This window comes from Pseudophryne corroboree, chromosome 10, assembly GCF_028390025.1.
Source record: "Pseudophryne corroboree isolate aPseCor3 chromosome 10, aPseCor3.hap2, whole genome shotgun sequence".
NCBI lineage: Eukaryota > Metazoa > Chordata > Amphibia > Anura > Myobatrachidae > Pseudophryne > Pseudophryne corroboree.
Window position 1 is genome coordinate 90378275 of NC_086453.1, and position 72089 is coordinate 90450363.

The window sequence follows — 72089 nt, forward strand, 5'->3', positions numbered from 1 at the left end:
AGAAGACTGGAGCACCACCAAAAACTACTGAACCTGCCCTGCCATCACCTGAAGCAAGAAGTGGTAACGAGGTGGAATTCAACCCTCTATATGCTTCAGAGGTTGGAGGAGCAGCAAAAGGCCATTCAAGCCTATACAATTGAGCACGATATAGTAGGTGGAATGCACCTGTCTCAAGTGCAGTGGAGAATGATTTCAACGTTGTGCAAGGTTCTGATGCCCTTTGAACTTGCCACACGTGAAGTCAGTTCAGACACTGCCAGCCTGAGTCAGGTCATTCCCCTCATCAGGCTTTTGCAGAAGAAGCTGGAGGCATTGAAGAAGGAGCTAAAAGGGAGCGATTCCGCTAGGCATGTGGGACTTGTGGATGCAGCCCTTAATTCGCTTAACAAGGATTCACGGGTGGTCAATCTGTTGAAATCAGAGCACTACATTTTGGCCACCGTGCTCGATCCTAGATTTAAAGCCTACCTTGGATCTCTCTTTCCGGCAGACACAGGTCTGCTGGGGTTGAAAGACCTGCTGGTGACAAAATTGTCAAGTCAAGCGGAACGCGACCTGTCAACATCTCCTCCTTCACATTCTCCCGCAACTGGGGGTGCGAGGAAAAGGCTCAGAATTCCGAGCCCACCCGCTGGCGGTGATGCAGGGCAGTCTGGAGCGACTGCTGATGCTGACATCTGGTCCGGACTGAAGGACCTGACAACGATTACGGACATGTCGTCTACTGTCACTGCATATGATTCTCTCAACATTGATAGAATGGTGGAGGATTATATGAGTGACCGCATCCAAGTAGGCACGTCACACAGTCCGTACTTATACTGGCAGGAAAAAGAGGCAATTTGGAGGCCCTTGCACAAACTGGCTTTATTCTACCTAAGTTGCCCTCCCACAAGTGTGTACTCCGAAAGAGTGTTTAGTGCCGCCGCTCACCTTGTCAGCAATCGGCGTACGAGGTTACATCCAGAAAATGTGGAGAAGATGATGTTCATTAAAATGAATTATAATCAATTCCTCCGCGGAGACATTGACCAGCAGCAATTGCCTCCACAAAGTACACAGGGAGCTGAGATGGTGGATTCCAGTGGGGACGAATTGATAATCTGTGAGGAGGGGGATGTACACGGTGATATATCGGAGGGTGAAGATGAGGTGGACATCTTGCCTCTGTAGAGCCAGTTTGTGCAAGGAGAGATTAATTGCTTCTTTTTTGGGGGGGGTCCAAACCAACCCGTCATATCAGTCACAGTCGTGTGGCAGACCCTGTCACTGAAATGATGGGTTGGTTAAAGTGTGCATGTCCTGTTTTGTTTATACAACATAAGGGTGGGTGGGAGGGCCCAAGGACAATTCCATCTTGCACCTCTTTTTTCTTTTCTTTTTCTTTGCATCATGTGCTGATTGGGGAGGGTTTTTTGGAAGGGACATCCTGCGTGACACTGCAGTGCCACTCCTAGATGGGCCCGGTGTTTGTGTCGGCCACTAGGGTCGCTAATCTTACTCACACAGTCAGCTACCTCATTGCGCCTCTTTTTTTCTTTGCGTCATGTGCTGTTTGGGGAGGGTTTTTTGGAAGGGACATCCTGCGTGACACTGCAGTGCCACTCCTAGATGGGCCCGGTGTTTGTGTCGGCCACTAGGGTCGCTAATCTTACTCACACAGCTACCTCATTGCGCCTCTTTTTTTCTTTGCGTCATGTGCTGTTTGGGGAGGGTTTTTTGGAAGGGACATCCTGCGTGACACTGCAGTGCCACTCCTAGATGGGCCCGGTGTTTGTGTCGGCCACTAGGGTCGCTTATCTTACTCACACAGCGACCTCGGTGCAAATTTTAGGACTAAAAATAATATTGTGAGGTGTGAGGTATTCAGAATAGACTGAAAATGAGTGTAAATTATGGTTTTTGAGGTTAATAATACTTTGGGATCAAAATGACCCCCAAATTCTATGATTTAAGCTGTTTTTTAGTGTTTTTTGAAAAAAACACCCGAATCCAAAACACACCCGAATCCGACAAAAAAAATTCGGTGAGGTTTTGCCAAAACGCGTTCGAACCCAAAACACGGCCGCGGAACCGAACCCAAAACCAAAACACAAAACCCGAAAAATTTCAGGCGCTCATCTCTAATTGAGGCTGTTAAAAGTAGATAGGGTAACCCTTCAAACTCCTTCCTTGGGCTGGATGTAATGAAGTCAGAGTTTTCCGGAGGTGCAGTTCCTGGCCAAACTTGGAAGTTACAAGGTAAAACCATGCCTTGTACATGATCGCCGCTTTAAAAAAACGTCCGTGTTCATCCGGGAACCTGCACTTACGGCCAACTCAGACGTCATTTCATCTGGTCCCTTGTCTCTGTCCCCTGCTCTGACACCTTGGGGGGAATTCAATTCTTTTGGGTGCTACAATAATTAATGGGTGCCCGATAGAGCAATTCAATTGTTCTGGGTGCCCATTGATTATCACACTTTTCATTCCTAAACAGATGAGGTTTAGCTGCGTATATCGGCTAAACCTGTCTAAAGTTCTGGTTAGTGTGCCCAAACTACTGTCTTTCCGCACATTTCTTCTCAACACCTCATGTGGCTGCAAGAAGGGGTGTGGGTCGTTGGGTCCACCCAACTTAGGTCGACATTGGCACTAGGTCGACATGCACTAGGTAGACATGTACTAGGTCGACATTAGTTTTTGGACTGTTTTTGGTGTCGTTTTCTCTGTAAAGTGACGGGGAACCCCAATTAGTGCACCGCGTCCGCTCGCCATGCTTCAGGCAAGGTGCCTTGCTACACTACCGCTGCGCTCAGTACAAGTTACCGTTCCAATCGTAGTCCACGTGGATCGTTAAGTATGAAAAAATCCAAATATTGATTTTTTTTTAAAAAACTCATGTCGACCTTTTGGCCTGTTGACCTAGTACATGTCGACCTAACGACCATGTCGACCTAATGCATGTCGACCTAATGGCAATGTCGACATTCAGTGGTCAACCTAATTACTGTCGACCTAAGTTGGGTCGACCTAATGACCGTACCCCACAAGAAGCAATGTGTCTCCCCACAAATTGTGTACCCAAACGCAGGGCCGGCAACAGAAATCTCGGGGGCCTGATACAGTGATATCTCTGGGGCTCCCTCAGATTATACATTAAAGCACGGCGGATTTTGCTGTGCTTTATAAGAAACTGTTAATTATAAATATGTATATCTCTCCTTCCTCCCACATACCCTACAGTCTGTCTATCCTCATTGCCGGCTCCCCTATCCCATCTTAAAGCCTGTAAACCTCACCAATCCACTCCTACCCCAGGTATACTGCAATCCCCAGTATCAGACCCAAACACTGCACAGCAGTTACCATGCAGCTCTCACACCGGTGGTGCAGGGCATGGGAATCCTGGTCATCGGAGCTTCTGCCATGTCCCATAACTGCTTGCAACAACGCGGGACCTGAAAGAGCAGGCGCACACTCACGCTGCACAGACTCTGTGTGTGAGAGGCTCCGGTCACTCTGAGGTTGCGCCCACACCACCTACAGCTCTCTGCTCTATTTGTACAACCCTGCTGGGCACTAAGTAGCGTGTCCTTGGGGCTCCTCTGATTCTTGGGGCCCGTTACCTGATGTCCCCTTTGCCCTGCCCAAATGGAGCAACAATTGAATTGCTATGTCAGGTGCCATCTAGTGGTAGCTGCAGGGAAAAACAATAGAATTTCCCTCGTTACCTCCGCAGCCAGCAGTAAAATAATCTAAATCTGAAATTTGAGAAATTATTTTGTTCATCTTTAAGGATTGTATTAAAAAATGCTGTATTCAAAGTGATAGATAACAAATAATAGCAGGAACAGGTGGGATAGAGACACCCACCTGGGGGTGCAGGTTATTCCTACTCCCCTTAAGTTCTGAATAAGTTCTGAACAAGAAAAGTGAATTCCAATGATAATGTAACAAACACAAGCGGGTAAACATTACAGGGTTTGAGTGGCCAGAGGTGCGGGACTTTGGATGAAAATACATGTATTTTTAAACTGGCAATCATTTACAAGGCAAAACTAATTTTGTTTTGCCTTGTACATGATTGGCGCTTTAAAAATTTGGGCATCCTCGCCTGAAGTCTCACACCTCCGGCAACTCGGACCCTATTACATTTACCCGAAGAAGTGAGTACAAGAAAAAATAATAGATCAGTAATGGTAATGTACTGTTGTAATAAATCAGCTGTAATACAGTATATACGTGTTTTGGGTGGTATTCAAGTGATATATTACGCCCAATCTCCTTTCTACAGTGATCCTCATTATAGCGCAAATTGCGCCCATAGCAATCAGGTTTCTCTGTGTAAAGGGTTGGGCGCCCTTGCTACCACGAGGGAAGCGAGCTGAAATTATTATACCACGCCCATCAACAGAAACAGAACAGGTGTGGAAGGAGGTGAAAAGAATTGAATACCATTCTTACAATCCTGAGGCAGATCGACAATTTTCTACGATGAACTTCCTTTCAAAATTGTGCATGTTGTGTATGCATAGAGTGTAGTCATTTATTTGCAAACTAAAAAATGTGATAGCTAAGTACAAACAACCAGCGCCGTAACTACGTGTGTGCCAGGTGTGCCTGACAGACAGCACAGTCGCCCTGGGGGCGCAAGGGCCAGTGGAATGTAATGAGTCAAATTGACTCATTACAAGCCGCCTCTGCTGTGTGCGCCGCGCTGAAGTCAGAGGCAGGGGAGGAGAGCAGCAGCGCCGGAGGCAGGGAAGGAGGAGGAGTAGGAGGAGGGAGGGGGACTGGAGCCGCAGCAGCGCTATGTAATTGGTAGAGGCGCCGCTGCAGCAGTCCCCTCTCCTTTCGCATTGGCTGCCCGGCGCTGCTGTGAATGCTGGGATGCGCTTCCCTCATCCCAGCATTCACTGCGGCGGCAGGCAGCCAATGCGGAAGGAGAGGGGACTGCTACAGCGGCGCTTCTACCAATTACATAATGCTGCTGCGGCTCCAGTCCCCCTCCCTCCTCCTTCTACCCTGCGACTGCCCGGGATCTGCCAGCACAAGGAGCCTGACTTCCAGCGGGGAGAGATGGTAAGTATCTATCTGTCTATCTCTCTCTCTCTCTCTATCTATTCTGTCTGCCGCAATGTGTAAAAAGGGGGACTGGCTGCCGTAAAGTGTAATAAGGGGATGCTGTCTGCCGTACTACACTACACTACAGTATATTACACTACACTTCACTACACCACAGTACACTTCAGTACACTTCACTACACTACACTACACTACACTACACTACACTACACTACACTACACTACACTCTAAGGGTGGGGGGGAGGTGTAAGGGGGAATCTGCCTGCCATACTGTGTTAAAGGGGGACTCTGCCTACCATAATGTGCAAAAGGGGGACCTATCCTGCCGTAACGTGTAAAAGGGGGACTCTGCCTGCCGTAACATGTTAAAGGTGAACTCTGTCTGCTGTAATGTGTAAAAGGGGACGCTGTTTGCCGTAATGTGTAAAAAGGGGATGCTGTCCGCTGTAATGTGTAAAAAGGGGATGCTGTCTGCCGTAATGTGTAAAAAGGGGGACACTGTCTGCTGTAATGTGTAAAAAGGGGACTGTCTGCCGTAATGTGTAAAAAGGGGACGCTGTCTGCCGTAATGTGTAAAAAGGGGGACTGTCTGCCGTAATGTGTAAAAAGGGGGACGCTGTCTGCCGTAATGTGTAAAAAGGCGACTCTGTCTGCCGTAAAGTGTAAAAAGGGGGACGCTGTCTGCCGTAATGTGTAAAAAGGGGACGCTGTCAGCCGTAATGTATAAAAAGGGTGACTGTCCGCCGTAATGTGTAAAAGGGGCTCTACCTGGTGTAGTGGCGCTACTGTACAGCGTAATTTAAATAATGGAGACTACTGTGCACCGTAGTATGAATTGGTATTATTTTGTGGCCACGCCCCTTCCCCATGAAGCCACGCCCCTATATATTTTCCGTGCGCCTAGGGCACGCACTGCCCCTTGCATAGTGGGGGGGCGCCAATGGCGTTTCTTGCACACAGCGCTAAAATGTCTAGTTACGGCACTGCAAACAACATCAAACTTATTAACGTTTCAATACGATACATTATATAGGGCAGGATCCTCCTGGGTCACCACCTTGTGCGTTAGTCAGTAAATATCTCTTCTATACTTGTTTTTGGTATTCATGGTTTTATAAAACTTAACAAGTCAAACAGGGCTAGGATTAAGGCAGGTTGTTTATTTCACAGATTGAATGGTTCCAGTGCACTTGTGCAATGTCCCACGACATCGCAGGGCATCGCACCGGCACCTGAACTGCCAAAGTGATTACTATGTGATCATGCAATAGATCGCATGGTAATCACGTGATGGGCACGTCACCGCCGAGTGGGAGCGGCCTCCGTCCGCTCCCGGCGGGTGCCCATCGCACATCGCAGTGCGATATATCCCATGTGTTTTTAAAACACGTGCAATCGCACTGCGGTTCGATAAATATTAAGTGCAGCACATACTATCTTGAGACGCGAGATTCGACCTGCGTGCCCGCGCATCGCGTCGCAAGGTACCTAAATGTACAAACAATCCTTAGATTTCTCTTACAGATCCGGTCGAAATCGAAGGTCAGCACCGATGATGTATTGGCACCATAAGAGGTGTAACACACTCTATACAGTCCTATCCATAGCCTAGATAATCAGTGTCGGACTGGGGCATATAGGGCCCACCGGGGAAATGCAGTGGTAGGGGCCCATGGTAGGCAGGGCTGGTTCGAGTCCTTTTTGCGCCCCGGGCAGGAAATAGGGGTGTGGCTTCATACAGGGGGTGTGGTCAGTTACGCCCCCTGTACAGTAGAGTAGCGCCGCTGAAATGCTGAGCGGTGCGCGATGACGTCATCGCGCACCGCACAGCAAAGGTACTCTCCACGAAGGGAAACTAGACGCATAGCGTCTAGTTCCCTTCACAGCGGGACACAGCCGGGGGACACAGCGGGCAGCGGAGGGCACAGCAGTAGCGGATCTTGCCATGGTGTGGCGCCCTCCGGAAGGCGGTGCCCCGGGCAAAAGTCCTGCCTGGCAAGATCCGCTGCTAATGGTAGGGGTGTGGCCAGTCTGAAGAAGGGTGTGGCCTACTACCTCATTGGTTTGACTAACCATTAGAGAGTGCAACTTTTGGGCCCCTACATAAATATATACAGTAAATTCAGCTGCTGCATGCATGATAATGTACCAGATTAATAACAGTAATGCACTGTAGAAAATACACCATAGTCCAGTATAAGGTAACATATGTAGAATGTATAATTCAAGTGCACAGTCTGGAACCTGATTCTTAGTGCAGGAGGTGGGCCCCCAGGCAGTGGGGCCCACCGGTGGTTTCCCCTGTACCCCTGTGGGCCAGACCAAGCCTGTAGATAACGTACGCAGATCAGAACAATGAATGCAGATAAATGGTTTTGGCTATTTTATATCTGTTCATAGTCTGGCATTGGCTGTATTTCACGTCTGTATAAATGACGAATAAGATGAAACAAATAAACATCCAAATATCAGATTTCTAAACAACAGAGAACAATGTGCTGCTGCTGTCTGCTGGTTAGGATATGCAGAGAACATTGTCTGAGGATGATATTTGGGATGTTTGGTGTCAGCACAAGACAATGAGAACTCATCCTTCTTTTGCTATCCTTGCTATCTTCAGTAACAGCCTTTCACGCTCAGACCCTGCTTGTAAACAGGATAATGGACAGGCAGCGATGATGTTATACATAAATGCAGTAATATATGGGCTGCACATGAGGATGTATGGCAGGTTTGTGCTACGGCAGCAAAATACAGTAAATTACCAGGAAACATGTATACGCAACTAAAAATGACATGTTCAGATGCTAATCGATACAAGTGCAGTTACCTGATATTGGGGGTCATTCCGAGTTGTTCGCTCGTTGCCGATTTTTGCTATATTGCGATTAGTCGCTTACTGCGCATGCGCTTAGTTATTTTACACAAAAGTTAGGTATTTTACTCACGGCATAACAAGGTTTTTTCATCGTTCTGGTGATCGTAGTGTGATTGACAGGAAGTGGGTGTTTCTGGGCGGAAACTTGCCATTTTCTAGGCGTGTGCGAAACAACGTGGTGTTTCTGGGAAAAACGCGGGAGTGTCTGAAGAAACGGGGGAGTGTCTGGGCGAACGCTGGGTGTGTTTGTGACGTCAAACCAGGAACGAAACTGACTGAACTGATCGCAATGGCTGAGTAAGTCTCGAGCTACTCAGAAACTGCTAAGAAATTTCTATTCGCAATTCTGCTAATCTTTCGTTCGCAATTCTGCTAAGCTAAGATACACTCCCAGAGGGCGGCGGCTTAGCGTGTGCAATGCTGCTAAAAGCAGCTAGCGGGCGAACAACTCGGAATGAGGGCCATTGGGGGTAATTCCAAGTTGGTCGCAGCAGGATTTTTGTTAGCAATTGGGCAAAACCATGTGCACTGCAGGGGAGGCAGATATAACATGTGCAGAAAGAGTTAGATTTGGGTGGGGTGTGTTCAATCTGCAATCTAATTTGCAGTGTAAAAATAAAGCAGCCAGTATTAACCCTGCACAGAAATAAAATAACCCACTCAAATCTAACTCTTTCTGCACATGTTATATCTGCCTGCCCTGCAGTGCACATGGTTTTGCCCAATTGCTATCAAAAATCCTGCTGCGATCAACTTGGAATTACCCCCATTGTCCTGTAGAGATGAAGCAGTGATATAGCCGGTATAGTAACAACGTATTACATCGATGCAGCCATTAGCAAATTATTTATTACCAGTTATTTATATAGGCCCTCATTCCGAGTTGGTCGCTCGCAAGCGGATTTTAGCAGATTTGCTCATGCTAAGCCGCCGCCTACTGGGAGTGAATCTTAGCATCTTAAAAATGCGAACGATGTATTCGCAATATTGCGATTACACACCTCGTAGCAGTTTCTGAGTAGCTCCAGACTTACTCGGCATCTGCGATCATTTCACTGCTTGTCGTTCCTGGTTTGACGTCACAAACACACCCAGCGTTCGCCCAGACACTCCTCCGTTTCTCCAGCCACTCCTGCGTTTTTTCCGGAAACGGTAGCGTTTTTTCCCACACGCCCATAAAACGGCCTGTTTCCGCCCAGTAACACCCATTTCCTGTCAATCACATTACGATCGCCAGAACGATGAAAAAGCCGTGAGTAAAATTACTAAGTGCATAGCAAATTTACTTGGCGCAGTCGCAGTGCGAACATTGCGCATGCGCATTAAGCGGAAAATCGCTGCGGTGCGAAGATTTTTACCGAGCGAACAACTCGGAATGAGGGCCCTAGTGTATACATATTCTGCAGCACTTTACGCAGAGTATTTGGCCACTCACATCAGCCCCTGCTCTAGTGAATCTTACAATCTTTATTTATACCCAGTCACACAGGGGCGTTTCTAGAGAGGAGGAGCCCGTATGCAGGCTCCGGCTGGGCCCCCTCCTCTCTAGCCAGCAGCACTGTGTAGACTCTGGGCACTAGGGTCCCTAGGGGACCCTAGCGCTGTCCCAGAGTCTACAGAGCATACGCAGATCCCCAGGAAAATGGTGCGGTGCCCATTTCTCCAGTGATTTACCTACTGCGCATGCGCGAAACAACGGGAAAATTGCGCAGCGCCATTTTCCCAGTGATTTTGTCAGCGCTGCTGCTGCGCCACGGGACTCCGGAGGGTAAGTATTTCTATTACTGGGTGCAGGGTGTGCGGTGTGGGCCCCCTTGGACCCCCGGGGGGACCGTGTGCACCGCACACACTGCACCCATAATAAATACACCAGTGCAGCCACATGTAAATGCACATACACGCTAGAGTTAATTTTTGTCAGCAGTCAATTAAGGTACCAGTTTAGTTTTGAACTCCACGCAGCTAGTGCTCTTGTGGGAGTAGAACTCAAGACCTCAGTGATGTGAGGCAGTAATGCCTCCATTGCACCAATTGTGCTGTCCAATGGAGGCTACAGATTTAGCCACACTCAGCTTTGCTGCCAAGTGTCTTATCTGCAGTAAAACTAGCACAGCTAGTGTGCCCGCGGCTATGACGTGCGGATGCGTACGCATGCACATGACCATTGGAAAGCGATTAAAGTAAGATTACTATATATAATTTAGACTAATAGTCAACAACACTTTTATTATTCTGCTCTGTTGGATATTATCTGACACTGGAGCATAGGGGGTGGGTATAATGGCATCATGCTATGTAGTCTCCTTGGTTAGATAGTAATTCAGCTTTAAACAAGTAAATGCCAGCACCAGAAATAAATATTTCTGTTGTAGTAGTTGTAGTGTACTTGTAGGGGAACAATCGCATATTGGAATAAATACGATATTAACAGGAAGATTTGGTTTGGTTCCGCACAGGAGTCTTAATTATTGTAATGAAGAACATAGGTTTGTACACAAATTGTAGAAAACTGTTCAGAAGAAGAGAGTATTGACTGCATAGGAGAGGAAAGGGTTAAACATCTGGGGAGGGGTGGACCTAGCTGTAAGGAAAGAACAACCTTCTTTAAGGGGAGGGCTTGATATATATAGGGAAGGTGAAGCCATTTTAAGTCTCTTGGTGATTCGGTTAGGTGAGTGCTGCAGTGCAAGCAAAACTTTGTTTTATTAGGGGATTCTTGCTGTGCAAGTTACAGTTCAGTGAAGTGTCTGGAGTCAGTGTCTCGGCACATGAGTCATGACTCATCTGTAGTGGAATGTGTTGCAGAGACTGCACATGAATCAGTGAGTTGCCAGGGCTGGAGGATCAGTGCTGGACTCATGGAGTTATTCAGCTGCAGTGATTGTACAGTGTATCTGGGGGAGGCAGCTGCTTATGCCCTGATAATAATATATTAACATAGATTTACTGTTATGTTGATATATTATTAATAACCACTTATTGCATACTAGTTATAGAATATGACATTACTTCTGGCTGAGGAGAGAAAGCTTAACAGCCATGAAACACATCATTCATTCTGTAACTAAACCAAATAAAAACGTTTTTTTTTTAATCTTGCATACTTTGCTGATTGGATGATTTTAGGTGGGCTTGGATTTATTATATTATCCACTATCTAGCCTCCAGGGAGTTTTCCACCCACAATCACACTGAGCAGGATCAGTGAGCACTGAGCCGAGAGCCCTGTACCACAGGGGCTCCACCTCCTGCTGCATGAATCAGCTCCATCCACTGAGTCTACACAGTGTACAACTGTCTCACTCACTGGCAGACTCAGGATGAATCATGATTCATGACATGGATCAGGCACAGCAGCAGAGCACTCACTGACTGGTGAGTCGTGACTGCTCCCTCCCCCCCTCCCACTGGGTGTCACCTGGTATAGCCTCTGGCCAATCACAGCTAAAGACAGCAGAACACACTGACTGAAGGACACAGGACACAGAGTTTCCTCCCTCTGTCTGAGAGAAGCTGCTGCTGCTGCTGTCTCCACTCATGAAACAGTGAGTGACTCGAGTCATTCACACTTCCTGATGATTCCAGCTACTGTGTTGAGACAGAGAGTCAGTAGCCATCTCTATTGTCAGCCCCCTGCATTTAGGTCACACATCAGTGCTCTGGCTGCCACTCGCCCACGACGGTCCGCCGGGACCCCAGCCCGTTACCGCTCATCTGGCGGTGGGGGCTGGTTCCGGGGGCGAGCTGGCTAGGGCCTCCTAGAGGGATCTGGCGGAAGCCGGGCCGGCTGTGACTGGCGGGAGCGGCCGACAAGGAGGATCAGAGAGGGAGTCAGGCCGCACGGAGGTGGGCGGGCAGCAGCCCTTGCCTCCGGGCATGGCCGGGGAAGCCCCAGTGCCGGGTGCCCGCGGGAGCGCGCCGCACTGGGCGCTCATCCAGGGACCGGAGACTGAGTTCGATGCCTAGCTCTTCCCCCTTGCCGGGGCCGGCTAGTGGTTCCAGGCGGGGGGAGGGCACTGGGCGGGGGACGGTGGCCAGCTGAGCGAGGCCTGTTGCAGGGCCTCGCACGACGTCATCCCCAAACGCTTCGGCTGAGAGAGCACGGACCGGAAGCGGTGGGACGCGCGCGCGCCCACGCGCGGCTCCGGCGGTGCCGCTCGCGCACGTGTGCGCGCAGCGGCGCCGCTTTCCTCCTTGTCTCCTCAGCCCTCTCCCCCGCAGCCGGAACACGGTGTGGAGCGGGGAGGGAGGGGGAGAGGCAGTGATCAACCAGGTTAAGCTAATGGGGCTCTTAATGCAGGAGCCCAGACAAGAGGCCTTGTGGTGACAGAGAGCAGTGGGGCGCGCGCCCGAGGTGCGCGCGCGCCCACGCTCGCCTTTGGCGCCGCCAGCCGCGCACGTGTGTGCGCAGCAGCGCCGCCGGCCCTGCTGTCTCCCCTGCTATCTCCCAGGCAGCCGGAATCCGGCGGGAGCCGGGGATAGAGGGGAGGCAGGGCAATTATGATCACTGGCAGGGCAGTGCGATACCAAGGAGAAGGGGTGCGGCAGCAAGAGGTCACGGGGTGCGTGCACAGGAGGTGCGCGAGCCCGTGTCCACTGCAAGCGGAGCGGTGCGCACGCGCTCTGCTGCGTCGCGGGGTTCCCGGTCTTTTCAGATCACTCCCCCGGGGCCGGAATCTAGCGGCCTGCGGGGGAGGAGGGGGGACAGGGAATGGGTTAGTGGCCGCGGGGCTGCTGCACGCGCCGCAGGAACTCGCAGCGGTCACCCCCCCCCCCTCTGCGGCATCGGATAGTTCCGATACACGGGAAGAGGGGACAAATTCAGAGGCAAGGGCAGTGCGGGCGCCGACAGCGGTGCCTCCGCTTTCCCGCAAGGGCAGCGTGCGTCGGATGCCCGGCACACGCATGTCGGGCGGCGAGCGCGTGGTCGCACGCGGGCCCCGGCGAAGGACCCAGGACCGCGCTTTGGGGCAGTCACGACCCCTCCGGAGCGCTGGCTCGGCCCTGGCCACAGCGGTGAAGGTGTTAGGGCCGCTAGCCGCGGCTGCCTCCCCTAGAACGGCTGTTCGTTCCGGCGGGCTATGGCGGCGCAGCGGGTGGCACGCGCCTGCCGTGAGCTCGGGACGGTCGCCGCAGAATTACAACAGGGTCCAGGGCAGGACGCGGGGGAGCTCACGGCCGCAACGCCCCCAGCACGGAGGCCGCGGCATGTGCCGCGAGTACTGGAGGGGTCCTCCGCTTCTTCCTCTTTTTCAAGGGAGCTCGGGGATGAGGCGATGGCAGATTTCGAGGAGGAAGGCAACGATTTGGACGCGCCGGAAGATTCCATGTCGGGGGAGTCGGCGGCATCAGGTAAGGTGGTGCAGTCGGTATTCGGGTTCCTCCACGAGCTTTAGTTCGCGTAGTTCTTCCTCTTCCTCCTCTTCATCTTCAATGTCGTCACAGGCGTCCGAAGTCAGTAGCACAACTAGGGCAAAGAAGCGGGCAACTAAATTCGCCAAGAGGGCAGCGGAACAGGCGCAAGCGGCTTAGCGAGGAAGCGCGTAGGGCCAAGAAGCTCGCAATTTGCCCGGTGTCGTGCGATTCGTCTATACTGCTGTACTGCGGGGGCTGCGAGATAGCTGCCGCAAGAAGATTTGGAGGGGGGACTTCGTGGACGTGTTCGTATTGACGAAGGTCGCGAAGAAAGAGTATAAGGTGGCGGCGCAAAGAAGGGCATCGGGGCTGAGGCATTCCGTACCTTCGATAATTGCCTGGCCGGGTTCTGGGTCTTCGCGGCATCTTACCTGGAGGACAGGCCAGCAGAGCACACGAATATAATAAGGTACCTGCATCTCATACATGACATGCAGCGCACGTCTTCGGGATCGGAGTGGCGCAGGTACGATCAGGAATTCAGGGAACAACAGGAAGGTTTGCAGGTCATGGACTTCGGGTTCAAGGACGTTGAGGTTGGGCTCAAGGTCACCCGGGCTTCGCTACAGGCGGAGGAGCCCCGGAAGCCGGGGGCGGACGGGCACCACGCAGGGTCGTCCTCCCAGGGGTTCGGCGCGGACGGCGGATTGGCCAAGTCAGGTAGGTCGGCAGTCCGCGCAGGGGGGCGTGCCACCACAAAAGGAAAATGTTTCGCGTTTAACAACGCGGTGTGTTCCTTCGGGGGATGACTTGGTCATCTCTCCAGTGGGGGTGGTTCCTAAGAAGGCTCCAGGCGCCTTCCGGCTCATTTGAATTCGCTTTTAGGTGGGTACTGCCGGAAGCTGTGAAGGGCGACTGCGGGGTGTGCCAGAACGCACCATTTCGTGCGTTTGTCCTCAGAGATTAAGAGGGATTTGGCAATATGGGCCTCGTTCCTCGAGGACTTCAACGGGGTGTGTATATGGCAGGCCCCAATGGCGGACAGCGCTAGGTTGCAGCTGTTCACCGACGCAGCGGGCGCCTCTGGATTCGGTTGCCATCTGGAGGGATCTTGGTGCGCGTGGCCGGCAGAATGGCATCGCGGGGGTTTCACGAAGGACCTTTTGCTTCTGGAGTTTTTCCCATTATGGTGGCGTTGGAGGTCTGGGGCGATCGGCTGGCTAATCGCAGCATTTTGTTTAGATGCGATTATCTGGGCGTGGTGCATGCGATTAATAACCAAAGGGCAAATTCGTTGGTGGTTATGCGGGTGCTAGGGCAATTGCTTTTGACATGCTTGCGTAGGAACCTGTGGTTCCGCGCGCAACATGTGCCCGGTTTGGAGAATGGTATTGTCGACGCTTTGTCGCGAGGACAGTGGGAGAGGTGTTGGTTGTTGGCACCTGAGGCCAACGAGCAGGGTTTTCACTGTCCCGGTTAGGTTTGGCAGGTGATCGGGCCGGACTGGAGGGTATAGCGTTGCGGTCAGTCGCGCCAGCCACGCTCAAGGCTTACGGACATGCTTGGAATGAGTGGGACGAGTTTGTCCAAGGTCGTCAGCAACAAGGTAAGAGCAGGCATCGGCTGATGCTTTCTTTTATGTGGCAGCTTTACGTCTCCGGTAGGTCACGAGCAGTGGTTTCGCGGTATTTGGCAGGCATCTCATTTTTCTGCAAGCAGCGAGGCGTCCCTGACGTAACAAAAAGCGAGGTTCTGCGGAAGGCAATGAAAGGATGGGCGCGAGTCGCGCCGTCGCCACCGGATAGGAGGTGGCCCATCGATGCGGCGTTGTTGCCGGCCGTCATCGAGGCAGTAGGGCGAGTCGCGTCGTCCAGGTTTGAGACGCTTTTGTTTAGTTTGGCGTTCTCAATGGCTTACCACGGGGCCTTTCGAGTTTCTGAGTTGGTAGCGCCTTCCAAGAGAGCAGATTCGCGCATGCTGGTCGGAGACGTAGTAGTGGGTGAGAGGTCCTTGCTGTGCAGGTTGCGACGCTCCAAGACGGATCAAGGGGGGAGAGGGCGCTGGGTTACAATGGTTCCAGCGCTGGAGGAGAGCGTTTGCCCGGTGGGGCTGGCAAGGCAATACGTGGTGGTGCGACCCGTTAAGGAGGGGTCTTGGCTGTTGCATTATGATGGGCTGCCAGTCACGAAATACCAGTTTCGATGGATGCTGAGTCGCTGTTTGGCGGGCTTGGGCCTCCCACCCACTGTTTTTGGTACCCATTCCTTTCGCATAGGCGCAGCGACGTTGGCTGCTGCGGCGGGTTGCTCCAGAACTGAAATACAGGCGGTGGGGCGATGGAAGTCGTCAAGTTATAGACGATATATTCGCCCCGTCACATGAGAGGTCGGTTTGCGCTTGGGCTTTGTTTAAATTTGCAATGTATTATGTTGTTACAGTTCTGTGATTTTATGGTGTTGTGCGTCTGTTGGTGTTACCCCTTTTGTTTTTTTTTGTTTTTTATCCTACTCAGGGATTAGCTACTCGCCGTTGCTGGCATGAGTCGGCAGCGGGGGTCTGGAGTTATTTGCGATTTTTTGCCTGACTTGACGGACTGAATTCTAATCTACAATTCGGCTAATTTGGTCTAATCAGAGTCCCTCAGCAGGTCTTTACGTTTCACCTCCAGCTGAGTTATTACATGTGTTTCCCATTTTATACCCCCGCCTCCCCCCCTGTTTTTATTTCGTTTATTTTATTTGATCTTTCCCCTTTGTGTCTTTAATTGCGCTTTTAAATTGGCTACGAAACATGGTGCAGTCGGCTAGGCCGTGACTGCTGCAATAGCGAGATCTAAAGTTTTCTTTTTTGGCAGATCCTTCAGTATAAACAATTAATAAGCCTCTTAGTAATCAATTCTACCCCTCTTTTTCCCTTCAGGATGGTTCGGAGACTATTTGCCCATTTGGGTGGTTGGCCACTCTTACATTTACTGGGCGGCCAGGTTTGTGGCCTCGGAAGGGTCTCAGGCATTGCTTGGAGCACAGGGTGTCAGATGGCTTGGCTGGCGAGGAATGATGTGGGGTGAGCTGAGGAGTAGGTTAGTGAGTCAGGCCAGCAAGCATGGAGTCCCTAGGGTTTTTGGTTGTCCATCTAGGTGGCAACGACCTGGGGAAGAGGACATCCTTGGATCTGCGGTGGGCCATGATACAGGATCTGGCAAGTGTGACCGCGGCATGGACCGATTGTGTGTTGGTTTTTTCCATGATGGTGCCAAGATTGTGTTGGAGGGGTGTGGCGGATGGTCGCCAGATTGATGAGGCCCGGAAAAAGGTGAACGGAGCGGTGGCAAAGTGGGTGCTGTCCCACGGTGGGAGGGTGGTTCGCCACCCGAGGAGTCGGTTAAAAGACAGCCACCTTTTCCGGCGCGATGGAGTACATCTATCCAATGAGGGGATGATGTTTTTTCTGGAGGATCTAGGTTTCGCTTTGCAGGAGTTAGGGTAGGTTTATGGTGGCGGTGCGAAAGACTGTTGGGGATGAGTCTTTCGCTGTTGGCGGAAAAGAACGGCAGTTTCGTATGGTAGAGAAAACTGTAGTGTTTTACAGTTTGTTGTGGTTTAGGTGCACTCACCTCCATCGACTTATGGCCGCTTGACCACCCGTCCGGGAAGGCAGCGGCAGGGCACCCAGGAGCGGTGGGTAGTCACTGTGGGGGTTGAGTTGTCACCTATTACCGGTTTATGGTAAGCTTTTAGTAAATTTATAGGATTGAGTTATTTAAGTTTAATTTAGATTAAGGAGCCGTTCTTTTGGGCCGCCACCATATGCCAGCTGGAGCGGCATATTAAATTAATCTCTTTTATTACAGGTTTCCTAATGGTTAGGGACAAATAAATAGCTAGCAATTTTCTGCCAAATTCAAGTCTCTGTGTCGTTATTTCTGGTTATGGTTATGAATGCTTTACTTTCAAAGAAAGGGGTCCACCAAATATCACTAAGATGTTTAGAAGAGAGTATTGACTGCATAGGAGAGGAAAGGGTTAAACATCTGGGGAGGGGTGGACCTAGCTGTAAGGAAAGTACAGCCTTCTTTAAGGGGAGGGCTTGATATATATAGGGAAGGTGAAGCCATTTTAAGTCTCTTGGTGATTCGGTTTCCCACCCACCCGCCCTGGTAGTTGGAAATGGTGGCACGTGGTGCTTTGGCTCTAAGTTGTTGGCTGTTTTTCGTTGGCTATTTATTGGCGGAAAAGAACGGCAGTTTCGTATGGTAGAGAAAACTGTAGTGTTTTACAGTTTGTTGTGGTTTAGGTGCACTCACCTCCATCGACTTATGGCCGCTTGACCACCCGTCCGGGAAGGCAGCGGCAGGGCACCCAGGAGCGGTGGGTAGTCACTGTGGGGGTTGAGTTGTCACCTATTACCGGTTTATGGTAAGCTTTTAGTAAATTTATAGGATTGAGTTATTTAAGTTTAATTTAGATTAAGGAGCCGTTCTTTTGGGCCGCCACCATATGCCAGCTGGAGCGGCATATTAAATTAATCTCTTTTATTACAGGTTTCCTAATGGTTAGGGACAAATAAATAGCTAGCAATTTTCTGCCAAATTCAAGTCTCTGTGTCGTTATTTCTGGTTATGGTTATGATTGCTTTACTTTCAAAGAAAGGGGTCCACCAAATATCACTAAGATGTTTAATAACCAACGATATTGAGCTTAAAGATTCTTAAAGAAGATATCTAACAATTATTTAGGTTGGTGGTGCTCCCAGAGTCAGTAATAATTGAGCAAAAAGGAGAGAAAAAAGAAAGACTCTGTGTTGGGGCACGCTTAGAAATTTGTAATAAATTTATTAAAACTTAACTTTTAATTAATAACAGATAAAAATAAAGAGTTTGATACAGAAAAATGTTCAAATGCACAAAAATATACAACAAAAGATGTATTTGTAAGTAATATACAGATAGATTAAATTAAAGAAATCCACATGAGGAAAAGGTGGATAATATGCTGTTAGGGGTCAAACTTAATTAACAAAATCACTAAATAGGAATCAGGATAAGCCTGATACGAGATTAAGAGCACCTGTGGTGAAAAATATATAGAAAAACAAGTTTGTGCCTAAGTTAGTCAAAAATCAATAATAAAGGTACAGGTAAAAGACATATACATATAATCACTACAGTGATAATGGTAGGTAGATACCTGATCTAAATAATACCTCGTGAATATAAATAAAGGGCACAGAAGTATAATTCATAATTGAGAGGTCAAATGACTAATGGTGATCACCTGGTAGAGGTTTTGTTTGCTGAGAAAATGGATCCTTAATGAGAACGAAGCATTTAAGAAAATTTTGATATCAAAGGCATTGATAGATAAACAAAAAAGCAAAACCAAAGTAGAAGGTTTGCAGAGAAATGAACAAGATATAGAATAGGAAAATTCAGAAATTGCTCTAACACTTCTGCTGTTTGTGATCAGAGGTCACATCATTACTGCACCTGATATTCCCAAGAGGTCACCCTACTGGGTACTAATCAGGCTTGCCAAGGCTTAGCTTCCAAGATCGGATGAGATTGGGCATTGCCGCTGAAATATGGCAGTAATAGAAACACTAGGACACAAATGAGAGAGTGTAATAAATTAGCAACAATGGGTACTTCTGCTGTCCAGTTTCTAGCGCAGATTCTCTGTTACTAGAAGCATTGCAGAGAGTGGTCTCGCATCTGGATGAGAGGGTACTGAAATATGAGTAAGATAGGTGAAGAATAGGGAGGGGACCCCGCCTTCTGCTGTCCACTGTCTTATAAATTTATAGCGGACAGTAGATGAGAGAGGTGGGTTAGGCTCGCCTATTGAAAAGAAAACGGGGTTGATGGTGATATAGTGTAATCACAATAGTTCAGAAATTAGCAGGCTATAATGCTAAGTCAAAAAACCATGGAGTTAGTGATTGAATAAAGAAAGGGAAATAAACTCAGGCTGCATAGTGATAGCTAAGAGTTACCAAGTAGCTACAGAGTCCTGTTATACAGGAAAATGCTGAGAAAACATTTTGCATTTTAGGGGAGAAACAAAAAATAGTTTTAAAACAGATTTACAATTAGGGATCAAGTTTGCAAACAAAGAGAAAGCAGTATTGGTTATATGTCAATATCAGTTAAATAACATGATAATAGGAGTCCCAATGGGCTCATACAATACCAGGCGATACCATAAGGTGATCTGAACTAGGGAAAGTTCAGCATCACTGAGCACAGACGGACCGTTTCACCAGGGTGGCTTGTTCACTGTGTCAGGGCATTGGGGAGGGCTGCCGTATTTAAGGTAAAAGGGGGAGGAGACAGAGGAGGCTTGGCGTCATTCAGGATACAGATTGGTTGAAGACCGGAAGTCCATAGTGACATCATCCTCGTTTTGAAAGTATTATACTGATAAGTAAAACTAATAACTGGCGTCTGTTCTTACACCTAGAATGTGAAGTCATTAGGAGGTGGCTTCCATAAGGTTAGATCACTCAAATGGTCTGCATATTGTGATCCCGCGATCGCGTCCGACCGGAAGTGTCGTCCTTAGCCGGAAGTCACGTGGTCGCGTTTGTTCGAGAATTCGCGTTTGGCCCGGAGTGACGTCAATCCGGAAGTCATGTCATTCGATTACATTGAAGAGCTTGAGTTGCTAGGTAACTGTTGTTAGGTAATCAGGTACGCGGAAAAGGTTCTTGTCAATACTAATAGCGATGCGATGCGTTCGTGCAGATTAATAGCTCATCTGATTACCATAGCATGCATAAGTATAACGGATCTTCAGGGCTTAAATGAAATAGGAAACACTGGAAAAAATAATAAACAGAAATGTTAAAACTCCAAGAAGCAAAATATATAAAGGGGAAATGGGAAAAACACTAATTAGTTTAAGGTTTGGTGACTGATGTCAAACAAAAACAAAGGATGAATCTGAGAAGACGATAAAATCTAAAAAGGAACATGAATATTGTTAATGGAATAATAAAAATAAATACAAATATAACAAAAAATTACAGCAAAAACGGCTTTAAAATGGGGAATCGACAATGTTGTTATGATGAAACAGCCTATCATGATTGGGCTGTGGGATTAATGTGTAGATTCCCCAAATGTGAGAGTAGAATGGTTGTGGTGGGATTATTTACAAGGCCTAATAATTTAAAATAATGGTGACATAATTCGTATGATAAATGCGGAAATAGGGTGTAGAGGTAAAAGTGAAAAAGATGGGTGGGGTCCTAGTGGGGCTGTGTGAAAAAAAGGAGAGATGGGTAAGTGTATATGATAACCGAGGTTTCACCCACACCTTTTTCACTAATCAATACACACATTACCAATTATCACTTTTTCTTTCTCTCATAACAATTAACCGCTCTTTCTCCTTCTCCTAATCTATTCCTTTCCCCCTATCCCCTCTTCCCTTTTTCTTTTTCTTCCCCCCCCCCCCCCCCCGTTTTTCACACCCAGCCATCATCACTGGTATCCTTTATTACTCACCGATACTCTCGGTTATCATATACACTTACCCATCTCTCCTTTTTTTCACACAGCCCCACTAGGAACCCACCCATCTTTTTCACTTTTACCTCTACACCCTATTTCCGCATTTATCATACGAATTATGTCACCATTATTTTAAATTATTAGGCCTTGTAATCCCACCACAACCATTCTACTCTCACATTTGGGGAATCTACACATTAATCCCACAGCCCAATCATGATAGGCTGTTTCATCATAACAACATTGTCGATTCCCCATTTTAAAGCCGTTTTTGCTGCAATTTTTTGTTATATTTGTATATATTTTTATTATTCCATCTCCTATATATTAGCCCTGTGACTCTGTGGCTGCATTTCTAACGCTGGGTGGAGTCACAGACCTGGGCGGACTTGGACAGGCCAGTAGCTGCTCAGTGTCAGCACACCACACAAGGGACCACCAGCCACAGATTCAACAGACCATTTCCAGCAGTGAACTGACGCCCCACACTGCAAGGTACGTATGGACACCCAGACACCCTCACCCCACACCACCCCTCCCCTGCAAACACCAACCACCACCTAACACACCCACCTTCCCCACCACAGCGGGACACACACCCGCTACCGAGGCCGCCGCTAACATCCCCTACCATCTGTAAGAGTGCAGCCGCGGCCACACACTGACGGCTAACACCCAGCCCGCACACATCGCTCCCCCCCTCCCCACTATCGCTGCACACACTGGCCGGCGGTGGGGGGAGCGCAGGCCGCTTCGGCTGTATGACCCGGCGAACAGGGCCGGCGGTGGGGGGAGCAGAGCTGGGGGGAGCACCCGATGGCACAGACGGGACACACTGCCCGGGAGCCCACTGACACCCGCACCCCTCCCTCCGCACCAGCCCGTCGCCTGTTCCCACATGCAGCTACTGACACGCTGCCTGGGACCCGCCGTCCGCAACCCGGAGTAACAGAAACACTGGCCATAGCTGTACATGCGGCATCACCCTAACAGCACGCCGCACCTGACTCTGTACCAGCGTTATATCTCTCTCCCCGCTATTGCTTCCGACCCGACGAATCTGTTTCCAAACATCCAGCGGGGTCGCCGGGTCGGAGGCAGCAGCAGCGACAGAGATAACGCTGGTACAGAGTCAGGTGTGGCGTGCTGTCAGGGTGATGCCGCATGTACAGCTATGGCCTGTGTTTCTGTTACTCCGTGTTGTGCAGACAGCGCCCTCACCCACCCACTTAAGTATGACGTGCCCCCCATATCACCCATCCCCCCAGGTGCACCCCGTCCATCACAAGGGGGGAAACAAGTAGCAGCCTCATGGCCCCACATATACCAACACCTATCACCACATACACGGCAACCACTTCTACCTTACACACACACTCACAATCCACACTTCTAACAATGCGCACGCACCCTCCACTTCCCTTTCCCCTCCCTCCAACACACACACTCACCCTCCACACTCCTACCAACACGCCCGCACCCTCCACTTCCCTTTCCCCTTCCCCCAACACACACACACACTCACCTTCCTACCCACACGTACGCACCCTCCACTTCCCTCCCCCCCGCTACACACACACACACACACCCTCCACACTCCTACCAACATGCCCGCACCCTCCACTTCCCTTTCCCCTCCCTCCAACACACACACACACACTCACCCTCCACACTCCTACCAACACGCCCGCACCCTCCACTTCCCTTTCCCCTTCCCCCAACACACACACACACACACACACACACACACTCACCTTCCTACCCACACGTACGCACCCTCCACTTCCCTTCCCCCCCCCTACACACACACACACACACACACACACACCCTCCACACTCCTACCAACATGCCCGCACCCTCCACTTCACTTTCCCCTTCCCCCAACACACACACACTCTCACCCTCCACACTCCTACCAACACGCCCGCACCCTCCACTTTCCTTTCCCCTGCCCCCAACACACACACACACACACTCACCTTTCTACCCACACGTACGCACCCTCCACTTCCCTTCCCCCCCCTACACACACACACACACACACACACACACACACACACACCCTCCACACTCCTACCAACATGCCCGCACCCTCCACTTCACTTTCCCCTCCCCCCTACACACACACCCTCCACACGCCTGTCCCCTCCCCCCTACACACGCACACACTCACCCTCCACACTCCTAACAACACGCCCGCACCCTCCACTCCCCCCCCCACGCACACATTCACCCTCCACACTCCTAACATGCATGCACCCTCCACTGCCCCCCCTCTTCCCCCCTCTCCCCCCCCCTCTTTCCCCCCTTTTTCCTCTCCCCCCCTTTTTCCTCTTCCCCTCCCCTCCACACACACACACACACACACACTCACCATCCACACCTAACAACACGCACGCACCCTCCACTTCCCTTTCCCCTCCCCCCAACACACACACAAAACACCTTACCCATCTTTGCTACACCACCACCCAACAACAACCACCCCTTCCCCCATTGCCTTCACACCACTAGGGGAAACAACCCTAACACACACAACACTGCATTTAACAAACAAACCCACACCTACGCAACCACCTGGCCAACACCACTGCGCACACCGCAAGCCCATCCCACAACCGCAATACACCCATACCGCCCACCCAGCCACCACAAATACAACACCCATCCAACACAACCACAGCACAACCTTACCCATCTGACTAATCCTGCCACCCCCTCCCCTCCCATGCACACACCACAAACCCCACAAAAACCCTCCACCATCCAACCACCCATCCTATGTGGACCTCCTCCACCCATGCCAACTTCAAACCCCCTCCTCCATCCCCCTGCCACCTAACTCCATCCCACACTACACCTCCTATCACCACCCCCATCCCTCACCCCTACGCAAAAACATATACAGGCAGTGACCCCTCTCCGCACACTTGCCCAAGGACCATAAATCATTACCCACAGCATTTCAGCAAACCACACCCCAAACTACGTATCCTTCACAAAAAACACTCCACCACACACATTCCCTTCAACACCCTCCACAATCCATCCACACACCACCTTAACCCTATCGCACACCCACCTCCCTCCCTCTGCACCCAACTAATTCGGTCAAACCATCAAAACACCATCTACCCCACAACACTACCCCCATAGCCTAAAGCCACTAATACGCCAATTCCAACTCCAACATCTGCTAACACAACACACCTCTGCCCCCAACAAACACCCTAACACCACATCCTCTTCACCTTGCCACACACATAAACAATCCACCCACCGCTCCCACAAAAACACAATAGACGCACCCTCCAAACACACCCCAGATCCCACAATAACAGTTCAGCATACTCCCTAAACCCCCCCCCCACCAACACCACCTTGCACATGGCTTTGCCACACCCTGCACCTCCTCTCAACCTACCTGTCTACCAGCCCTTTCTCCCTCACACACACACACTTTGCCTTCACCCACCCTGATTGCCATCCCCCCCATAGCAAACCCTTCACCACTCACATCATGTACACACCACATTTCCACCCACCACTCTAAAACATCACCCCCATCCACACGACCCTTTCACATAAAACCATCTTCGACATGCACTGCACACAACACCATCCCTCTCTGCATGCTATCGCTACCTACATCATAAAACACAACCACCACCCAAAAACCCCTACCCCTCAAAACAACCCCACCCGCAACTCCACCTCACCCACCTTCACCACATCAGCTGCACCTCACAAGCACATCCCCCAAACAAGCTAACCCCATACCTAACATCCACCGTCCACACATACACCACCCAACCATTACCCCATGCACCATCCCCCTAACTCACTCCGCACCCCCCCTTCCTTACAGCAGCCCACCCCAAATACCCTCCATCATCCCACCACACTCCCCATGTGCAACTCCCCCACCCATGCCACGTTCCAACACCCACCCCTGTCCCCGTGTACCGCACAAACACAAATGCAACAAGTACTACACCACCTACCACCTACACCATCCCTTACCCCTTGCCCCTGTATACGCAGTCACCGGCCACCATCCACGGTTTAGCCCATACACACTCATTCACCCTCCCCAGCATCTTACAGGGCCACAGGCCAAACCTACTAACACTCACACACACCACCACACCAAACACATTACCTTCACCACCATCAACAATCCAAAGCCAAACCTCACACTCCCTAACACATACATCCTCAATCCCTAACCCATCTAACCTCCCCACCACACCCACAAAACCCCCTAAGCACCTATGCACACCCTGCCAAACGCAACACTCCCTCTCAACCCACCTACACACCACATGTTCCTCCCTCACACACAGCACATCCATTCCCCCTTCAAAAATGTCATACCCCCCACTGCCAACCCTCCACCACTCCCAACATCCACATACCCCATTTATACCACCACCTCTGCACCAACATCCCCATCCATAAGGCCATTTTACAATCAAACATCCACCACACGCACCACCTACAACAACCCTCCCCACAAACAGTCAATACCTCAATCCCAGGGCAACGCCAACACACACACCTCCACCTCACTACACCCACCCCCTTTCACATATAAACAACATACCATGTACACTTTTACCCCACATCCACACAACATACACCAGCCCAACACCCACAACACCTCAAAATAACATCCACCAAACACTGTAGCCCCATACTTGACACACAGCTTATGGAAATACACCACCCCTGCAGCTCACACGAAACCTCAACAAACCATCAACCTCCCCCTACCCTGCTCAACACCCCTCCCATGAACACTACAAAGCCCCCCATACCCTTCACCATCCACCCACACACCCCATATGGAACTCCACCACCTATGCCAGCCTCGGATATACCCTCCCCAATCCCCCTGCCACACACACCCACAACTCCAACAAGCCCAACACCTCCTGCCCCATCCATCATCCATCATCCCTCAGCGCACAGGGGCGTAGCCCTTTACGACGGTGTGAAGAGCGCCCGTAGGGCGCAATGAATCACCTAGTTAACAATATTCATGTTCCTTTTTAGATTTTATCGTCTTCTCAGATTCATCCTTTGTTTTTGTTTGACATCAGTCACCAAACCTTAAACTAATTAGTGTTTTTCCCATTTCCCCTTTATATATTTTGCTTCTTGGAGTTTTAACATTTCTGTTTATTATTTTTTCCAGTGTTTCCTATTTCATTTAAGCCCTGAAGATCCGTTATACTTATGCATGCTATGGTAATCAGATGAGCTATTAATCTGCACGAACGCATCGCATCGCTATTAGTATTGACAAGAACCTTTTCCGCGTACCTGGTTACCTAACAACAGTTACCTAGCAACTCAAGCTCTTCAATGTAATCGAATGACATGACTTCCGGATTGACGTCACTCCGGGCCAAACGCGAATTCTCGAACACACGCGACCACGTGACTTCCGGCTAAGGACGACACTTCCGGTCGGACGCGATCGCGGGATCACAATATGCAGACCATTTGAGTGATCTAACCTTATGGAAGCCACCTCCTAATGACTTCACATTCTAGGTGTAAGAACAGACGCCAGTTATTAGTTTTACTTATCAGTATAATACTTTCAAAACGAGGATGATGTCACTATGGACTTCCGGTCTTCAACCAATCTGTATCCTGAATGACGCCAAGCCTCCTCTGTCTCCTCCCCCTTTTACCTTAAATACGGCAGCCCTCCCCAATGCCCTGACACAGTGAACAAGCCACCCTGGTGAAACGGTCCGTCTGTGCTCAGTGATGCTGAACTTTCCCTAGTTCAGATCACCTTATGGTATCGCCTGGTATTGTATGTGCCCATTGGGACTCCTATTATCATGTTATTTAACTGATATTGACATATAACCAATACTGCTTTCTCTTTGTTTGCAAACTTGATCCCTAATTGTAAATCTGTTTTAAAACTATTTTTTGTTTCTCCCCTAAAATGCAAAATGTTTTCTCAGCATTTTCCTGTATAACAGGACTCTGTAGCTACTTGGTAACTCTTAGCTATCACTATGCAGCCTGAGTTTATTTCCCTTTTTTTATTCAATCACTAACTCCATGGTTTTTTGACTTAGCATTATAGCCTGCTAATTTCTGAACTATTGTGATTACACTATATCACCATCAACCCCGTTTTCTTTTCAATAGGCGAGCCTAACCCACCTCTCTCATCTACTGTCCGCTATAAATTTATAAGACAGTGGACAGCAGAAGACGGGGTCCCCTCCCTATTCTTCACCTATCTTACTCATATTTCAGTACCCTCTCATCCAGATGCGAGACCACTCTCTGCAATGCTTCTAGTAACAGAGAATCTGCGCTAGAAACTGGACAGCAGAAGTACCCATTGTTGCTCATTTATTACACTCTCTCATTTGTGTCCTAGTGTTTCTATTACTGCCATATTTCAGCGGCAACGCCCAATCTCATCCGATCTTGGAAGCTAAGCCTTGGCAAGCCTGATTAGTACCCAGTAGGGTGACCTCTTGGGAATATCAGGTGCAGTAATGATGTGACCTCTGATCACAAACAGCAGAAGTGTTAGAGCAATTTCTGAATTTTCCTATTCTATATCTTGTTAATTTCTCTGCAAACCTTCTACTTTGGTTTTGCTTTTTTGTTTATCTATCAATGCCTTTGATATCAAAATTTTCTTAAATGCTTCGTTCTCATTAAGGATCCATTTTCTCAGCAAACAAAACCTCTACCAGGTGATCACCATTAGTCATTTGACCTCTCAATTATGAATTATACTTCTGTGCCCTTTATTTATATTCACGAGGTATTTAGATCAGGTATCTACCTACCATTATCACTGTAGTGATTATATGTATATGTCTTTTACCTGTACCTTTATTATTGATTTTTGACTAACTTAGGCACAAACTTGTTTTTCTATATATTTTTCACCACAGGTGCTCTCAATCTCGTATCAGGCTTATCCTGATTCCTATTTAGTGATTTTGTTAATTAAGTTTGACCCCTAACAGCATATTATCCACCTTTTCCTCATGTGGATTTATTTAATTTAATCTATCTGTATATTACTTACAAATAAATCTTTTGTTGTATATTTTTGTGCATTTGAACATTTTTCTGTATCAAACTCTTCATTTTTATCTGTTACAGGTTGAGTATCCCTTATCCAAAACGCTTGGGACCAGAGGTATTTTGGATATCGGATTTTTCCGTATTTTGGAATAATTGCATCCCATAATGAGATATCATGGTGATGGGACGTAAGTCTAAGCACAGAATGCATTTATGTTTCATATACACCTTATACACACAACCTGAAGGTCATTTTAGCCAATATTTTTAATAACTTTGTGCATTAAACAAAGTGTGTCTACATTCACACAATTCATTTATGTTTCATATACACCTTATACACACAGCCTGAAGGTCATTTAATATAATATTTTTAATAACTTTGTGTTTCAAACAAAGTTTGAGTACATTGAGCCACAGAAAACAAAGGTTTCACTATGTCACTCTCACTCAAAAAAGTCCGTATTTCGGAATAATCCGTATTTCGGAATATTTGGATATGGGATACTCAACCTGTATTAATTAAAAGTAAAGTTTTAATAAATTTATTACAAATTTCTAAGCGTGCCCCAACACAGAGTCTTTCTTTTTTTCTCCTTTTTGCTCAATAAATACGATATCCCGGAGGTCGGGATGTCGGTGGTCACATGACTGAAAGCGACATCTCGACACTGAAGATCCCGACATCAGAGGGGGGTAAGTATTTCTAACCACCTTCCCCTACCCTAAAAACATTTTTTTTGGGGGCAAGTAGGGCTAACCCTCCAGAGTTGTTGTCTATGGCCTAGTGCGTTACCCTAACTCCCCCTTCCTGGGCTCTAACACCAACCCCTAACCCGGTACTCACATTTGGGATGTCGGCTGTCGGTGATCCGGTGAGTGGTGTCGGGATTCCGGTGTTGATCACTTGGCTACCGGCATCCTGAAAGCCGGGAAGCGCAAATGCATCCCCACATATCACCTATTGTATACTAATCCTGAGCGACAACAGAACACTAAACACCTGACTAGATGGACACACAAAAGCACATATTATTAGTATAATAGTATTACAAGTAAACATTGATTATTAAATTCATACAATATAATTCAAAAGAATCTTGTCACTAAAAGCCGGCACTCTAAATCACATACACACAATGAGAAAATCTCCTATATAATTGCCCAGATCTGTGATAATGCTGGGCGTGGCTAAGAGCTCTCATTGGGTTAGTGGTAGGTCTATTACACCCAGTCCACATCTGATTGGGCGAGAAACGCCGTCCCACACAGATTATATCCAATATGAGGCTCTGTCCTTTGGCTGCTGCGTGTACCCAGAGCAGGATTAACAATGAGGCTGATAGAGCTGCAGCTCCAGGTCCACACCCCAAAATAGGCCCACTGCATCTGCAGCAACATACCCTCCAACAATTTACACATAAAAATCACTACAAATTCGAAAAGGGGGCGTGGCCACAGGTAAAGTGGCGTGGTCACGCCCCTTTTCCTATACTTTCAATGGAAGTTTGGAGAGCAAGAAATCAGTACAGACCATAAAAAAAGGTACTTTACCTGCCAAAATGGTACAGTTGGAGGGTATAAAGCAAGTCTCTGCACTGTAGATAGGGAAAAAAATCCTTTTACTGCAGCGTCCTATGTCCTGCTGCCAGTCCGCCTGCCCCCTCCGGCATCAACAATCCCCACTCCCTAGCCGCGGTGCAGGTTGAACAAAAGCTGCGGTGGCCACTGGCATAGACGTGTATGAAAGCGGCGCAGCGGAAAGGCTTTCATAGCCCTCCCTGCGCCGCATACTCTCTGAGCCCCGGAGTCTCCTCTGCGCGTGATGTCACAGAAGTGCCTCCTCGCCACAGCCGCGCCCAGATCCCCAGAGGCCCTGACTCCACAACACAGCACCTGGGCTGCCGGCCAGGAAGCCCCGAGATGGCTAATGTAACGGATAGAGTGGGTGATATCGCGGAGGATAATGTCTGGATGCTGAATCAATGTAAAAGGTGACAGTGCTGTGCAGTGCAGTGGGTGTGCAGTGGTGGTCATTCCGAGTTGATCGCTCGCTAACTGTTTTTAGCAGCCGTTCAAACGCTAAGCCACCGCCCTCTGGGAGTGTATTTTAGCTTAGCAGAAGTGCGAACGAAAGGATCGCACAGCGGCTACAAAATAATTTTGTGCAGTTTCAGAGTAGCTTCAGACCTACTCAGCGCTGCGATGACTGCAGACTGTTCAGTTCCTGTTTTGACGTCACAAACACGCCCTGCGTTCTCCCAGCCACGCCTGTGTTTTTCCTGGCACGCCTGCATTTTTTCGAACACTCCCTGAAAACGACCAGTTGACACCCAGAAACACCCACTTCATGTCAATCACTCTGCGGCCACCAGTGCGACTGAAAAGCTTCGCTAGACCTTGTGTAAAAATACATCAGCCGTTGCGAAAATACGTTGCGTGTGCGCATTGCGCCGCATACGCATGCGCAGAAGTGCCGTTTTTTTGCATCATAGCAGCGCAGCGAACATTTTTAGCTAGTAATCAACTCGGAATGACCACAGTGTCACTGACACTGCACAGCACTCTCACCTTTTACATTGATTCAGCGAGTCAGTCAGTTCTGCCAGCCAGTCACTATTGTTAGCGCCGGTGTTCCAACGCGCCGCATTACAGTGAAGTAGATGAACTAAATAAACTACAGCTCCCAGCAGCCCTTAACGCATGAGCATTCCAGCGCTGCTGGGAGCTGTTGTTTATTGAGTGCATCTTCCTCCCTGTAATGTGGTGCGCTGGAACACTGGTGCTAACAATAGTGACTGGCTGCTTTGCTGCTGTGCGAGTCTCCGGGAGAGCCACTGCCAAAGGGAGGACAGCAGCTTAGCTGCTTCCAGGAGAAGCAGAAGAAGCATTACCTGCCCCTCCCCCACGGGCCACATCCGCAGCAACCCCACAGGGGTGGCTCTGGAACCCCTCCCCCACCTGCAGCACCACCCGCATCCGCCCCTCCCCCACCCACGACACCACCGCACTCGCCCCTCCTCCACCCGCGGCACCCCCTCAACCGCTCCTCCCCACCCGTGGTGGCTCCAGACCCCCTACCCCACCCGAGGCACCACTGCACTAGCCCCTCCCCCACCCACGGCACCCCCTCAACGGCTCCTCCCCCACCCGCGGTGGCTTTGGACCCCCTCCCCCACCCGCAGCACTCCCGCATCCGCCCCTCCCCCACTCACGGCACCACCACACTCGCCCCCTCTCTCCCCCCCCCCCCCGCGGCACCCCCCTCAACCGCTCATGCCCCACCCGCGGTGGCTCTGGACCCCCTCCCCCACTCGTGGCACCACCGCACCAGCCCCTCCCCCACCCGCGGCAACCCCGGACCCCTTCCCCCCATCCGTGTCTCTCCCCCACACCCGCCACTCCTCCAACCACAGCACCTACTAGGTGATTCATCAGGCCCTGCGTGCACTATTGCACGCCCCTTTGTCCGTGCAATATTTAACCACTCACGCAATTATGATTGGAGGTAATACTCCATATAATAAAAATATTGCACACCACAAGGGCGTGCAAGGGTTAAGGGTGCGTAGCCCCTTACGACAGTGTGAAGAGCGTGCTTAGGGCGCAATGAATCACCTAGTAATTAATGATTAGCCTAGCTCTTAAGGAAGAAGTCTTTGATCTGGGATTTGATTACATAACAGGAATATTTTTTATACAGGCAACTTCTCTGCCTGTCCTCTGTAGAATGTTTGATACATCTCACCCAACATGAGAAAGAATAGATGTGCTCCATCGGTCCACAGCAGCATACTGTAAGCAATAGACGCACAGACATGGAGAACGCCAAAAGTTCTGATTCAGTTTCTTTCCTTTCTGAATCAATAACATTACTCATAAGATGAAAAGAAAAAAAAAAAGTTCTACAAATTTACTGTCTTTGTATTTTGGTACAATCCACTCAATTGTAGTCAAATCACTTGCTGCAAAAGGTAATTTGTTCTTCAGAGACCCTGCTGAGCACAGATTTTACCATCTTTCTTTCTCCAAAGCACGCCGGCTGCCAATAGCTGCGAATAATGGATGATCATAGATTAGTGTATAATATCTCTGAGGATACCTGACAACAGGCTAAATGCGGCTTAAACACTGAAACAATTCTAAGAAAACACGAAAATCATCTCAGCGGTGGCACAGAACTCACACTATATAATTAAGAAGTGTATGATAAACAATAAGAGAAACATAGCTCTATAGAGTACAGTATGAAAAATATTGTCCCACTTATACATCACCTGCATGATGCACGCTGACTCCTGTGCTACCCAGTCACCTACTCATACAAGTATACATCAACTGCATGGTGCACGCTGACTCCTCTGCTACCAAGTCATCTACTCATACACTTATAATCACCTGCACGATGCACGCTGACTCCTGTGCTACCAAGTCACCTACTCATACACTTATCCATCACCTGCACGATGCACGCTGACTCCTGTGCTACCAAGTCACCTACTCCTACACTTATACATCACCTGCACGATGCACACTGACTCCTTGTGCTACCAAGTCGCCTACTCATACACTTATACATCAACTGCACGATGCACGCTGACTCCTGTGCTACAAAGTCGCCTACTGATACACATACATCACCTGCACAATGCACGCTGACTGCTGTGCTACCAAGTCACCTACTCATCCACTTATACATCACCTGCACAACGCACGCTGACTCCTGTGCTACCAAGTCACCTACTCATACACTTATACATGACCTGCACGATGCACGCTGACTCCTGTGCTACTAAGTCACCTACTCATCCACTTACACATCAACTGCACAACGCACGCTGACTCCTGTGCTACCAAGTCACCTACTCATACAGTTATACATCAACTGCACGACGCACGCTGACTCCTGTGCTACCAAGTCACCTACTCATACACTTATACATCACCTGCACAATGCACGCTGACTCCTGTGCTACCAAGTCACCTACTCATACACTTATAAATCACCTGCATGATGCACGCTGACTCCTGTGCTACCAAGTCACCTACTCATCCACTTATACATCACCTGCATGATGCACGCTGACTCCTGTGCTACCAAGTCACCTACTCATCCACTTATACATCAACTGCACGATGCACGCTGACTCCTGTGCTACCAAGTCACCTACTCATCCACTTATAAATCACCTGCATGATGCACACTGACTCCTGTGCTACCAAGTCACTTACTCATCCACTTATACATCAACTGCACGATGCACGATGACTCCTGTGCTACCAAGTCACCTACTCATCCACTTATAAATCACCTGCATGATGCACACTGACTCCTGTGCTACCAAGTCACCTACTCATCCACTTATACATCAACTGCACGATGCACGCTGACTCCTGTGCTACCAAGTCACCTACTCATACACTTGTAAATCACCTGCATGATGCACGCTGACTCCTGTGCTAACAAGTCACCTACTCATACACTTATACATCAACTGCACGATGCACGTTGACTCCTGTGCTACCAAGTCACCTACTCATACACTTATACATGACCTGCATGATGTACGCTGACTCCTGTCCTACCAAGTCGCCTACTTATACACTTATACATCAACTGCATGGTGCACGCTGTCTCCTGTGCTACCAAGTCACCTACTCATACACTTATGGCATGGGAACTTTTGGGTCCTGAGCTGGCACAGGTCTCTGTTGTTCATAGTTACCCTCAAAGTATAATGTATTATTTTTTTAAAGGGTTATCTGGTTGGAAACGGAGCAGCTGCACATAGGCTAAGTGTAACTATAGTGTGCCGTTGGTTGATGGGACTGTTGTCTGTGCGAGCTGTGCATTCTGGCTGTTCTCAGATAGATCTCTTGCAAAAAGGATTGAGCTGCGGCAATTGTGCACTAGTAATGTTGACGGCTACAAAATCAAGTATACAGGTAGGGTGTATTTGCCATCTTTTGGAGTCTCCTCTCCCGGAAAAGCTCAGAGAAGAAAAGCTGCTGGACACTACAGGGGCTGGGGCCGGGCTGTCAAGTCATCAGGCCCCATCCCCCCATGGGCAAAATGCTACGAACTCTGATGCTATTGCTACATATAAAGAAGCATAGCAGGGTGTAGGTCCAATTGTCCACATGATTTTTCTTGATTAAATTAATGGACCTACCGCACCTATGTTCCAAATAACGCAGCTATGTGTGCTCCCGATTTTTGCGCCGTTCATTTGGTGGAAAAAAAACAGTATTTTTGGCTAATAGCTGCCTGATTATGGGGAAATGAGTCTGTACCCTAAAAAACTGCAAATAAATATTGGATAACAGTGTGTGTATTACTGGGCAAAAGCAAAATATTTGGGGCTTTTAAAATGAGTCAAATGTCTGATTTTTTTAATTTTTAACAACATTTATAGTAATTTGTAAGCCACTTTTAAAAATTGGACAAAATACACTTGTTACGCCCACATGTGATATTAAAAAAGGATTCAGTATGATATCCTGTCTGTTTGGATCCCGGCGGTCAGGAGACCGATGCCCGTATCCCAACAGCCAGAATACCGGTGGCGAGCGCAGCGTGTCCCCTCATGGCAGGGGCGTCTCTAGAGAGGAGGGGACCCGTGTGTAGACTCTGTGTGTGGGCCCCCTCCTCTCCCGTAGCTGTTGCGCCGCTGCTAGCTTTCTGAGCGCTGTAGACTCTGGCACAGTGCCAGAGTCTACAGCGCATGCGCAAGACTCCGAAAAATGGCCGCCACACACCATTTTTTCGGAGTCCTGTGCATACGCTGTAGACTCTGGCACTGTGCCAGAGTCTCTAATGGTCAGTGCGCTAGCAGCGGCGCGATGGCTATGGGAGAGGAGGGGGCCCACACACGGTCAGCGATGGACTCCGTAAAGGTAAGTATAGGAAAAATGGGTGCAGTGTGTGCCGTGTGGGCCCCCCCCCCCCCGGGACTCAGGGGCCCGTGTGCACACTGCACCCATTATAGAAACGCCAATGCCTCGTGGTCTCACTGCGCTCCTTTGGTCACCACAGAGTTATATTCTCTCTTGGGTGGTGGCGTGTACCACCACCCGAGTGGGGATTCTGACCACTGGTACTTCACCGGGTGTTGGGATTCCGGTGTCGGCCTCCTGACAGCTGGGGATACCGACAGCCGGCAATTGAAGGCCTCCCATTAAAAACACCTGTCCCATCCATACAGCACCCCCATATACCAGTCCTTTAATTTAACCAATTATTCTGCAGAATATCACTCCAAAAAATGATATGTAATTAATAATTATTACACAAATTAAGCTAATTCAAACTTCAAATTGCCTAATTAATCATTAGGGCTGATGTCCTAAGGGTTCTGATTTAAGTCTAGACCTTTTTTTACCTTAAAATATGGATTTTCCATGACCTTTCACATGCTCTGGAGCAGCAAAACTGCATTAAATTCTGTTGAAATTTAACACTGCTAAATTACGTGATTAATTAAATACCAGAAACCTTGCCCTGGGTGCTTTAAATCACAAACCGGGTTAATGGGGCTAATTGGATATGCTCCTGTTCCTCGCCTGCCTTCAGAATGTGCTCCTGTGTCAATGGTGAACCTGTAAGCAATCCAGGTGAATTAGCACAGCACTCCCCAGTGGCTGACCGCTCCCTCAGGACCAGCCACCAATAAGCTGCCCACCAGTCCCCATGTACTTCCCTGAACATTAAGAATTTTCCTTGGCAGATGGGGGTAGAAAAGAAAGTGATTGTCATGTTGTGGTGCCAGATTAAAACACATTGGCTGTAGGAGTGGGGGGCGGGGGAGGGGCGGTTAATGTTGGCTGCGGGAGGGGACAGTTAAGGTTAGGGTCTGGGACTGGTGGGTTTAGGGTAGGAATAGAGACCTGTCTGCATCCTGACCGTTGGGATAGTGACTACTGGGATGTCGTACCCAACCCGTATAAGAGTGCCCTACTTTATCATTATTATTATTATTACATTTTATTTATAAGGCACCACAAGTGATCTGCAGCACATTACATATATGGCAACAGTAGGACAGTACAGGGTGCACAGAACATTGTATAACATTACAGTAACCAAGACATAAACAGGGCACAGGTAACAATTAGCACCACAATTCTCAGTACACAATACAGCTGGGAAGCAAGGTGAGGGAGTAATGAGAGAAGGGTGGAACCTGTCCAATAGTGCCGGCACGAACAGCAGGAGTAATGCCGCTGGAAGAGAGGAGCGGCTGTGAACGAGAGTAGGTGAGGGCTGTCATTGAAGTGCTAGAGAAGAGGGTTGTGAGGACAGGAGGGAGGAGAACCCTGCTCCTAGGAGCTTACAATTTAATTTCATGATTTTATTTGAATGTTGGAAACCATAATAATAATAATACAGGTTGAGTATCCCATATCCAACATGCTTGGGACCAGAAGTATTTTAGATATCGGATTTTTCCGTATTTTGGAATAATTGCATACCATAATGAGATATCATGGCGATGGGACGCAAGTCTGTGCACAGAATGCATTTATGTTTCATATACACCTTATACACACAGCCTGGAGATCATTTAATACAATATTTTTAATAACTTTGTGTATTAAACAAAGTGTGTGTACATTGAGCCGTCAGAAAACAAAGATTTCACTATCTCACTCTCACTCAAAAAATTGTGTATTTCGGAATATATGGATATGGGATACTCAACCTGTAATAATATAATAATAATAATAATAATAATAATAATAATAATATTTTAATATGACTGAAAAGTAGCACTATGGACTAAGTATGCACTTTACAAATAACTGTTATACATAATTATAATAATACAGATGGAGCCACGCTCATCTAGGCTTCTCTGCTGTGCCTAGGTGCACCAGAGTTTATTAGCATAAGACTTCCATCTATTGTTCTCAGCTGCAATACAATACAGAAAGAACAATACAGCAGGGGATTAAGTCATTACAGCGGGGGATTAAATCCAACTGCCCTGGCTCAATTTTCCTATTAACCACTTAACTGACGATTTATTTCACCGAAAACTGCTTCGAAATTGTCGGGGTTTTTTAATAGAGATGAGCGCCTGAAATTTTTCGGGTTTTGTGTTTTGGTTTTGGGTTCGGTTCCGCGGCCGTGTTTTGGGTTCGAACGCGTTTTGGCAAAACCTCACCGAATTATTTTTGTCGGATTCGGGTGTGTTTTGGATTCGGGTGTTTTTTTCCAAAAACACTAAAAAACAGCTTAAATCATAGAATTTGGGGGTCATTTTGATCCCAAAGTATTATTAACCTCAAAAACCATAATTTACACTCATTTTCAGTCTATTCTGAATACCTCACACCTCACAATATTATTTTTAGTCCTAAAATTTGCACCGAGGTCGCTGTGTGAGTAAGATAAGCGACCCTAGTGGCCGACACAAACACCGGGCCCATCTAGGAGTGGCACTGCAGTGTCACGCAGGATGTCCCTTCCAAAAAACCCTCCCCAAACAGCACATGACGCAAAGAAAAAAAGAGGCGCAATGAGGTAGCTGTGTGAGTAAGATTAGCGACCCTAGTGGCCGACACAAACACCGGGCCCATCTAGGAGTGGCACTGCAGTGTCACGCAGGATGGCCCTTCCAAAAAACCCTCCCCAAACAGCACATGACGCAAAGAAAAAAAGAGGCGCAATGAGGTAGCTGACTGTGTGAGTAAGATTAGCGACCCTAGTGGCCGACACAAACACCGGGCACATCTAGGAGTGGCACTGCAGTGTCACGCAGGATGTCCCTTCCAAAAAACCCTCCCCAAACAGCACATGACGCAAAGAAAAAAAGAGGCGCAATGAGGTAGCTGTGTGAGTAAGATTAGCGACCCTAGTGGCCGACACAAACACCGGGCACATCTAGGAGTGGCACTGCAGTGTCACGCAGGATGTCCCTTCCAAAAAAACCTCCCCAAACAGCACATGACGCAAAGAAAAAAAGAGGCGCAATGAGGTAGCTGACTGTGTGAGTAAGATTAGCGACCCTAGTGGCCGACACAAACACCGGGCCCATCTAGGAGTGGCACTGCAGTGTCACGCAGGATGTCCCTTCCAAAAAACCCTCCCCAATCAGCACATGATGCAAAGAAAAAGAAAAGAAAAAAGAGGTGCAAGATGGAATTATCCTTGGGCCCTCCCACCCACCCTTATGTTGTATAAACAAAACAGGACATGCACACTTTAACCAACCCATCATTTCAGTGACAGGGTCTGCCACACGACTGTGACTGATATGACGGGTTGGTTTGGACCCCCCCCAAAAAAGAAGCAATTAATCTCTCCTTGCACAAACTGGCTCTACAGAGGCAAGATGTCCACCTCATCTTCACCCTCCGATATATCACCGTGTACATCCCCCTCCTCACAGATTATCAATTCGTCCCCACTGGAATCCACCATCTCAGCTCCCTGTGTACTTTGTGGAGGCAATTGCTGCTGGTCAATGTCTCCGCGGAGGAATTGATTATAATTCATTTTAATGAACATCATCTTCTCCACATTTTCTGGATGTAACCTCGTACGCCGATTGCTGACAAGGTGAGCGGCGGCACTAAACACTCTTTCGGAGTACACACTTGTGGGAGGGCAACTTAGGTAGAATAAAGCCAGTTTGTGCAAGGGCCTCCAAATTGCCTCTTTTTCCTGCCAGTATAAGTACGGACTGTGTGACGTGCCTACTTGGATGCGGTCACTCATATAATCCTCCACCATTCTATCAATGTTGAGAGAATCATATGCAGTGACAGTAGACGACATGTCCGTAATCGTTGTCAGGTCCTTCAGTCCGGACCAGATGTCAGCATCAGCAGTCGCTCCAGACTGCCCTGCATCACCGCCAGCGGGTGGGCTCGGAATTCTGAGCCTTTTCCTCGCACCCCCAGTTGCGGGAGAATGTGAAGGAGGAGATGTTGACAGGTCGCGTTCCGCTTGACTTGACAATTTTGTCACCAGCAGGTCTTTCAACCCCAGCAGACCTGTGTCTGCCGGAAAGAGAGATCCAAGGTAGGCTTTAAATCTAGGATCGAGCACGGTGGCCAAAATGTAGTGCTCTGATTTCAACAGATTGACCACCCGTGAATCCTTGTTAAGCGAATTAAGGGCTGCATCCACAAGTCCCACATGCCTAGCGGAATCGCTCCGTGTTAGCTCCTTCTTCAATGCCTCCAGCTTCTTCTGCAAAAGCCTGATATGGGGAATGACCTGACTCAGGCTGGCAGTGTCTGAACTGACTTCACGTGTGGCAAGTTCAAAGGGCATCAGAACCTTGCACAACGTTGAAATCATTCTCCACTGCACTTGAGACAGGTGCATTCCATCTCCTATATCGTGCTCAATTGTATAGGCTTGAATGGCCTTTTGCTGCTCCTCCAACCTCTGAAGCATATAGAGGGTTGAATTCCACCTCGTTACCACTTCTTGCTTCAGATGATGGCAGGGCAGGTTCAGTAGTTTTTGGTGGTGCTCCAGTCTTCTGTACGTGGTGCCTGTACGCCGAAAGTGTCCCGCAATTTTTCTGGCCACCGACAGCATCTCTTGCACGCCCCTGTCGTTTTTAAAAAAATTCTGCACCACCAAATTCAAGGTATGTGCAAAACATGGGACGTGCTGGAATTTGCCCATATTTAATGCACACACAATATTGCTGGCGTTGTCCGATGCCACAAATCCACAGGAGAGTCCAATTGGGGTAAGCCATTCCGCGATGATCTTCCTCAGTTGCCGTAAGAGGTTTTCAGCTGTGTGCGTATTCTGGAAAGCGGTGATACAAAGCGTAGCCTGCCTAGGAAAGAGTTGGCGTTTGCGAGATGCTGCTACTGGTGCCGCCGCTGCTGTTCTTGCGGCGGGAGTCCATACATCTACCCAGTGGGCTGTCACAGTCATATAGTCCTGACCCTGCCCTGCTCCACTTGTCCACATGTCCGTGGTTAAGTGGACATTGGGTACAACTGCATTTTTTAGGACACTGGTGAGTCTTTTTCTGACGTCCGTGTACATTCTCGGTATCGCCTGCCTAGAGAAGTGGAACCTAGATGGTATTTGGTAACGGGGGCACACTGCCTCAATAAATTGTCTAGTTCCCTGTGAACTAACGGCGGATACCGGCCGCACGTCTAACACCAACATAGTTGTCAAGGACTCAGTTATCCGCTTTGCAGTAAGATGACTGCTGTGATATTTCATCTTCCTCGCAAAGGACTGTTGAACAGTCAATTGCTTACTGGAAGTAGTACAAGTGGGCTTACGACTTCCCCTCTGGGATGACCATCGACTCCCAGCGGCAACAACAGCAGCGCCAGCAGCAGTAGGCGTTACACGCAAGGATGCATCGGAGGAATCCCAGGCAGGAGAGGACTCGTCAGACTTGCCAGTGACATGGCCTGCAGGACTGTTGGCATTCCTGGGGAAGGAGGAAATTGACACTGAGGGAGTTGGTGGGGTGGTTTGCGTGAGCTTGGTTACAAGAGGAAGGGATTTACTGGTCAGTGGACTGCTTCCGCTGTCACCCAAAGTTTTTGAACTTGTCACTGACTTATTATGAATGCGCTGCAGGTGACGTATAAGGGAGGATGTTCCGAGGTGGTTAACGTCCTTACCCCTACTTATTACAGCTTGACAAAGGGAACACACGGCTTGACACCTGTTGTCCGCATTTCTGGTGAAATACCTCCACACCGAAGAGCTGATTTTTTTGGTATTTTCACCTGGCATGTCAACGGCCATATTCCTCCCACGGACAACAGGTGTCTCCCCGGGTGCCTGACTTAAACAAACCACCTCACCATCAGAATCCTCCTGGTCAATTTCCTCCCCAGCGCCAGCAACACCCATATCCTCCTCATCCTGGTGTACTTCAACACTGACATCTTCAATCTGACTATCAGGAACTGGACTGCGGGTGCTCCTTCCAGCACTTGCAGGGGGCATGCAAATAGTGGAAGGCGCATGCTCTTCACGTCCAGTGTTGGGAAGGTCAGGCATCGCAAACGACACAATTGGACTCTCCTTGTGGATTTGGGATTTCAAAGAACGCACAGTTCTTTGCGGTGCTTTTGCCAGCTTGAGTCTTTTCAGTTTTCTAGCGAGAGGCTGAGTGCTTCCATCCTCATGTGAAGCTGAACCACTAGCCATGAACATAGGCCAGGGCCTCAGCCGTTCCTTGCCACTCCGTGTGGTAAATGGCATATTGGCAAGTTTACGCTTCTCCTCCGACAATTTTATTTTAGGTTTTGGAGTCCTTTTTTTTCTGATATTTGGTGTTTTGGATTTGACATGCTCTGTACTATGACATTGGGCATCGGCCTTGGCAGACGACGTTGCTGGCATTTCATCGTCTCGGCCATGACTAGTGGCAGCAGCTTCAGCACGAGGTGGAAGTGGATCTTGATCTTTCCCTAATTTTGGAACCTCAACTTTTTTGTTCTCCATATTTTATAGGCAGAACTAAAAGGCACCTCAGGCAAACAATGGAGATGGATGGATTGGATACTAGTATACAATTATGGACGGACTGCCACGGTTAGGTGGTATAAAAAAACCACGGTTAGGTGGTATATAATACAATTATGGATGGACGGACTGCCTGCCGAGTGCCGACACAGAGGTAGCCACAGCCGTGAACTACCGCACTGTACACTGGTTGATAAAGAGATAGTAGTATACTCGTAACAACTAGTATGACGACGGTATAAAGAATGAAAAAAAAACCACGGTTAGGTGGTATATATTATAATACAATTATGGTTGGACGGACTGCCTGCCGAGTGCCGACACAGAGGTAGCCACAGCCGTGAACTACCGCACTGTACACTGGTTGATAAAGAGATAGTAGTATACTCGTAACAACTAGTATGACGACGGTATAAAGAATGAAAAAAAAACCACGGTTAGGTGGTATATATTATAATACAATTATGGTTGGACGGACTGCCTGCCGAGTGCCGACACAGAGGTAGCCACAGCCGTGAACTACCGCACTGTACACTGGTTGATAAAGAGATAGTAGTATACTCGTAACAACTAGTATGACGACGGTATAAAGAATGAAAAAAAAAACACGGTTAGGTGGTATATATTATAATACAATTATGGTTGGACGGACTGCCTGCCGAGTGCCGACACAGAGGTAGCCACAGCCGTGAACTACCGCACTGTACACTGGTTGATAAAGAGATAGTAGTATACTCGTAACAACTAGTATGACGACGGTATAAAGAATGAAAAAAAAACCACGGTTAGGTGGTATATAATACAATTATGGTTGGACGGACTGCCTGCCGAGTGCCGACACAGAGGTAGCCACAGCCGTGAACTACCGCACTGTACACTGGTTGATAAAGAGATAGTAGTATACTCGTAACAACTAGTATGACGACGGTATAAAGAATGAAAAAAAAACCACGGTTAGGTGGTATATAATACAATTATGGTTGGACGGACTGCCTGCCAAGTGCCGACACAGAGGTAGCCACAGCCGTGAACTACCGCACTGTACACTGGTTGATAAAGAGATAGTAGTATACTCGTAACAACTAGTATGACGACGGTATAAAGAATAAAAAAAAAACCACGGTTAGGTGGTATATATTATAATACAATTATGGTTGGACGGACTGCCTGCCGAGTGCCGACACAGAGGTAGCCACAGCCGTGAACTACCGCACTGTACACTGGTTGATAAAGAGATAGTAGTATACTCGTAACAACTAGTATGACGACGGTATAAAGAATGAAAAAAAAACCATTGTTAGGTGGTATATATTATAATACAATTATGGATGGACGGACTGCCTGCCGAGTGCCGACACAGAGGTAGCCACAGCCGTGAACTACCGCACTGTACACTGGTTGATAAAGAGATAGTAGTATACTCGTAACAACTAGTATGACGACGGTATAAAGAATGAAAAAAAAACCACGGTTAGGTGGTATATATTATAATACAATTATGGATGGACGGACTGCCTGCCGAGTGCCGACACAGAGGTAGCCACAGCCGTGAACTACCGCACTGTACTGTGTCTGCTGCTAATATAGACTGGTTGATAAAGAGATAGTATACAATACTACTAATATACTGGTGGTCAGGCACTGGTCACCACTAGTCACACTGGCAGTGGCACTCCTGCAGCAAAAGTGTGCACTGTTTAATTTTAATATAATATTATTTATCATGTACTCCTGGCTCCTGCTATAACAACCTGCAGTGCTCCCCAGTCTCCCCCACAATTATAAGCTTTATATACAATACATTGATGTGCAGCACACTGGGCTGAGCAGTGCACACAGACTGAGTCACTGTGTGACTGTGTATCGTTTTTTTCAGGCAGAGAACGGATATATTAAATAAAACAAACAACTGCACTGTCTCTGGTGGTCACTGGTCACTGTGGTCGTCAGTCACTAAACTCTGTCTGCACTCTCTTCTAATCTACAGTATCACAGCAATCTCTCTCTCTCTCTCTCTTCTAAATCTAATCTAAATGGAGAGGACGCCAGCCACGTCCTCTCCCTATCAATCTCAATGCACGTGTGAAAATGGCGGCGACGCGCGGCTCCTTATATAGAATCCGAGTCTCGCGATAGAATCCGAGCCTCGCGAGAATCCGACAGCGTCATGATGACGTTCGGGCGCGCTCGGGTTAACCGAGCAAGGCGGGAAGATCCGAGTCGCTCGGACCCGTGAAAAAAAAAGTGAAGTTCGTGCGGGTTCGGATTCAAAGAAACCGAACCCGCTCATCTCTATTTTTTAATGAGTGAATTAAGTGAAGAACATGACTTTAAACCTATCCCAAATGATTTTAGTTAAAAAAATGAAAAAAAAAAAAAAATTTGTACATTTTTTCAAACATCGAAACATCGATCGGGAACATAGTGACCATTGAAACATCGGGAACATTGCAACTATCGCGGCTTTCATTTTGAAAGCCGGGACAGCTTGCACGTATGCAGGGGGGGTCTGGGGGTGGCTTGGGAGGGTTCATTTACTCTCCCCAGCGGCTGCCATTGTCTGCAGCCGCTAGAGGGGGGAGGGATCCTGCCGTGCTGACCAATCAGCAGTGATCGGCAGCACAGCAGACACGGGGAGAGTGCAGGGAGGCAGAGGGACCTTCCGCTCCCTCTGACAGCAGCAGCGGAGGGAAGTTTCCCTTCCCTGCCGCTGCTAACACTCTCTATCTGACTGGTCGCATCCTGTGCGACCAGGTCAGATAGAGCACTTGCAGGCATGGTCGCAGCTGATGCGACCATGCCAGGCAAGTGGTTAAAGGGATAGATGAGGAGGGCTCCATCTGTATGTTTTCTGGCATGTACTATGACATTTCTGTCAGTGGTTAATCACCTAAAATGAATTTGACACTATCAAAATTTTCATTTTATCGCCTAGAGCGCCATGGGGTCTGTGTGTGTGCGCCCAGTCATCTAGACTTTACTTTCTGCTCGGATAGGATGAAAGCACCCGTGTTCCCTTCCACTCTGAGAATAATGAATAGCTTGTGAAATCGGAATCCACAAAAATGAGCTAGGTCCAGAGAGACACAGATAATGACCACACAGTGCCTGGTAGCTGAGGCACCCTGATAAACTCCCAATTGTTATGCTCATGGTGACTGGTTTACACCAAAGTTGAGTGTGGTGCCCCCTCCCCAGCGTCCGTAGACCCCAGACACTGTCCCCGTTCTACTATCAACTACTCAGGCAATGGGGGTCTTTTAGTCATATTATGTATTATCAGCAAAAGGATTTTATGCAGCTGAAGAAATGTTATATGCCGCAATCAGCAACATTTTTGGTAAAATCTCAGTGACATTAGTATTAAATACTAAAGCATTTGTAATTGTGTCACTCCTATTATGTTGGGCTATATTGCCAGAGTAGTAGGTTTGGTTTATATCACTTTTCCATTGAATATGTACTGACAGCCTTTTTGGTTATCTATTCCTCTCCATATACAGATATTTTGGCCGCCTGCAGAGTGTACCTTTTCTGTTTTCGTACTCAGGTACTCTGCGCCCGCAAGCACGGACGTGGAACAGTCGCGCATGTTTTAATTGCATCTCTGCTTATGACTGAAGAGACGTAGCGGCTGTAATTGGGTAGTCACAGCTTATTTAATTTATGAAAAGGTCCCAGTTCAGGTAAAATATGTTGGAGGTGCATAGGATTACTACAAGGAACATCTGTATCATGGTGGTATTATCTAGCAACCAGAAGTGTGATTTACAAGGGGACGGCCTTATTGCTAATTAGCTTGGATAGCAATATCAAAGGTACTTTCTGGATTTAACATCAGTGTTTTATATTTTTCCACAAAGCAAATACATGCATTATTCATCTACAGTACTGCTTTAAGAATTCAAGAATTTAACTGATCAGACTTTTTCCCAGATATAGGCAGGGTCAGACTGGCCCACAGGTGTGCTGGGGAAAACCCAGGTGGGCCGTGGGCCCCACTGTCGGAGGGTACCACCCAACTCCTCTAAGAGTCAGGTGCAGATTTATTAGCCTTGTGAAGTGATAAAGTGAAAGGTGATAAAGTCCCAGCCAATCAGCTCCTAACTACCATGTAACAGGATGGGTTTGAAAAATGACAGTTAGGAGCTGACTGGCTGGAACTTTATCTCCGTCCACTTTATCACTTCACCAGGCTTAATAAATCTGCCCCTCAGTCATTTGCTAGGACAGGATCATGGATGAACTTGGGTGCTTGGTTTGTTTCTACGGAAAGATTAGCCCTCCCGACAATCAAACAGGGTGGTCCTTACACACCCCTGTGACCTCTTTTACTTGTCCTCTCTAATAGTTGCCCAAGTTTCTCTGTAGTAGCTGACCACACCCCCTCTGGAGGCTGGCCATACCCCTTAAGCTTGGGTCCCTACCACTGGATTCCCTGGTGGGCCTTATGTGACCCAGTCCGACACTGGATATGGGGCCTAATTCAGACCTGATCGCAGCAGCACATTTGTTAGCAGTTGGACAAAACCATGTGCACTGCAGGATGGGGGGGGGGGGGGGGCAATATAACATGTACAGGGAGAGTTAGATTTGGGTGGGGTGTGTTCAAACTGAAATCTAAATTGCAGTGCAAAAATAAAGAAGCCAGTATTTACCCTGCACAGAAACAATATAACCCACCCAAGTCTAACTCTCTCTGCACATGTTGTATACAGTGTTGGACTAGGGCATGAAGGGCCCACCGGGGGAATGCAGTGACAGGGGCCCATACTTAAGGGTGTGACCAGCCTACAAAGGGGGTGTGTCCAGCCTCCACATAGGCTTGAAATACACAATAGTCTAATGCAGTGTAATGCAACATATCTACCATGTATAAATACAAGTGCACAGTCTGGAACCTGATCCCTAGAGGAAGGAGTAGGCCCTTAGGCAGTGGGGCCTACCGGTGGTTTCCCTGGTACCTCTGTGGGCCAGTCCGACCCTGGTTGTATCTGCCCCCCCTTCCCTGCAGTGCACATGGTTTTGACCATTAGCTAACAGATTTGCTACTGCGATCAGATCTGAATTAGGCCCAATGTTAGCCCATTGTAGCCTATAGGCAACATTTAGCAAAACTTGCTGGGAGAGTTTTCCTCCAGGACCCTTCCTAGCAATGGCTGCTGTACTTTCGTAGTTAATAGACGGCTCATTGGCAGGAGTCCTGATAGAGGGTTGAAGAGTTAGCTGATGCCGTCACTTCACTCCGAACACATCACAGGGACAGGCTTCTTGTTGCTGCGATGTATATTAATACACTTGGGCTGTATTTAGTTTCTATTAGAGATGAGCGGGTTCGGTTTCTCTGAATCCGAACCCGCCGAACTTCAGCTTTTTTTACACGGGGCCGAGCAGGCTCGGATCCTCCCGCCTTGCTCGGTTAACCCGAGCGCGCCCCGAACGTCATCATCCCGCTGTCGGATTCTCGCGAGGCTCGGATTCTATCGCGAGACTCGGATTCTATATAAGGAGCCGCGCGTCGCCGCCATTTTTCACACGTGCATTGAGATTGATAGGGAGAGGACGTGGCTGGCGTCCTCTCCGTTTAGAGTGACTAATAGTACTAGAGAGAGAGAGACACAAATTTTGGGGAGCATAATATAGGAGGAGTACTACTTGCTGCTGATAGTGTGACCAGTGGCAGTGACCAGTGCCACCAGTTTAATGAATCCGTTCTCTGCCTGAAAAACAACGATACACAGTGTGACACAGTCACACATACCATATCTGTGCTCAGCCCAGTGTGCTGCATCATATACTGTATATCATTATCTGACTGCTGAGTGCTCACTGCTCACACAGCTTAATTGTGGGGGAGACTGGGGAGCAGTTATAGCAGGAGTACATATTTTAAGTACAGTGCACACTTTTGCTGCCAGAGTGCCACTGCCAGTGTGACTGACCAGTGACCACTGACCACCAGTATTGTGATTGTCTGCTGACCACCAGTATATTGTGATTGTCTGCCTGAAAAAGTTAAACACTCGTCGTGTGGTGTTTTTATAAACGCATTCTGCAGACAGTGTCCAGCAGGTCCGTCATTACATAATATATACCTGTCCGGCTGCAGTACTAGTGTGATATATATATATATATATATTTTAATTTTATCTCATTATCATCCAGTCTATATTAGCAGCAGACACAGTACGGTAGTCCACGGCTGTAGCTACCTCTGTGTCGGCAGTCGCTCGTCCATCCATAATTGTATACCACCTACCCGTGGTTAATTTTTTTTTTATATCTTCTTGATACTAGTAGCTTACTTTAGGAGTCTGCAGTGCTGACAGACAGTGTCCAGCAGGTCCGTCATTACATAATATATACCTGTCCGGCTGCAGTACTAGTGTGATATATATATATATATATATTTTAATTTTATCTCATTATCATCCAGTCTATATTAGCAGCAGCCACAGTACGGTAGTCCACGGCTGTAGCTACCTCTGTGTCGGCAGTCGCTCGTCCATCCATAATTGTATACCACCTACCCGTGGTTAATTTTTTTTTTCTATCTTCTTGATACTAGTAGCTTACTTTAGGAGTCTGCAGTGCTGACAGACAGTGTCCAGCAGGTCCGTCATTACATAATATATACCTGTCCGGCTGCAGTACTAGTGTGATATATATATATTTTAATTTTATCTCATTATCATCCAGTCTATATTAGCAGCAGACACAGTACGGTAGTCCACGGCTGTAGCTACCTCTGTGTCGGCAGTCGCTCGTCCATCCATAATTGTATACCACCTACCCGTGGTTAATTTTTTTTTTCTATCTTCTTGATACTAGTAGCTTACTTTAGGAGTCTGCAGTGCTGACAGACAGTGTCCAGCAGGTCCGTCATTACATAATATATACCTGTCCGGCTGCAGTACTAGTGTGATATATATATATATATTTTAATTTTATCTCATTATCATCCAGTCTATATTAGCAGCAGACACAGTACGGTAGTCCACGGCTGTAGCTACCTCTGTGTCGGCAGTCGCTCGTCCATCCATAATTGTATACCACCTACCCGTGGTTAATTTTTTTTTTCTATCTTCTTGATACTAGTAGCTTACTTTAGGAGTCTGCAGTGCTGACAGACAGTGTCCAGCAGGTCCGTCATTACATAATATATACCTGTCCGGCTGCAGTACTAGTGTGATATATATATATATTTTAATTTTATCTCATTATCATCCAGTCTATATTAGCAGCAGACACAGTACGGTAGTCCACGGCTGTAGCTACCTCTGTGTCGGCAGTCGCTCGTCCATCCATAATTGTATACCACCTACCCGTGGTTTATTTTATTTTTTCTATCTTCTTGATACTAGTAGCTTACTTTAGGAGTCTGCAGTGCTGACAGACAGTGTCCAGCAGGTCCGTCATTACATAATATATACCTGTCCGGCTGCAGTACTAGTGTGATATATATATATATATATATTTTAATTTTATCTCATTATCATCCAGTCTATATTAGCAGCAGACACAGTACGGTAGTCCACGGCTGTAGCTACCTCTGTGTCGGCAGTCGCTCGTCCATCCATAATTGTATACCACCTACCCGTGGTTAATTTTTTTTTTCTATCTTCTTGATACTAGTAGCTTACTTTAGGAGTCTGCAGTGCTGACAGACAGTGTCCAGCAGGTCCGTCATTACATAATATATACCTGTCCGGCTGCAGTACTAGTGTGATATATATATATATTTTAATTTTATCTCATTATCATCCAGTCTATATTAGCAGCAGACACAGTACGGTAGTCCACGGCTGTAGCTACCTCTGTGTCGGCAGTCGCTCGTCCATCCATAAGTATACTAGTATCCATCCATCTCCATTGTTTACCTGAGGTGCCTTTTAGTTGTGCCTATTAAAATATGGAGAACAAAAATGTTGAGGTTCCAAAATTAGGGAAAGATCAAGATCCACTTCCACCTCGTGCTGAAGCTGCTGCCACTAGTCATGGCCGAGACGATGAAATGCCAGCAACGTCGTCTGCCAAGGCCGATGCCCAATGTCATAGTACAGAGCATGTAAAATCCAAAACACCAAATATCAGTAAAAAAAGGACTCAAAAATCTAAAATAAAATTGTCGGAGGAGAAGCGTAAACTTGCCAATATGCCATTTACCACACGGAGTGCAAGGAACGGCTGAGGCCCTGGCCTATGTTCATGGCTAGTGGTTCAGCTTCACATGAGGATGGAAGCACTCAGCCTCTCGCTAGAAAAATGAAAAGACTCAAGCTGGCAAAAGCACCGCAAAGAACTGTGCGTTCTTCGAAATCACAAATCCACAAGGAGAGTCCAATTGTGTCGGTTGCGATGCCTGACCTTCCCAACACTGGACGTGAAGAGCATGCGCCTTCCACCATTTGCACGCCCCCTGCAAGTGCTGGAAGGAGCACCCGCAGTCCAGTTCCTGATAGTCAGATTGAAGATGTCAGTGTTGAAGTACACCAGGATGAGGAGGATATGGGTGTTGCTGGCGCTGGGGAGGAAATTGACAAGGAGGATTCTGATGGTGAGGTGGTTTGTTTAAGTCAGGCACCCGGGGAGACACCTGTTGTCCGTGGGAGGAATATGGCCGTTGACATGCCTGGTGAAAATACCAAAAAAAATCAGCTCTTCGGTGTGGAAGTATTTCAACAGAAATGCGGACAACATTTGTCAAGCCGTGTGTTGCCTTTGTCAAGCTGTAATAAGTAGGGGTAAGGAGGTTAACCACCTCGGAACATCCTCCCTTATACGTCACCTGCAGCGCATTCATAATAAGTCAGTGACAAGTTCAAAAACTTTGGGCGACAGCGGAAGCAGTCCACTGACCAGTAAATCCCTTCCTCTTGTAACCAAGCTCACGCAAACCACCCCACCAACTCCCTCAGTGTCAATTTCCTCCTTCCCCAGGAATGCCAATAGTCCTGCAGGCCATGTCACTGGCAATTCTGACGAGTCCTCTCCTGCCTGGGATTCCTCCGATGCATCCTTGCGTGTAACGCCTACTGCTGCTGGCGCTGCTGTTGTTGCTGCTGGGAATCGATGGTCATCCCAGAGGGGAAGTCGTAAGCCCACTTTTACTACTTCCACCAAGCAATTGACTGTCCAACAGTCCTTTGCGAGGAAGATGAAATATCACAGCAGTCATCCTGTTGCAAAGCGGATAACTGAGGCCTTGACAACTATGTTGGTGTTAGACGTGCATCCGGTATCCGCCGTTAGTTCACAGGGAACTAGACAATTCTTGAGGTAGTGTGCCCCCGTTACCAAATACCATCTAGGTTCCACTTCTCTAGGCAGGCGATACCGAGAATGTACACGGACGTCAGAAAAAGACTCACCAATGTCCTAAAAAATGCAGTTGTACCCAATGTCCACTTAACCACGGACATGTGGACAAGTGGAGCAGGGCAGGGTCAGGACTATATGACTGTGACAGCCCACTGGGTAGATGTATGGACTCCCGCCGCAAGAACAGCAGCGGCGGCACCAGTAGCAGCATCTCGCAAACGCCAACTCTTTCCTAGGCAGGCTACGCTTTGTATCACCGGTTTCCAGAATACGCACACAGCTGAAAACCTCTTACGGCAACTGAGGAAGATCATCGCGGAATGGCTTACCCCAATTGGACTCTCCTGTGGATTTGTGGCATCGGACAACGCCAGCAATATTGTGTGTGCATTAAATATGGGCAAATTCCAGCACGTCCCATGTTTTGCACATACCTTGAATTTGGTGGTGCAGAATTTTTAAAAAAACGACAGGGGCGTGCAAGAGATGCTGTCGGTGGGCAGAAGAATTGCGGGACACTTTCGGCGTACAGGCACCACGTACAGAAGACTGGAGCAACACCAAAAACGCCTGAACCTGCCCTGCCATCATCTGAAGCAAGAAGTGGTAACGAGGTGGAATTCAACCCTATATATGCTTCAGAGGTTGGAGGAGCAGCAAAAGGCCATTCAAGCCTATACAATTCAGCACGATATAGGAGGTGGAATGCACCTGTCTCAAGCGCAGTGGAGAATGATTTCAACGTTGTGCAAGGTTCTGCTGCCCTTTGAACTTGCCACACGTGAAGTCAGTTCAGACACTGCCAGCCTGAGTCAGGTCATTCCCCTCATCAGGCTTTTGCAGAAGACGCTGGAGACATTGAAGGAGGAGCTAACACGGAGCGATTCCGCTAGGCATGTGGGACTTGTGGATGGAGCCCTTAATTCGCTTAACAAGCATTCACGGGTGGTCAATCTGTTGAAATCAGATCACTACATTTTGGCCACCGTGCTCGATCCTAGATTTAAAACCTACCTTGGATCTCTCTTTCCGGCAGACACAAGTCTGCTGGGGTTGAAAGACCTGCTGGTGAGAAAATTGTCAAGTCAAGCGGAACGCGACCTGTCAACATCTCCTCCTTCACATTCTCCCGCAACTGGGGGTGCGAGGAAAAGGCTCAGAATTCCGAGCCCACCCGCTGGCGGTGATGCAGGGCAGTCTGGAGCGACTGCTGATGCTGACATCTGGTCCGGACTGAAGGACCTGACAACGATTACGGACATGTCGTCTACTGTCACTGCATATGATTCTCTCCCCATTGAAAGAATGGTGGAGGATTATATGAGTGACCGCATCCAAGTAGGCACGTCAGACAGTCCGTACTTATACTGGCAGGAAAAAGAGGCAATTTGGAGGCCCTTGCACAAACTGGCTTTATTCTACCTAAGTTGCCCTCCCACAAGTGTGTACTCCGAAAGAGTGTTTAGTGCCGCCGCTCACCTTGTCAGCAATCGGCGTACGAGGTTACTTCCAGAAAATGTGGAGAAGATGATGTTCATTAAAATTAATTATAATCAATTCCTCCGTGGAGACATTGACCAGCAGCAATTGCCTCCAGAAAGTACACAGGGAGCTGAGATGGTGGATTCCAGTGGGGACGAATTGATAATCTGTGAGGAGGGGGATGTACACGGTGATATATCGGAGGATGATGATGAGGTGGACATCTTGCCTCTGTAGAGCCAGTTTGTGCAAGGAGAGATTAATTGCTTCTTTTTTGGTGGGGGTCCAAACCAACCCGTCATTTCAGTCACAGTCGTGTGGCAGACCCTGTCACTGAAATGATGGGTTGGTTAAAGTGTGCATGTCCTGTTTATACAACATAAGGGTGGGTGGGAGGGCCCAAGGACAATTCCATCTTGCACCTCTTTTTTCTTTAATTTTTCTTTGCGTCATGTGCTGTTTGGGGAGTGTTTTTTGGAAGGGCCATCCTGCGTGACACTGCAGTGCCACTCCTAGATGGGCCAGATTTTTGTGTCGGCCACTAGGGTCGCTTAGCTTACTCACACAGCTACCTCATTGCGCCTCTTTTTTTCTTTGCGTCATGTGCTGTTTGGGGAGTGTTTTTTGGAAGGGCCATCCTGCGTGACACTGCAGTGCCACTCCTAGATGGGCCAGGTGTTTGTGTCGGCCACTAGGGTCGCTTATCTTACTCACACAGCTACTTCATTGCGTCTCTTTTTTTCTTTGCGTCATGTGCTGTTTGGGGAGTGTTTTTTGGAAGGGCCATCCTGCGTGATACTGCAGTGCCACTCCTAGATGGGCCAGGTGTTTGTGTCGGCCACTAGGGTCGCTTAGCTTACTCACACAGCTACCTCATTGCGCCTCTTTTTTTCTTTGCGTCATGTGCTGTTTGGGGAGTGTTTTTTGGAAGGGCCATCCTGCGTGACACTGCAGTGCCACTCCTAGATGGGCCAGGTGTTTGTGTCGGCCACTAGGGTCGCTTAGCTTACTCACACAGCTACCTCATTGCGCCTCTTTTTTTCTTTGCGTCATGTGCTGTTTGGGGAGTGTTTTTTGGAAGGGCCATCCTGCGTGACACTGCAGTGCCACTCCTAGATGGGCCAGGTGTTTGTGTCGGCCACTAGGGTCGCTTAGCTTACTCACACAGCTACCTCATTGCGCCTCTTTTTTTCTTTGCGTCATGTGCTGTTTGGGGAGTGTTTTTTGGAAGGGCCATCCTGCGTGACACTGCAGTGACACTCCTAGATGGGCCAGGTGTTTGTGTCGGCCACTAGGGTCGCTTAGCTTACTCACACAGCTACCTCATTGCGCCTCTTTTTTTCTTTGCGTCATGTGCTGTTTGGGGAGTGTTTATTGGAAGGGCCATCCTGCGTGACACTGCAGTGCCACTCCTAGATGGGCCAGGTGTTTGTGTCGGCCACTAGGGTCGCTTAGCTTAGTCATCCAGCGACCTCGGTGCAAATTTTAGGACTAAAAATAATATTGCGAGGTGTGAGGTATTCAGAATAGACTGAAAATGAGTGGAAATTATGGTTTTTGAGGTTAATAATACTTTGGGATCAAAATGACCCCCAAATTCTATGATTTAAGCTGTTTTTTAGTGTTTTTTGAAAAAAACACCCGAATCCAAAACACACCCGAATCCGACAAAAAAAATTCGGTGAGGTTTTGCCAAAACGCGGTCGAACCCAAAACACGGCCGCGGAACCGAACCCAAAACCAAAACACAAAACCCGAAAAATTTCAAGTGCACATCTCTAGTTTCTATGATGAGAATTGACAATTATCTAGTCTACAATGTGATAATTAACAAATATGGGCCTAATTCCAGTCGCATCACAAACGCAATTTGACCGCAGTGTAGGCGGCAGGCCCCGCATGCACATGCACAGGTCTCGTCCTGCGCATTTGCCTGCAGTTAATGCGGTCAGGCCCATACGCGCATGCAGGGGGGGTTCCAAGTACTTGGAAACCGCCCCTGCTGATCCATCGGCACAGGTGATCGATAGTTTTAGCCTTTTTTTTTTTTTTATAGATGGAGGAGCTGAGGTTGCATCTGAATCGTGGCAGCCTCCTTATGTTCACACAGTGTGGCTGAATGTAGGGGGAGTTGCCGCACACAGCTCCTCTCAGGCAGCTGCAGCTCCCATGGAGCATTGAGAATGAGCTGGCCAGGTGAGACCGCCGCGCATGCTCGAGGGGATGCTGGGGTAGGGGGTGGTGAGAAGGGGGATGTCTTTTATAAATGGATATAATGTACACACACCCATTTCTGCATAGGGGTGAGGGTTTCCTTATATATATATATATATATATATATATATATATATATATACATATAAGTATAGGGACAGGTGTAGTTTGGCTCTCCCAATATAGTCCAATATACTGGGTGCCCGTACAATGAAGAAGATACTGCAGCGGCGGGTACGACAGTACCAGCAAAGACAGGGCACTGAAATGTTCCCATTTGCATACATGCTGCCTGAAGTGTGTTGATTTTAGTTACTAGGAGTGCTGTCCCACCGCTGCAGTATATATATATATATACATATATATATATGCTATGGTTCAGAACAGTCCCCATTCAGAACAAGCACGGCACTACAGGACTTAGTGAAAAAATATTTATGTAAACACAGAATGTAAGTATCTGTACATCACCATTTAGCACTTAGCCTTCATAACAATTAGAGATGAGCGCCTGAAATTTTTCGGGTTTTGTGTTTTGGTTTTGGGTTCGGTTCCGCGGCCGTGTTTTGGGTTCGAACGCGTTTTGGCAAAACCTCACCGAATTTTTTTTGTCGGATTCGGGTGTGTTTTGGATTCGGGTGTTTTTTTCAAAAAACACTAAAAAACAGCTTAAATCATAGAATTTGGGGGTCATTTTGATCCCAAAGTATTATTAACCTCAAAAAACATAATTTACACTCATTTTCAGTCTATTCTGAATACCTCACACCTCACAATATTATTTTTAGTCCTAAAATTTGCACCGAGGTCGCTGTGTGAGTAAGATAAGCGACCCTAGTGGCCGACACAAACACCGGGCCCATCTAGGAGTGGCACTGCAGTGTCACGCAGGATGTCCCTTCCAAAAAACCCTCCCCAAACAGCACATGACGCAAAGAAAAAAAGAGGCGCAATGAGGTAGCTGTGTGAGTAAGATTAGCGACCCTAGTGGCCGACACAAACACCGGGCCCATCTAGGAGTGGCACTGCAGTGTCACGCAGGATGGCCCTTCCAAAAAACCCTCCCCAAACAGCACATGACGCAAAGAAAAAAAGAGGCGCAATGAGGTAGCTGTGTGAGTAAGATTAGCGACCCTAGTGGCCGACACAAACACCGGGCCCATCTAGGAGTGGCACTGCAGTGTCACGCAGGATGTCCCTTCCAAAAAACCCTCCCCAAACAGCACATGACGCAAAGAAAAAAAGAGGCGCAATGAGGTAGCTGTGTGAGTAAGATTAGCGACCCTAGTGGCCGACACAAACACCGGGCCCATCTAGGAGTGGCACTGCAGTGTCACGCAGGATGTCCCTTCCAAAAAACCCTCCCCAAACAGCACATGACGCAAAGAAAAAAAGAGGCGCAATGAGGTAGCTGACTGTGTGAGTAAGATTAGCGACCCTAGTGGCCGACACAAACACCGGGCCCATCTAGGAGTGGCACTGCAGTGTCACGCAGGATGTCCCTTCCAAAAAACCCTCCCCAATCAGCACATGATGCAAAGAAAAAGAAAAGAAAAGAAAAGAAGAGGTGCAAGATGGAATTGTCCTTGGGCCCTCCCACCCACCCTTATGTTGTATAAACAAAACAGGACATGCACACTTTAACCAACCCATCATTTCAGTGACAGGGTCTGCCACACGACTGTGACTGATATGACGGGTTGGTTTGGACCCCCCCCAAAAAAGTAGCAATTAATCTCTCCTTGCACAAACTGGCTCTACAGAGGCAAGATGTCCACCTCATCTTCACCCTCCGATATATCACCGTGTACATCCCCCTCCTCACAGATTATCAATTCGTCCCCACTGGAATCCACCATCTCAGCTCCCTGTGTACTTTGTGGAGGCAATTGCTGCTGGTCAATGTCTCCGCGGAGGAATTGATTATAATTCATTTTAATGAACATCATCTTCTCCACATTTTCTGGATGTAACCTCGTACGCCGATTGCTGACAAGGTGAGCGGCGGCACTAAACACTCTTTCGGAGTACACACTTGTGGGAGGGCAATTTAGGTAGAATAAAGCCAGTTTGTGCAAGGGCCTCCAAATTGCCTCTTTTTCCTGCCAGTATAAGTACGGACTGTGTGACGTGCCTATTTGGATGCGGTCACTCATATAATCCTCCACCATTCTATCAATGTTGAGAGAATCATATGCAGTGACAGTAGACGACATGTCCGTAATCGTTGTCAGGTCCTTCAGTCCGGACCAGATGTCAGCATCAGCAGTCGCTCCAGACTGCCCTGCATCACCGCCAGCGGGTGGGCTCGGAATTCTGAGCCTTTTCCTCGCACCCCCAGTTGCGGGAGAATGTGAAGGAGGAGATGTTGACAGGTCGCGTTCCGCTTGACTTGACAATTTTGTCACCAGCAGGTCTTTCAACCCCAGCAGACTTGTGTCTGCCGGAAAGAGAGATCCAAGGTAGGCTTTAAATCTAGGATCGAGCACGGTGGCCAAAATGTAGTGCTCTGATTTCAACAGATTGACCACCCGTGAATCCTTGTTAAGCGAATTAAGGGCTGCATCCACAAGTCCCACATGCCTAGCGGAATCGCTCCCTTTTAGCTCCTTCTTCAATGCCTCCAGCTTCTTCTGCAAAAGCCTGATGAGGGGAATGACCTGACTCAGGCTGGCAGTGTCTGAACTGACTTCACGTGTGGCAAGTTCAAAGGGCATCAGAACCTTGCACAACGTTGAAATCATTCTCCACTGCATTTGAGACAGGTGCATTCCACCTCCTATATCGTGCTCAATTGTATAGGCTTGAATTGCCTTTTGCTGCTCCTCCAACCTCTGAAGCATATAGAGGGTTGAATTCCACCTCGTTACCACTTCTTGCTTCAGATGATGGCAGGGCAGGTTCAGTAGTTTTTGGTGGTGCTCCAGTCTTCTGTACGTGGTGCCTGTACGCCGAAAGTGTCCCGCAATTCTTCTGGCCACCGACAGCATCTCTTGCACGCCCCTGTCGTTTTTTAAAAAATTCTGCACCACCAAATTCAAGGTATGTGCAAAACATGGGACGTGCTGGAATTTGCCCATATTTAATGCACACACAATATTGCTGGCGTTGTCCGATGCCACAAATCCACAGGAGAGTCCAATTGGGGTAAGCCATTCCGCGATGATCTTCCTCAGTTGCCGTAAGAGGTTTTCAGCTGTGTGCGTATTCTGGAAAGCGGTGATACAAAGCGTAGCCTGCCTAGGAAAGAGTTGGCGTTTGCGAGATGCTGCTACTGGTGCCGCCGCTGCTGTTCTTGCGGCGGGAGTCCATACATCTACCCAGTGGGCTGTCACAGTCATATAGTCCTGACCCTGCCCTGCTCCACTTGTCCACATGTCCGTGGTTAAGTGGACATTGGGTACAACTGCATTTTTTAGGACACTGGTGAGTCTTTTTCTGACGTCCGTGTACATTCTCGGTATCGCCTGCCTAGAGAAGTGGAACCTAGATGGTATTTGGTAACGGTGGCACACTGCCTCAATAAATTGTCTAGTTCCCTGTGAACTAACGGCGGATACCGGACGCACGTCTAACACCAACATAGTTGTCAAGGCCTCAGTTATCCGCTTTGCAGTAGGATGACTGCTGTGATATTTCATCTTCCTCGCAAAGGACTGTTGAACAGTCAATTGCTTACTGGAAGTAGTACAAGTGGGCTTACGACTTCCCCTCTGGGATGACCATCGACTCCCAGCGGCAACAACAGCAGCGCCAGCAGCAGTAGGCGTTACACGCAAGGATGCATCGGAGGAATCCCAGGCAGGAGAGGACTCGTCAGAATTGCCAGTGACATGGCCTGCAGGACTATTGGCATTCCTGGGGAAGGAGGAAATTGACACTGAGGGAGTTGGTGGGGTGGTTTGCGTGAGCTTGGTTACAAGAGGAAGGGATTTACTGGTCAGTGGACTGCTTCCGCTGTCACCCAAAGTTTTTGAACTTGTCACTGACTTATTATGAATGCGCTGCAGGTGACGTATAAGGGAGGATGTTCCGAGGTGGTTAACGTCCTTACCCCTACTTATTACAGCTTGACAAAGGGAACACACGGCTTGACACCTGTTGTCCGCATTTCTGGTGAAATACCTCCACACCGAAGAGCTGATTTTTTTGGTATTTTCACCTGGCATGTCAACGGCCATATTCCTCCCACGGACAACAGGTGTCTCCCCGGGTGCCTGACTTAAACAAACCACCTCACCATCAGAATCCTCCTGGTCAATTTCCTCCCCAGCGCCAGCAACACCCATATCCTCCTCATCCTGGTGTACTTCAACACTGACATCTTCAATCTGACTATCAGGAACTGGACTGCGGGTGCTCCTTCCAGCACTTGCAGGGGGCGTGCAAATGGTGGAAGGCGCATGCTCTTCACGTCCAGTGTTGGGAAGGTCAGGCATCGCAACCGACACAATTGGACTCTCCTTGTGGATTTGGGATTTCGAAGAATGCACAGTTCTTTGCTGTGCTGCTTTTGCCAGCTTGAGTCTTTTAATTTTTCTAGCGAGAGGCTGAGTGCTTCCATCCTCATGTGAAGCTGAACCACTAGCCATGAACATAGGCCAGGGCCTCAGCCGTTCCTTGCCACTCCGTGTGGTAAATGGCATATTGGCAAGTTTACGCTTCTCCTCCGACAATTTTATTTTAGGTTTTGGAGTCCTTTTTTTTCTGATATTTGGTGTTTTGGATTTGACATGCTCTGTACTATGACATTGGGCATCGGCCTTGGCAGACGACGTTGCTGGCATTTCATCGTCTCGGCCATGACTAGTGGCAGCAGCTTCAGCACGAGGTGGAAGTGGATCTTGATCTTTCCCTAATTTTGGAACCTCAACATTTTTGTTCTCCATATTTTAATAGGCACAACTAAAAGGCACCTCAGGTAAACAATGGAGATGGATACTAGTATACAATTATGGACTGCCTGCCGACTGCAGACACAGAGGTAGCCACAGCCGTGAACTACCGTACTGTACTGTGTCTGCAGCTAATATAGACTGGTTGATAAAGAGAAGATGTCTATGTAACTATGTATGTATAAAGAAGACTGAAAAAAATCCACGGTTAGGTGGTATACAATTATGGACGGACTGCCTGCCGAGTGCAGACACAGAGGTAGCCACAGCCGTGAACTACCGTACTGTACTGTGTCTGCAGCTAATATAGACTGGTTGATAAAGAGAAGATGTCTATGTAACTATGTATGTATAAAGAAGAATGAAAAAAAACCACGGTTAGGTGGTATACAATTATGGACGGACTGCCTGCCGAGTGCAGACACAGAGGTAGCCACAGCCGTGAACTACCGTACTGTACTGTGTCTGCAGCTAATATAGACTGGTTGATAAAGAGAAGATGTCTATGTAACTATGTATGTATAAAGAAGAATGAAAAAAAATCCACGGTTAGGTGGTATTACAATTATGGACGGACTGCCTGCCGAGTGCAGAGACACAGAGGTAGCCACAGCCGTGAACTACCGTACTGTGTCTGCTGCGACTGGATGATAAATGATATAAAAAATATATATATATCACTACTGCAGCCGGACAGGTATATATTATATATTATATAATGACGGACCTGCTGGACACTGTCTGTCAGCAGAATGAGTTTTATTTTTATAGAATAAAAAAAAAAAAACACACAAGTGAAGTCACACGACGAGTGTTTAACTTTTTCAGGCAATCACAATATAAGTATACTACTAACTATACTGGTGGTCAGTGTGGTCAGGTCACTGGTCAGTCACACTGGCAGTGGCACTCCTGCAGCAAAAGTGTGCACTGTTTAATTTTAATATAATATGTACTCCTGGCTCCTGCTATAACCTATAACTGGCACTGCAGTAGTGCTCCCCAGTCTCCCCCACAATTATAAGCTGTGTGAGCTGAGCAGTCAGACAGATATATAATATATATAGATGATGCAGCACACTGGCCTGAGCCTGAGCAGTGCACACAGATATGGTATGTGACTGACTGAGTCACTGTGTGTATCGCTTTTTTCAGGCAGAGAACGGATATATTAAATTAACTGCACTGTGTGTCTGGTGGTCACTCACTATATAATATATTATGTACTCCTGGCTCCTGCTATAACCTATAACTGGCACTGCAGTAGTGCTCCCCAGTCTCCCCCACAATTATAAGCTGTGTGAGCTGAGCAGTCAGACAGATATATATAATATTATATATAGATAATAGATGATGCAGCACACTGGCCTGAGCCTGAGCAGTGCACACAGATATGGTATGTGACTGACTGAGTCACTGTGTGTATCGCTTTTTTCAGGCAGAGAACGGATATATTAAATAAACTGCACTGTGTGTCTGGTGGTCACTCACTATATAATATATTATGTACTCCTGGCTCCTGCTATAACCTATAACTGGCACTGCAGTAGTGCTCCCCAGTCTCCCCCACAATTATAAGCTGTGTGAGCTGAGCAGTCAGACAGATATATATAATATTATATATAGATAATAGATGATGCAGCACACTGGCCTGAGCCTGAGCAGTGCACACAGATATGGTATGTGACTGAGTCACTGTGTGCTGTGTATCGCTTTTTTCAGGTAGAGAACGGATTATAAAGTAAACTGCACTGTCCTCACTAGTAAACTCTCTCCACTCAGTCTCTACACTTCTACAGTAACAGTACTCCTCCTAGTCAGCTCCAGTAAATCTCTCTCAGTCTCTTATAATCTAAATGGAGAGGACGCCAGCCACGTCCTCTCCCTATCAATCTCAATGCACGTGTGAAAATGGCGGCGACGCGCGGCTCCTTATATAGAATCCGAGTCTCGCGATAGAATCCGAGCCTCGCGAGAATCCGACAGCGTCATGATGACGTTCGGGCGCGCTCGGGTTAACCGAGCAAGGCGGGAAGATCCGAGTCTGCTCGGACCCGTGAAAAAAACCATGAAGTTCTGGCGGGTTCGGATTCAGAGAAACCGAACCCGCTCATCTCTAATAACAATGCTGCATTTCGGGCCCCGCAGGGTCCCTTCTTCAGGTTAGTGCAAGTGCTGTAAAAGAAAAAAAAAACAGCACTTGCACAAACCTGAAGAAGGGACCCTGCGGGGCCCGAAATGCAGCATTGTTATGAAGGCTAAGTGCTAAATGGTGATGTACAGATACTTACATTCTGTGTTTACATAAATATTTTTTCACTAAGTCCTGTAGTGCCGTGCTTGTTCTGAATGGGGACTGTTCTGAACCATAGCATATGTGTTTATTTCAGCAAGGGCACACAGGTGAATGCATCTTTGACTATTTGAGTGCCGGATTTATTCTTGGACTTATATATATATATATATAAACAAACGCGAGGAACCACTGCACTCACCATTCCCAGGGGTTGGGGTGCGGTGGGCTGTGACCACCGAACTCAAATATACCAAACAGAAAACCCAGCACTCTCCTAAGCAGCTTCATTCACCTTAATGCTTTAATGTTACATCTAAATAAACAATGGGGTTTTGGTTTATGAATTGTACAATGCATGTAAGCTTGCGGCCCACTCCACGGGACCACATTTCGCATTAAGGTGAATGAAGCTGCTTAGGAGAGTGCTGGGTTTTCTGTTTGGTATATATATATATATATATATATATATAGCACCCAAGTGTAGAAAAGTACCATCAGGCAAGCGGGCTCCACCCCTCCCCCACACCATCCTGCATTGGCTGTCTCATCTCTGTCTACCCCCTTCCCCCCCTTCTCCTGTCTACCCCTGCACAGAGCTACGGGGAGCCCACAAGAGCCGTTGCACATCCCAGGGCACCTGCTCAGAGAGATGACGTGGCCTCCTCGCAAAGATCTCCAGCCTCCAGGTAACTGCTCTCCAATTCACCTCACTCTCAGTACAAGCTCTTCTGTCCAGTTTTAAACTGCTGCTGCGGCTGATGATGATCTCTCTCTCTCTCTCTCTCTCTCTACATGGCTCTCTCTCATTCCCCATGTCTCCCTCTCTCCACGGTCCTTCTCTCTCTCTCCCTCTCGCCCCATGCCCATCTCTCTCCCCATACCTCTCTCTCTCCCTCCCTCTCTCTTTCTCTCCCTATGCCTCTCTCTGTCTCACTCTTCATGCCTCTTTTAAATATATATATATATATATATATATATATATATATATGAAGAAAATGAAGAATAGCGCCTAGGACGATCCTGATATAAACAACGGCGTATATTAAATATATAACTCTAATCATAAAACACCCCCCAGCTGTTAGTGGGTGACAGCTCCTGCCCAGAAGTGGGTTAAAGATATACAAAAATGAAGTGCAAAAGAGCGATAACTGGTGTTTAAATTTAAACTAAAAAATGTGATAATTCACCCTGTGAGACGTGAGAGAGTGTAGAATTTCAGAGTATGACTTATCTCTTTACACGTCTTCAATTCTGATGACACATATGTCAACAATTTAACTGCAAACATAACGTATCGAACAGGCAGCCAGCGGCTTCTCTCCTTCTGTGGAACCACAAGTTAAAGCATGCCCAACTTGTAACTGTCCACTAGCAGGGCAGGCACCGGCAAAAGACCTGCAACCTGGGGGTGATGTCTCCGTGATATATATACAGGTTGAGTATCCCATATTCAAATATTCCGAAATACAGAATATTTTAAGTGAGAGGGCGGGATGTATTAACATACTGTACATTGCCGCCCCTCGCCGGTTACCGCAGCGATGTTGATCGCATATGTACTAACATATGCGATCAACATCGCGATGCGGTGACGGAGGCCCCCCGCGATACCTGTTAGGTGGTCTGCGGGGGGTCTCCGTCACCTTCCAGGGGTCCCCACACAGATTAGATGCCGGGAAGCAGCAGCAGGCTGCCCCCGGCGCCTCCTCCTCCCCCCTGTAGCCGGAAGGACGTCCGGCTGCGTTGCTAGGGTGAGGAGGAGATTACCTATCGGGTCCAGGGCAGCCTGGAGGAAGGTAAGCCGGGGGGGAGGGGGGGAGGCATCTGCGGCGGTGTCGGGGGGTTGCGGCGGTCGGCAAAAAGAAGCCCATAGGCTTCAATAGGGTATCGCCATCCAGAGATGGCGATACCCTGGATGCCAAAAACGCGGCGGTAGGGTGTTAGTAAATATGAAAATGCAGTAAAACCCGTTTTTTGGGGTTTTACCGCATTTTTGCTTTAGTACATCCCGCCCAGAGTGAGATAGTGAAACCTTTGTTTTCTGACGGCTCAATGTACACAAACTTTGTTTAATACACAAAGCTATTAAAAATATTGTACTAAATGACCATCAGGCTGTGTGTATAAGGTGTATGTGAAATATAAATGCATTCTGTGCTTAGACTTGGGTCCCATCGCCATGATATCTCATTATGGTATGCAGTTATTCCAAAATACGGAAAAATCCGATATCCAAAATACTTCTGGTCCCAAGCATTTTGGATAAGGGATACTCAACCTGTATTATATACACTATATATATATATATATATATATATATACACAATGTAGCATTCTGGATGGCCTTGACCTGTGATGGGCAGCCACAGCATGCGATGGCAGGGACTGTAGATTCTGCTAAAATGCAGAAGCTGCAATCCATACTGAGTTAGGCCTTATGTCCGTAAATGTGTTTTATGCTACTTATTCACTCCTTTGACAGTTGTTTTGATTCCACCTGCTATTTATATCTGGTTACATAACATGTATCATTATATTCACCATTCTTTTAGTTGTCATGCTAGATTAGGAATATTGGTTACATTTAAGAAATTATAATAAGTAGCTGTATCACAAAACAGTTATTTGTCTTTTTCTGCAACATATTTACATTTTCTTTTTGCAAATGCAATTAACTTAGATCATTTCTGAGTCACCTGATTCTGGTTTTGATTCTCTTTGTCCTTATCTTATTAGCCATCTACAGTCTTGTAAGGAGAAGCAGGAAGAACGGGACAGAAAATTACAGCTTGGGTGGGTGTCTAAAAGATTTCAACATATACAGATGGGGCTGATACAGACTTAGAAGAATTGCGCATACATTAATCAAAAGATACGTGTTCCGCAAAATAGCATAAACTCGCCCATAAACAGAGCATCTTGAGATGCGCTTAATTTACTGTTAGTCATTATCAATGTGCACTTGCACCAGTGCTATATTACAGGTTGAGTCTCCCATATCCAAAAATCCAATATCCAAATTATTCCAAAATCCCAAAATTTGTTGAGCGTGGCTGAGATAATGACACCTTTTCTGATAATAGGCCTGATTCAGAGAAGTATGCAAAGCCGATGTTCCACGCAGCAGGGCGATTATCAGTAGACTGCGCATGTGCTGCGATTGTATTGTGCATGCGTTAAGGTGCTGTTGCAAAACCCCCACGCAATGAGGATTCCTTCGCAAAGTAATTGACAGGAAAAGACCATTTGGGGTGTTAACATAATGTTATTGGGGAGTGGTTGCCTCAGCCTGGAAGTGCACAGCCTGGATCCTGATCCCTAGAGGAAGAGGTGGACTCCCATGCAGTGGGGCACGCACACCGGGGGTTTCCTCTGTCCAATATTTCTCATTATGGCAGAGGCATCACTGGGGTCAGTGACACCTGGTGTGCTAAATTGCCCCCACCACATGGTGTCCCGAAAAAGGTGTGTGGAGTTGTAGGAAGTAGACAAGGTCTCGTGGCCTGACCCCATTTTCATCACTCTGGAGATGCTGGGCTACCTCCGGAAACTCGTCTGCCCGCACTGCCGGCTCCTCCTCAGTGACAGTGCTGCCTGATAAAGTCACAGTGCAGCACCCGTTCCATGTCACTGCGGAGGAGCCAACATTTTGGTGTCAACCCTCGAAGGGTGACACCCGGGTGTGGTCTACAAAGTTCCTTAACCATGAATGAGAGCAGGTAATAAATGTGGAGAGTCTCACTCACCCTGCTGCCCCCTCCACTGGTGCTCAGATCTGATGCCCTAATGCTGTGGCTGGTCCCTCCTGCAGGGCAACTGTGCAGAGAACAGTGAGATGTCATGAGTAGTACCTCATATCCCCAGGACCAGATCCGTCCCCCATATTGGTCACCTATCCAGTTACTTCCCTCTGTTCTTTTACTTCTCCCATCCACATTCTCAGGCCCATCCCCTGCTTTCCCCCTATACTGACTGAAAACCTCTGTACTTCTACTTCAGTGAGACCAGAGCAGAGAGACTGAAAAATCATCCCTTAAGGTAAGTGCGTACAGAAGGAATGTTCTAATGTTATTGATAAGGGGGGAGGGGGTTAGTGTTGTGATGCACAGTAGGGTGCGGAGATAGTGGAATGATGTACAGTAGTGTAGCGATGTACAGTAGTATGGGAGGTAGTGCAGTGATGTAGTATGGGTTGGTAATGCAGTGATGTAGAGTGGGCAAACATAACCTCACCACCCTCTATCCGGAACCTGTGTGAGACAATAGTTTGTAAGGACCCTCATACCATCCAATGGTGAAATATGTATATAACACATGTAACCTTGACGGGGAAGGTGGGCCCCTCTCAGCTCTGGGCCCCATAGCAGCTGCACTCTCTGCACCTATGGTGGCTACGCCCTTGACCCCGCATCAAACAGCTGCCACCTGTATATCCTCTCTGGGCTACTCCTGGAGTGGAGAATCTAAATGTAAATAATAGTCAATGTGTGGAAGTAGTACAGTGATTTAGTATGGGGTCTAGTGTGGGGAGGTAGCATTGTGATGTAGTGTGGGGAGGTAGTGCAGTTATATAGTGCAGGGATGTAATGCAGTTATATTGTGTGAGGATGTAGTGTGGGGAAGTATCATAATGATGTATTGTGGGTAGGTAGTTTGGAGAGTTAGTGCAGTTATATTGTGTGGGGAGGTAGCATTGTGATGTAATGTGGGGAGGTAGTGCAGTTATATTGTGTGGGGAGGTAGCATTGTGATGTAATGTGGGGAGGTAGTGCAGTTATATAGTGTGGGGATGTACAGATGGAGCCGCGCTCATCTGAGGCGTTTCCATCGCAAACGAGCACTCCCGGCGTGACTAGGCGATCCATCCGCCTAGTCACGCCGGGAGTGCACAGAGACGCTCCCATTCAGAGCGTCTCTGAGCGCGCGCATGGAGACGCTCTCTATTCAAGTGAATGGGCGCGTTTCCGTTATGGGTACGCACACCTAGGCGGACAGGGACGCGCCTAGTCACTGACGGAGCCACGACTAGCGTGACTACTTCTGTAATGCAGTTATATTGTGTGGGGATGTTGTGTGGGAAGGTATCATAATGATGTAGTGATGGGAGGTAGTTTGGAGAGTTAGTGCAGTTATGTAGTGCGGGGAAGGTTATGTAGTTATATTGTGTGGGGATGTACATAGCGTGGGGAGGTAGCATAGTGATATACTGTAGTGTGGAGATGTAGTGCAGTTATATAGTGTGGGATGTAATGCAGTTATACTGTGTGGGGATGTACACAGTGTGGGGCGGTAGCATAGTGATGTAGTGTGGGGAGGTAGTTTGGAGAGTAAGTGCGGTTATATAGTGCGGGGATGTATTGTGGGGAGGTAGCATTGTGATTTAGTGTGGGGAGGTAGCATTGTGATTTAGTGTGGGGAGGTAGCATTGTGATTTAGTGTGGGGAGGTCAGGGCCTCATCAACCTATAGGCTGACCAGGCTGCAGCCTGGAGCGCTGGGTCCTGGGGTGGCGCAGCACCGGCACAATAGATTAATTAGGTTTCTTTTTTTTTTTTTTTTCTGTGCGATCCTATGGCAGTGCGGCCACTTCTGTATTAGCCTAGGGGGGCTGGAATCATTAATCAGGCCCTGATTGTGATGTAGTGTGGGGAGGTAGCATTGTGATGCAGTGTGGGGAGGTAACAGTGTGATGTAATGTGTGGAGGTAGTGCAGCTAAACCCGCTGCTTCACAACACCTACACTACAATGTTGGCTTAGTTTTTCTCAATGCTATCAGAGCTAGAAATAAATTTAATAGCTTGGTATTTGAGCACCTAAAAAGATAATTAAAAGTATAGAAACAATGGGTTTGGGATTTTTAGATTACTGAATTTGTTAAACAAGGGAAGAGCGAAAGATATAGTAAATATAAGAAAATGGGGAAAAGCTAGCACAAAGGGACCTATTCATGATCACTAATGTGCTTGATACAGAGCGTAAGTGTTAGTTGTTGAAGTATGGAGTGTGTTATTGCAAAATTTAAATGGTATTACTTTAGGGAGGCATCAGTTCTGTACCAACATGGCCGCCATTTGGTCTTCTGTGCATGCACAGTGCCATCTTGTCACTGTGTCCAGAGATTCCTGCTACCACAACATACAGCTGATGCTCTGTACTGTATGTTCCACTCAAGTTCCGCTCCATCCAGATACTGAGTGTCCATGAGTATGGCTGTACAGACACACTACTTGTCAATAAACCACACTATTGGTTAAGTGTAAATGATCTATAAAATGTGTTAAGACTTTCAGCAATTTGTAAATCTCTGCATTTCAGTTGAATTTTGGAAATGGCCCAATAGAGTTGTCCATCTCTTTTGAACAGTACTAGTTTTCCTTTACAATTACTACTAATCTACAGCTAAGTGTTCTCGGAGACCTTTGTAATGTTTGAATTTCATCTTGACATTTATTCTATAATTCATTCAATTAGCCTTTATTCTCACGCTGCTTCTGAGCATGGGCTAAGTGTATGCGGGGTTAATTCTGGGACAGGTGATATTTCTCTCATAAAGCATTTAAATGATCGGGCACAAATAATCCCTACAAGAAATACATAAAAGGAGCAAATGCCATCTTCGTAGAATATCTGCCACATAGGCACTTTTCACACGACATCATCTATTTAAAAAAAACTTGGCATCCAGATTCTAGAAAAATGGCAAAACGCAACATTACACAGTATGTGCATCACTGATCTTCCCTGTGAATGATGGATGCAGAGACATAGGGACAATTTCTAAGTGAGGCACAAGTTAAAATGTAAATGTATCTGCAAACTGTAGGTAGAAACTGCAGACCGTAGAATGAAATTGAAGACTGCGCATGTGCCGTGCCATGCAATGCAGATGGAAAAACAGTGGGCTACCTGGCCGTCTGCATGAACACAGAAGGATAATTGGCATAGACAGCCAGATTCTGACTTTAAAATAAGGTAAGCAGGCTGATCGGCCTGACATAGAAACAGCTCCAGACTAAAGATATATTCCCTATACTCCCAGCCATATACCAGTATACCTCGACCACAGTGGCGTCACAAGGCGGGTGTGGGGGGTGTCGGCTCCTCCGCAGTGACAGAAGCCAGGCGCTGCAGTGTGAAAGTCTGCAACAGCACCTGGCTCCTGTCATAGAGGAGGAGCCGACAGCGCTGGGAAACAGTCTCTTCAGAGATACTGGGCGCCCCCCCGGACTGACGATCCCACAAGACCATGTCCCTTTATGGCCACGCACCTTTTTGCCGCGAGCGTGGCCCCCGGCACGCTGAGATATCAAGGGTGCGCACCGGGTGTCACCACACCCGGTGACGCCTCTGCTCGACCATGGCCTTCGTACACAATCTTTGTCTCAATGGGGTGCTGAATGCAGGGGTGTTTTCTAGGGGCTTCAGCGCCCCTGGAAAAGTAAGGGACTGGCACCAAAATATTTTAAATAGGACCAGTGTGCACTAAAGGTAGCTGCACTGGAAAAAAGGCCACACAATAGTGCCCCGTACTCACTTTATACCACACGGTATTGCCCCTTATTTACTTTACACCACACCGTAGTACCACTTATACATTTTGTGCCACACAGTACTACCCCTTATACATGTTGTGCCACATAGTAGTATCCAGGTTCGGCGCTACCCGCTCAGCAAAGGAATTCAGTGCAGGTAGGCGCCAAGATGGAAAGGCACTCTGCCTGCTCTGCATCCCCGCTGCTGCTGCGCCGCCTATCCCCCTGCAGCTTTAAGCGTCCTCTCCCCCCTCCCTGGCTGTGTGACAGGCAGCGCAGAGTGTTCATGTTCACTCTGCAGGAAGACCCAAAAAGGGAGTGGGGCTACACGGAACAGAGGCGCGAAACTACACAGAATGGATGGGCGGAGCTACACTGGATCAGGCTGATCATGAGGAGGAACAGCCTGAAGGATGGACAGCTCCGGCCGGTCAGACTTCCTTTTGGTAAGAAGATGTAAAGAGAGCGAGTGAGCTTGAGAAAGTGTATGTGTGTATCTGTGTGTGTGTATATTTTAGTGATGAGCGGGTTCGGTTCCTCGGAAACCGAACCCCCCCGAACTTCACCCATTTTACACGGGTCCGAGGCATACTCGGATTCTCCCGTATGGCTTGGTTAACCCGAGCGCGCCCGAACGTCATAATCCCGCTGTCGGATTCTCGCGAGATTCGGATTCTATATAAGCAGCCGCGCGTCGCCGCCATTTTCACTCGTGCATTGGAAATGTTAGGGAGAGAACGTGGCTGGCGTCCTCTCCGTTTTTATTCATTGTTGATGCAAATATTTGTGCTTGCTTTGTATTATTAATATAGGAGGAGTACAGTGCAGAGTTTTGCTGATCAGTGACCACCAGTTTTATCCGTTCTCTGCCTGAAAAAAATGCTCCTTATCCGTTATCTGTGCTCAGTGTGCTGCATATATCTGTGCTCACACTGCTTAATTGTGGGGACTGGGGAGCAGCAGTATTATATAGGAGGAGTACAGTGCAGAGTTTTGCTGACAGTGACCACCAGTATACGTTGTCTGCCTGAAAAACACTCCATATCTGTGCTCAGTGTGCTGCATATATCTGTGCTCACACTGCTTAATTGTGGGGACTGGGGAGCAGCAGTATTATATAGGAGGAGTACAGGGCAGAGTTTTGCTGACAGTGACCACCAGTATACGTTGTCTGCCTGAAAAACACTCCATATCTGTGCTCAGTGTGCTGCATATATCTGTGCTCACACTGCTTAATTGTGGGGACTGGGGAGCAGCAGTATTATATAGGAGGAGTACAGTGCAGAGTTTTGCTGACAGTGACCACCAGTATACGTTGTCTGCCTGAAAAACACTCCAAATCTGTGCTGCATTGTAGTATATAGTAGGAGTACAGTGCATAATTTTGCTGACCACCAGTATATAATATATAGCAGTAAGGCACAGAAGGCCACTGCTGTACCTACCTCTGTGTCGTCAAGTATACTATCCATCCATACCTGTGGTGCATTTCAGTTTTGCACAGTTTGCTGACCACCAGTATATAATATATAGCATTACGGTACAGTAGGCCACTGCTGTACCTACCTCTGTGTCGTCAAGTATAATATCCATTCATACTGTGGTGCATTTCAGTTTTGCACAGTTTGCTGGCCACCAGTATATAATATATAGCATTACGGTACAGTAGGCCACTGCTGTACCTACCTCTGTGTCGTCAAATATACTATCCATCCATACTTGTGGTGCATTTCAGTTTTGCACAGTTTGCTGACCACCAGTATATAATATATAGCATTACGGTACAGTAGGCCACTGCTGTACCTACCTCTGTGTCGTCAAGTATACTATCCATCCACATCTGTGGTGCATTTCAGTTTTGCACAGTTTGCTGACCACCAGTATATAATATATAGCATTACGGTACAGTAGGCCACTGCTGTACCTACCTCTGTGTCGTCAAGTATACTATCCATCCATACCTGTGGTGCATTTCAGTTTTGCACAGATTGCTGACCACCAGTATATAATATATAGCATTACGGTACAGTAGGCCACTGCTGTACCTACCTCTGTGTCGTCAAGTATACTATCCATCCATACCTGTGGTGCATTTCAGTTTTGCACAGTTTGCTGACCACCAGTATATAATATATAGCATTACGGTACAGTAGGCCACTGCTGTACCTACCTCTGTGTCGTCAAGTATACTATCCATCCATACCTGTGGTGCATTTCAGTTTTGCACAGTTTGCTGACCACCAGTATATAATATATAGCATTACGGTACAGTAGGCCACTGCTGTACCTACCTCTGTGTCGTCAAGTATACTATCCATCCATACCTGTGGTGCGTTTCAGTTTTGCACAGTTTGCTGACCACCAGTATATAATATATAGCATTAAGGTACAGTAGGCCACTGCTGTACCTACCTCTTTGTCGTCAAGTATACTATCCATCCATACCTGTGGTGCATTTCAGTTTTGCACAGTTTGCTGACCACCAGTATATAATATATAGCATTACGGTACAGTAGGCCACTGCTGTACCTACCTCTGTGTCGTCAAGTATACTATCCATCCATACCTGTGGTGCATTTCAGTTTTGCACAGTTTGCTGACCACCAGTATATAATATATAGCATTACGGTACAGTAGGCCACTGCTGTACCTACCTCTGTGTCGTCAAGTATAATATCCATTCATACTGTGGTGCATTTCAGTTTTGCACAGTTTGCTGACCACCAGTATATAATATATAGCATTACGGTACAGTAGGCAACTGCTGTACCTACCTCTGTATCGTCAAGTATACTATCCATCCATACCTGTGGTGCATTTCAGTTTTGCACAGTTTGCTGACCACCAGTATATAATATATAGCATTACGGTACAGTAGGCCACTGCTGTACCTACCTCTGTGTCGTCAAGTATACTATCCATCCATACCTGTGGTGCATTTCAGTTTTGCACAGTTTGCTGACCACCAGTA

General features: G+C 47.7%; 2 pseudogenes; one reads left to right on the top strand and one right to left on the bottom strand.

Moving 5' to 3' along the window:
* Window positions 1-18777: 18777 nt before the first annotated feature.
* On the bottom strand, window positions 18778-18896 carry LOC134967238 (5S ribosomal RNA; annotated as a pseudogene).
* An 8346-nt stretch (window positions 18897-27242) lies between these two features.
* On the top strand, window positions 27243-27361 carry LOC134967092 (5S ribosomal RNA; annotated as a pseudogene).
* Window positions 27362-72089: the final 44728 nt, after the last annotated feature.